This window comes from Pseudorasbora parva, chromosome 8, assembly GCF_024679245.1.
Source record: "Pseudorasbora parva isolate DD20220531a chromosome 8, ASM2467924v1, whole genome shotgun sequence".
NCBI lineage: Eukaryota > Metazoa > Chordata > Actinopteri > Cypriniformes > Gobionidae > Pseudorasbora > Pseudorasbora parva.
The window spans coordinates 11,113,883-11,182,845 of NC_090179.1; the positions used below are offsets into that span (position 1 = coordinate 11,113,883).

General features: G+C 38.3%; 1 protein-coding gene and 1 long non-coding RNA gene across 2 annotated transcripts; both read left to right on the forward strand.

Moving 5' to 3' along the window:
* The first annotated feature begins 21,451 nt into the window (after positions 1-21,451).
* LOC137084455 (voltage-dependent T-type calcium channel subunit alpha-1H-like) lies at positions 21,452-56,652 on the forward strand. The gene is made up of 27 exons (XM_067450726.1): positions 21,452-21,727; positions 21,893-22,052; positions 25,723-26,029; positions 28,752-28,844; positions 29,548-30,013; positions 31,317-31,627; positions 34,159-34,310; positions 35,193-35,378; positions 35,577-35,694; positions 36,426-36,581; positions 38,402-38,746; positions 41,148-41,248; positions 41,327-41,444; positions 41,537-41,605; positions 41,688-41,869; positions 42,931-43,057; positions 43,152-43,277; positions 44,540-44,629; positions 44,750-44,942; positions 48,632-48,783; positions 49,065-49,174; positions 52,410-52,543; positions 52,647-52,717; positions 53,141-53,219; positions 53,760-53,881; positions 53,962-54,702; positions 55,180-56,652. The coding sequence occupies exons 2-27, from the start codon at positions 21,895-21,897 to the stop codon at positions 55,279-55,281; spliced, it is 4,809 nt and encodes a 1,602-aa protein (XP_067306827.1). The 5' UTR covers positions 21,452-21,727; positions 21,893-21,894; the 3' UTR covers positions 55,282-56,652.
* Positions 56,653-56,739: 87 nt separating this feature from the next.
* Positions 56,740-60,557, forward strand: LOC137084130 (uncharacterized). The gene is made up of 5 exons (XR_010906704.1): positions 56,740-58,366; positions 58,692-58,733; positions 59,070-59,137; positions 59,311-59,434; positions 60,398-60,557. It is a non-coding gene; the product is annotated as an uncharacterized lncRNA (long non-coding RNA).
* The last annotated feature ends 8,406 nt before the right edge of the window (positions 60,558-68,963 follow it).

Consider the following 68,963-nt stretch of genomic DNA (forward strand, 5'->3'; position numbering starts at 1 on the left):
TTGGGAAAGTTGTGGATATATTACAGTTTTTTTTTTTTATTGTGAATACTAGTGAGGTCAATTCAAAACACTGTTACAAAAACCTCTTATTGGGATTCAGGAATTATTTAGTCTTTCCATATAAACCATATAAAAACATACATGGTTTATATGGAAAGACTATACAACCATATAAAAATGCACCAGGTTTTCTGTGAGTTATGTTTAGGGAGAGCCTGAGTGCGGATTGAAAATATGAGTAGCTCAGTATATAAACCATTACACCTAATCTAAGGATTTAAAAGCAAGTGTGTTTTTAACAACATGGGAGTTGGCCAAACACGGTTTGGTTGGTGGGTCCCCCTCGATTGAAATCCCGGGTGCACTGCAGTAGGCCTATGATCAAAAAGGACCCTTTCACTTTCACGATTAAAGTGGCAGAGGCTATTTTTTTGCCTTGTTTTAGTCTAGACTTTAGCTGGATAGCTTTTAGACATCTTTTTAAACACAAAATTGCTTGCTGTGTCAGTTTATCCATATTTTTCTCAATTGTAAACCTAACAAACTTTCCTTGTCTGCATGATATTTATGGGTTTGATGTGTGCATCATGGTATAGTTAATAAACTAATACTAAAACAATAAATAAAATGAAAGATATATATATATATATATATATATATATATATATATATATATATATATATATATATATATATATATATATATATATATATATATATATATATTATTTTATTTCAGCTAGTTGGTAAGGCAGCATTAACATGTATAAAAATGAAAATTATGAAACACTATATAAATGTTTTTAAAAAAATATTAAAATAACAAAATGACAAAACAAGATTACTAATACTGAAATAAAAAAAATATATGGATAAAAATGTTGACAAAATATTAATAACACTATAATAATATCTAATTGATATTAAACACTGGTGTTGATTATATGTCCAAAATACTTTTTGGGGCTGCTATACATCAACATTTCCATTTTAGTCTTAAACGATTTGGTAACCTTTATTTTATTATGTTTGTGCCCAATGTCTCTTTAAGGACTGTCCCACCATAGAGAGTTGGCGTTTAGCCCATGTTTTGTGGCACGCACAGATTTAGGGGTCACTGGAACCTTTGCCAGATATCAGAGACTGAAGCATTTTGCTTCTTTAGTTTTGTGATTCTCTGTAATCTAGCCCACGCTCCCACCAAAGTAAGCTGGGTTGTATGTATGGTACTGTGGGAAATTTTTATGTCCAGAAGAGCCTGACATTAGCATCAGCAGGATTTAGAAGATTGGGTCGGCTGAGGCCAGAGCTGAATATACTACACAACATGAATCATAGCTGATCTTCTTGCTCTCTCTCTCCCTGTAAAATGCTCAAATTGTGCATAAAAAATAAAAATGACAGCTTCATTGAGGAGGATTCACAAGCCCAATGGAGCTGTCATTTTTATTTTTCATGGCAGAAGAGACCTTGAGAAGTATGTGGAGGAGTTCATCGGCATTAGACACCTCGCCACAAGCGATGACATCACACTGATGGAGGGGTTCTGGGTTGGACTTGATGAGGAGATCTGGCTTGCGATGCCCAGAGAAACCTCCTGCCTGTGATGAAGAAGAGGATTCTGCTGACACGCACTCTACATCCGTCACCTCCCCAGAGCCAGACCCCAGACCACCAATGATACACAGCTGTTTCCCGTCACAAAGATCATGCCTGGACTGATGCTCACTCTGGAGCCAGAGCAAGCAACCTCATCCATCCCAGAGTAAATGTCTAAGGACTGGACTGACCAGGTGTGTGAGCCGCCCATAACATCTGTGCCAGTGAGATTATTAGTGAAGCTGGATAAAGAGGGATGGCTGATTGACTGAGATACTGAGGTAGTGCTTCCCACCCTACCCACCCACGAACCATCCTCACCACTTCCTGCAATAATGTGTGTTCATTGCCGCTGGTCCTGGCCAGCACTAAGCTTGTTTTATCACCCTGTGTCAGATCTGTGTTACTGTCACTGACACCGCCCAGCCTCTCTCTCAATTCCACTACAAAATTCAGTTAGTCCGTCAGCCTCGCTTCTGCTGGTTCTCTTCAGCCCCTCGTCTTCTCTAATTCAATACTGTCTGGAAAGCCTTGGGTCTTCTGTGCTCCAGCACCATCCATAAGGTAGTAGATCCTATGAAGTCCCCCCGTCCCACAACGGTCCTTCAGGCCTTCAGCTACACATAACCCCTTCAGCTTTTAGTGGGCTCCGCCGGAACTCGGACGCACCGGCTTCGCCCCAGTCCTCTGGTGCTGTGATTCTACCTCAGATGCTCAGTCTCCAGTGCCATTGGTGTCGCTCGGTCCTATCTGCTTTCAATCTGTGCCCTGGGCTCCACTTCTAAGGGCTGTCATCAGTCAAGACCCCACCATGGCTCCTTCCTCCATCAACTCCACCTTGGGTTGTCATCTAGGTCCTTCCACCATCCACTCCTCCATGGCTTCTTTCACTGTCTGGTTCATCCTATCTGCTCCCCTACCGGTTCACACCACCTCGCCGGTCCCTTGTCCACCTCCAGAACCTCCTCCATTCTACCCTCAATCAAGTCATCATGGCGCGACTTTCCCGAGAGTTGGTGTTCACTTTCTGTTTCATTTTCATGGACTTTCAGTTAATTTTTCTTCCGTTACCTAGTCCTTTATCACTTTGAAGTTCCTCCTTATGTTTAGGTCATTGTTAGGTATTGTGTGAAACATGCTGTTACATTACCTTGCAAATGGATTACCTGAGTTTTATTGATAATTCATTGGAACCTTGGACTTTTTGGTTTTCATCACTATACAGCATTGCCTGTATACAGCCCGTAAAGGGACATTTCCCTTTCACAAAGATTGCAATACTTTTGCAATATAATAACATTTTCTAAGCAAATGCAAAAGCATTGAAATATAATTAGTTCATGTAAATAGTTTCTCCCATTTTATGTTCTGCCTCCTACAGAATGTAAAATGTCTGTCCTTCTATATGTTTGATATTAATGTGTTTTTTGTCCACAGGCATTTGATGACTGCATCTACGCGTTCTTTGCGATAGAGATGGTCATCAAAATGATAGCCCTGGGCATTTTTGGAACCAATTCATACCTTGGTGACACATGGAACCGCCTCGATTTCTTGATTGTCATGGCAGGGTGAGGAATCCTGTCTCTCTTCTCACTTCTCACTCATGCATTCAGCCATTATCACTACGGGAATGCTAAGGGACCCGCCACTCGATTTACAGGCTGTCAGTTGGGAAATAGAATTACTGAGAGATTTCCCGGGGCACCGATTTATTAACCATTTAAAAAAGCCTTTTTCTTTGTTGTTAAAAATGACCTTTAAATTGACACAAGTGATGAATGCATCAAGACTTCTCTTTTTAAACAACTTTTCTTTCATTATCCTCACATAAGATCGACAAAAAGAAAGGTTATAGAGATTGACCTTTAGTATCTGACGCTTGCAGTAGTTTACTCTATTCTGCTTCCTCTAGGATGTTGGAGTATTCACTTGATGGTCATAACGCCAGCCTGTCAGCCATCCGCACTGTGCGAGTGCTCAGGCCCCTGCGAGCCATCAACAGAGTACCTAGTAAGTGTCTTTCATGCTGATAAATCCTGATAAAGTGATGTATTTATGGTCATTGATTGATTCAAGATGGTTTAAACATATTGATCAACCAGGTTAAGTCGACTAGGTAACTTTGGCCGAGCTGCTGGGAACCATGTATGGTGTTTAGTCACATGACATTTACGGCTCAGCAATTGGCTTAAAACATGGCATATTTCAGTTTGTCTATTTCTGGGAAAATATTTCTCTATTCATTTTTTTTCTATTAAATATAAAACAAAGGAGAAGCCTAAAAAAAGGCTTGAAGCCTGGCCCTAGGGTGTTTGTTCTCATTGATATTTTGTTGTCGAAGCTTGTATTATTTTTTCATGAAAGTTGCATTGGTATTTTGGCTTTAATATTTGTATTGTGTGGTAACAGTTTTATAAAAGCAGTAAGCCCTGTGAAGCCGTAGTTTACAGTGAATTTATAATAACTAGGGGGTTTAAGGCACTCCGTGGACAACGGAACACCCCTTAGCTGTTATAATTCACTGTAAACCACAGCTTCTTGGAGCTTATTGCTTTAATTTATTCCTGTGATGGTAAAACTGAATTGTCAGCATCATTTCAATAGTATAAAAGTCTGGCCAGGTAGACTTGCCATGTGCTCCTCCTAGATCATTTATTAGTTTTTGTCCACTGAAATATCTTTTAAAGATATTTTTGCAGTGTTTCATCATTAGAACAATCCAAAACCCTCACAGCCTCGCTTTCATTCCCGATAAAGATGGCACTGTTGTAAATAAGGACTATAAGCAGGATAAACCATGACTAGCTGTGCATTGAACGATTTGAATGCACCCCTTTTTGGTGGTTCTTTGTCTGCATTGTGCATTTAAATACGTTAATGCATAACTAGCTGTGGATTATCCCTTACTTACTTACTTACTTACTTACTTACTTACCCTTAATATTTTTGTGGAAACCCTGATACATTTACATTGAGTAGAATGTTCAAAAGAATAGCTTCTATTTAAACTAGATTTTTTTTTGTAACAATGTCACTTTTGTTCAGATTAATGCATCCTTGCTGAATAAAAGTACATTTATTTTTAAACAATGTATATAGTACACTTATAGTTATGTATATGCATATAGGTTTTAAAATCTTGACTTATATAAGTCTTGATTTATATCAAATGTTTTGAAACCCTTCAAAAAAAACTCCACATTTGTTTTTTTTGTAGGTAGCATACATTTTATGCACTTGAATTTGAATTGAAGATTCCCTGGGCAATGCACTCACTATTAAACTAGGGGGTGGATTGAGACACCCCTGGAGCTGTAGATTTTAAGCATGAGTAAGCCTGTTCTGCCACATCAGATTTAATGACTTTGCTGTTGCCCAGATGGAAGACGAGATTCCGTGATTTATTTTGTCTCGGTGGAGTGTTGCCGCCAGCAGAAGTTCTTTTAGTATGGAATGATATTACTATTTGCTGGTGTGAATTGTGGATGTTAGTTTGAGTGCATGTGTGCATCTATTTTATATTTTTTATTGCGGACATACCATCGCACACATCTGAAGCTGTAATTCAAATAATAAGAAATGCGTAACGGAGTGATTCTCTATCTTCCCTCTATCTGTTTACATGAAAGCGAGTTAGCATATTCATCCTCTTTCACTTTGTGACTGCGCATTTCTCTATGGAGCTCATTAGAGTGTCCGAGCAACACTGTGGCTCCACACTGTCTTTGGCGGGAGGGATGCAGGCCAGCGAGAAGATGTCCACAATAAAACAAGCCCATTTAAGGCCCTCTCCTCCCCATTTGATGGAGTATTTCTGTGTCAAAAATACTCCTTCCGGTTTCTCACAAGTTTCGGAGAGTTTTTTTTGAGTATGGCTCGGCTTGAGGTTACTAGAGCGGAAGGTCCTTGTATGGGCCGTACGGGCTCTTCTCCCGGTAGCCGGTTAGTAAAACTGCTTCAAATGTCTATGCTGTTGTCGCGTGAGTAAACATCAGTAAATGACACGATCGCGTGCTTCGTCATTCAAATGAGTTAACGGACTCCATTGTTTGTATAACGTTACGCTAGTCTGACGTGCAAAACCGTTTTGCTTGCTACTGCTAAGGTTTAGTCGCATACAATAGTCCATAAACCGAATCATGTCCTCATAAACTGCGAGTAAACACACACAAATGTTGACAGGCCACTAAATACAGTATACCACAGAGACGGACGTCCTCCTGCTGTTGTTTCTCCTGTTCAATTTATTTCAGCCTGGATCACATCAGCCTGGATATATCTATTAGCTGAGCTGGATAGCCATGAGTTTCTCCACGCTTGAGGACGTCACCGCTTTGTGCTCTCGTCATTCATTAGCTCCGCCCACTCTACGCCGCCAGGCGCTCGTTTTTTTCCGGAAAGACTCGGTACAGCCCATATTTCTTTCATAAATATAATAAAACTAAAGACTTTTTGGAGATATGAAGGATGCAATACTACTCTATAGGTTGCGGGAAGGTTGCGGGAGCCCCGTGCAGGTCGGCTGCTTGGAATCTGAACTTTGGGAACCTGCCAAAATCCCTTTGGGAAATCTAGATTGAAGATGTTAAGAAATTTGCAGGCAGTGTCAGCAATCAAGACAAGGACATTGTCCCCAGGTTGAAACTCACAGGGTTGTGCAGGCTGGTCACACAGGCGTTGTTGGGCCTGCTGGGCCTCAAGCAGATGTTCCTTTACCAGAGGCATTACTTTGTCAATTCTCTACCCTAATGTTGCAGACATGCTCAATGACAGAGCGATGTCCTTGGCGATGTCCACTAGTCCTTTAGGTTGGTGTCTAAAGAGCCATTCAAAGGGGGTGAAAAAAGTGGAAGCCTGGGGTACTTCCCTTATTCCAAAGAGCACATACAGCAGCATCCGGTCCCAGTCACACCAATCTTATTAAACCGCTCAGCTGCTCCGTATGTATTGCCAGGGTCAACTGATGTCGGGACGATGGTTGTCTGTCACAGAAAACATATATGTTCCTAATTCTGAGTATCAGATTTTTTGTCTAGGCCTACTTTACTCTTTCCCTGCCATTGACTGAACTTTCCAGCTATCCATGTTTTGACTGTTATAGTGTATTACACTATTACATATTTTCTGAAGGAGTACAGAATCTCCAGATAAAAAAAAGGATGCACAAGGCATATATCTTTAGGCATATAAAGGTATAAATCAAGTATATAAAAAATAAATAGGAGTATAGTAGTAAGTGCAAAAATAATATAAATAGTAAACAATAAGTATGATGATATTTTCACTTAAAGAAAACTTACAAGTATACTTAGTATAAAACTACTAAAGTCTTCATAGTGTACTTTCATAAACAAAAAAAGTACTAGTCATGGCATGAAATTTTAATTTTATGGGTTTTTTTAACATTAATATGAGACCCCCAAGCCTGAATATTGTCCCCAAGTGGCTAGAAATTTTGATTGGTGTAAACAGAGTTCTAGCTGTCTTTCTCTGCCTTTGAGAAAATGAGAGCCATCTTGAATTCTCCTGTTATGACGTCATACCAGGAAAGTATGACGTCTCTGGAAAGTCCTCCCCTTCCCCTGCTTTGACCGCCCAGAGAATTAGTAGAGAATGGATTCAGTTTATCAGTCGCAATGTCAGCAGCTCAGGCTTTACAATATGGATTCCACAGCACCACCACAAACTGTGAGTAACATAGTTCATTAAAAGAACACTCCACTTTTTTTGAAAATGGGCTCATTTTCCAAGTCTCTTAGAGTTAAACAGTCAAGTTTTACCGTTTTTTTAATCCATTCAGCCGATCTCTGTATCTGGCGGTAGCACTTTTAGCATAGCTTAGCAAATCATATTAGACCATCAGCATTGCTCTCAAAAATGACCAAAGACTTTCAATATTTTTCCTATTTGACTCTTCTATAGTTACATTGTGTACTAAGACCAATGAAAAATGAAAAGTAATTTTTTATAAGAAAAAAAAGCTATAAGACTGTGTAACAACAACGACTCATGAGTTTAATGTCTCGGGGAATAATTAACTCAAAAGGGATTTAATATTCAATATTCATGAATTTATGAATATGATTTGCCAGTTGTTCATTACGTATTAAAATTTTCCGATAGGGAAAATTGTTTAATTAAATACAAGTAACCCTTTATGAAATTGCTTGAGATTATCCTACTAAGTTTGTCCTGCAAATTAGTTATAGACTTTTCAAATCAATTCTCAATAATGGATTACTGCTTTTCGAGCGCATGAGAAACATTAACTTTACTGATCAGGATAAGTTCAATATTTCAAATGGTCATACAGTTTACTTTACTAACATAGTAGCATAAGCAGTTAGGTAACGTTTAGATCGCAAGTTTCATTGACTTCGTGTATGTGGCAGAATAACAGATTCAACTCATTAAATGTCTTTTGAAGGTTTAATAAACACAGACTAAAAAAATAACACTACAATTCACACAGAAAGTACATACTAAATATGCATCACGAGAGTAGAAGTATAGATATTAACGAAAGAATACATAAAAGAGAATAATGAATAGACTGAAGTTAGAGAGAGATAAAAGAGAGAGAGAGAGACAAAGAGAGGGAGAGAGAGAGAGACAAAGAGAGTGGGGGAGGGTAAGCAACAACTTTCCTTCAGTTCACCAGATACGACCTTCACGGAGTTAATTTATCCCAACGGGAAAATAACACACCCTCTTTACAGCAGTAAGAATAAGAATACTTGCATTCTTTTTGGTTTCGTTTTGGCTTCTCGCTTGTGTGCGTATGTGTCTCTGCGTGTCTCTGCGTGTCCGGCGGTCCTTTCCGAGGTTGGGAGGGAAGCGGCTGTTTGCTTTAGCGATGCTTCGTGTTCTTGGAGATCGGATTGTAGAAGAGAAGATTTTTGGAAGAGATGAGGCCTGCTTGGAGGGCCTGCATTGGTGGCATGGCTTAAGTGCCAGCCCCCCCCCCCCGTGGGTGTTGGCTCCCACAGGGAGAGAGAGGAGAAGTAAGAGCCAGAGAGTTTTTCCGAGAAGAGAAGAGTTGGGGCCTGCTTGGAGGGCCTGCATTGGTGGCCTGGCTCAAGGGCCAGCCACGATGACGTGTTGGTTCAGCCAGAGAGAGAAGAGAGAGAGAGAGAGGGCATCCGAGCACCTCTTTTAAGGTCTGGGAGTAGTCCCACCCTCTGGGGTTAGACTTAACCAATGAGAGTGTTGGGATTTCCCGGCGGGAAATTCCTCAGCAGATTTTATTGTCCTTTGTTTGAAAGTTCGACTCAGTGGGTCTCTGAGTCTTCATACTATAATTAATGCAACAAACACACACTGCCTTTTCTGAATAAGTGATATACATGGAAGTGTAAGTCGTGAAGTGAGCATTAATTTGATAGGAGACATGACATATATGAGGTTATCTGAACTAGTACTTTGTTAAGACACAGACAAAAAGATGCAAAATACCATACAGAATAAACATTTTACAAGACAGTTATGTGTTTACATATAATGTCCTGGGGTGCATGTTCATTTATAGATGGTTTGTCTATAATTTGAGGCAAAAGCTCTGTGTCTTAAACTCTTTGTGTATAAGACTTCATGTGGCCACATTCTTTCCGGCCATAAAACACCTTATCAGATGGTTTCCAGGGTAGCTGTTGTGTTGGGGGAAGGTCTGTCCATCAGCACAACTTTCAAAACCTATTTGTTAAATGTAACTGGCGATTGTGTGTTTGATTCGCCTGAGTCGCTACATAATCCCCCCTTTCGCTAGTTGTTGTCCCTCCTATGGACAACAACGAGCGATATCAAAAGTTCAGGAAGATCAGACACACCATAGCCATGTTAGGCTCCAGTTGTTTGTGTCTCCTGAAGTGATGGTCGTTCCACGGCAGATAAGGCAGACAGTAGCCCAGTTCAGGTCTCTGTGCTTGTGCAGCAGGTGTCGAGGCAGCAGGTGCCCTGACGATGCGTCACCTGTCATCCAGAAGTCCGTTTGTGTGGTGCAGGTGTGCTGTGGGCTTTCTGCAGCCCTGGGTGGAACCATGTTCCTCGCAATGGCCAGTCAGTCCTTTAGGTCTCCTGCCTAGGAAGATGGACTGCATCTTGACACTTTTATGTCCTATGCTGACTAGGAACTTTTCAGAGGGTGCCTCGCATTGTGGCCAGGCTGGGTGCCTTCTGGTGATCCACTTTGGTTTCTCTGTTTCAAAGTTCAAAGTCATTGGGGTTTTGAGAATCCCTTCAGAGGCGGCCTTGTGTTTGTTTAAGGCCTTCTTTCTCAAATCACATGCATGACATAGTGTGGGGCTTGGCAGTATTGCCTACAAGGTGACTAACTGGTGTTGGAGGAGAAGGTTCTTGAAGCTGGTGTAAGGTTAGGCAGAGGGCTTGGGCTCCTCCCCCCTTTTGCGTTTGTGTGCAGGGCTGGAGGAGTTTGCGCTGCTGATGTGAAGTTCAGGAGAGTACGTCTTTCTTTTGAGGATTCATTTGCAGTTGGTGATCAGCAGTCCAGGTTGCTCTCTCAGAACGATGCCCGAGGCTGGACCCGGTGTGATGATGTCTGGTGGTGGCTGGCCTCTGATTGTCTGGAGGCACAGGAGCATGATCACGGCCGCGTTTCTTAGGCATTTCCAGATCTGTTGCATGGCCTCAGTAGTGAAGTGGATGCCTCTGTCTGAGTTGATTCTCAGTGGCAATCTTGACAGGAAAAAGCTGTGATTCATCAGGGGGTATGCCGTGGTCTGGGCGGTGTCATTGGGTGCTGGTTGACACTCCACCCACTTGGTAAACTGGCACACCACTGTGAGAAAGTACTTTTTGCCTTTTGTGGACCTGGGCAGGGGTTCTACCCGGTCGATTTGTAGGTTTGACCATGGGAACGTGGTCCCTCTGTGTTGCAGTGGGGCTCTGTGGCTCGGGTTTGCTGGTTGGAACTGGCAGCGAACTAGCCCTTCTCTAACATACTCTGCTGCATCTTGATGCATCCCAGGCCCATATGCCACCTGTTTCAGTGTGTCATACGTGGCTCTGGTGCCGTGGTGTCCAGCACATGGTGTGTTGTGGGCGTACATTAGCATCACCCCCCTTTGCGACCGTGGCACTACAAGCTCTGGCGCTGTGTTGCCATCGGGTGCACACCAGAGAATGTTGTCCATAATACGCATCATGTGTCTGGAGTTATGTAGATGCTTGTGGCTAGAGTCATCAATGAGCTCAGAGTCAGTGATAGGGTGGTTGGAGGGGTCTGAGAGGTGGTCAAGAATTGTCTTTATTGCAGTGTCAGAGGTTTGCATATCCGCAATATCGTTGTTGGAAATTTGCGGAGTTAGCGGTAGCAGCTGCAAGGCCGGCATTGTAGCCGGTGTCGATCGCTTGCTGTTAGTTAGCACTGCAACAATGGGGCTGGATGTGGGGTGCGGGGGTGCCCACATGTCGCCGTGTGGTGTGTTTTTACTGATTGTATTGCACAGTGGTAGACTTTTGGTTGAGTTGTCTGCCCACAGTGCAGGGATACTGTTCGTTGTGACAATGTCATTCAGCTGTAGATCATTCATGACCTGGGGGCAGAAGGTATCAGAGTCTTTGGATAGCTGAAATGTGCAAAGTAGCGAACTTGAACTTGGCTTTGGGGCTGAGGCTGTGTTGTCACAGTGTGCTGCAGGGGGTCCCGTGGCCTTTGTGACCTGGCAGTCTGGCTCTGTGGGAGTTCCCGTGACCTCTGTGACTTGACAGTCTTGCTCAGACGATGTGTGTGTCTGAAGGGGCAGAGGGTCACGCACTTGAGCCCAGACTTTCAGCTGTTTGAAGTCCAGTACGGGTTCGAAGCGGTCCAGCAGGTCTTTTCCGATGAGAAACGGATAAGTGTTCATAGGGGAGATATAGACTGGGTGTATCAGCCTCATAGGTCCAATTGTCAGGTGGATGGAAGCTACGTGCTTGAGCTGGATGTCGTTTTGGCTATACGACTTCACATTTAGCTTACAAGTGTGAAGGTTAAGGGTGCGATTTTTCCTCTGTGCTTCAAATCTGAGTCTTTCAAACAGTTGGGCGGATATAAGCGTGAGGTCGGAGCCAGTGTCCACTAGGGCTTCGAGCTTAAATTCCCTTTCCATAGTGATAGTCAGATAGAGTTTTCGAGCCATCCCCTTCTCGATTAGGTTTCCCAGGAGTCTTGGTGTGGGGACCTGTGTGTTGCTTGATAAGCCGTCTGGATATGTGTCAAGTGTCTCATTATGCGTGCAAACAATCAAAACAGCGCTTTTTGGTACGCTGGGCTGCCCCATGTTGCTGTCTTGATTAGAGGCTGTTGCTGTCAGCTGTCGTGTGTGTGTGCTGCTGACGTGTGGGGGTGCAACAGTTAGTACACTAGTCCGTGGTTGGGGAACAGTGTTCAGGGTGGATGATTCAGTTGCAGGAAGGGCGGGAAGGTTGATTTCAGGTATCATGTCTAGTCGTGCTGTACCTGGTCCGTCCTTCTTGTCTTCCTTGTGAGGTTTCTGTCGGAGGAGCTCTTTTAGGATCTTTATGAGCTCTGTAACTTCAGAAGCAGCTACACTTTCTTTGCCAGACGTGGGTTCAGGTCTGGGCCTACCATTGTCCCGTCGAGAGTGGCCTCTTCGCTGGCTTTCTGGGCGAGGCGGGTCCCAGGATCCTTCAGAGCGATCGCTCTGGTACCGTGGACGGTCGCCATTATGACCACGCTGCCTTCTGCTGGCTTGGAGTGGTTTGGACTCTCTGTTGACGGGTCGGTAACTGTGGTTCTGTTTGGCGCCCTCTAGGGTTAGCTCTGGGTGGTGCTCAGAGACAGGGCAGATGGTGGGCTGTTTTACAGTCTTTTCAGAAATGGTTTTCTGTTTGACGTAAGCTTTGTGAGCCAAGTCTCTTAACTGTTGCGTGCCCATGCTGCGCGGGCACGCCAGCACCCCCAGGTGGTAACTGATGGTAGGGTGCAGGTTTCGGAGGAAAAGAGTTTTAAAGTTGATGTCCTCTTCCATGCCTGGGTCGTTACGTGTCCCGAAGTAGGCACGTCGCAGTCTGTTATAAAAGTTCTGTGAGGTCTCACGTCGAGCTTGCTTGAGGTCCATGGCAGTGATGAACCCCTGGTCTGACTCGGGGTCGGAGTACTCACGAATTAGAGCTTGTCGTAGATGCCAGTAGTCCGCTTTGATGGCCTCTGGTTGTCGATCCAGAAAGCTGCGTACGTCACGATTAGACGTGGCCCTGAGCAGGTACAGTCTGTCCCAGTTGTTCGCGTGAGCGACAGTTTGCAAGTAAAAGTCTATGTCTTTTAAGTATGCGTGGACGTCGTGTCCTCCTGCCGGGTCTGGGCTGAAGGTAGGAATATTTCTGGCCAGCTTGTCGAGGTTCTTTGAAGCTTCGTGGCTGTTGACCTTGACTTCCTGGAAGGGCGTCCTTTCCTCTGCTGCTGACGGGGATTCTTGGAGACTGGCGGGTGATCTTTTAAACAGGGGGCTGTCGTCCCCCCTCGTAGCTCTTGCTTCGTGGCTAAAATGTGCGGAGTAACTGGTCAGGGGAAACTGTGTGTTGTGTGTTTCCCCCTTCCGGTAACGTTGCACTATATATGATTGTCTCAGTTCTCTTTGCACCATGTCAAGTTCATCTTTGAGCTCGTGTCTTTGCTGGACGAGCTCGTCGATCTCGGCTTGTGCCGACTGCAAATGTTTTGCATAGACTTTAGCTTTAATGTCTCTGTCTTTAAGTTCATCAGTGGCTCTCTCCAGGAGGGATTCGCCACGCCGAAGCTTTTCGTCGAGGTGTTTCCTGGCGTCTTTCTCTGACTGTACTCGTCGGTCGGTGTCACGACGGAGCTCCTTCAGGGTCTTTTGAAGTCTTTCTATTTCTTTTCTTTGTTCTTTGTCTGTTTCGTCGTCTTTCTCTGTGTCTAGAAGCTGATCTAGACGAAGCTGGGTGAGGGCTTGGTCTCTCCGGGCCTCCTTGGCTTGAAGCTTTAGCGTTGCTGCCTCCTGTTCCAGGTTGTCGTAGCTCCCTTCGCTTAGACGTGCCTGTGCGATGAGGACGTGGGCGAGGCTTCCGAGGATCTTGGCCACTTCCTTGTTGGAGTAGCTCTGCGTGGGGTCGTGTGTCATCAGCTGGTCTAGCTCGGTGTCCAGTTGTTCCTGGTTCAGCTGTCCCAGACTTCCTTGACTGGTGGCCGTTAGCGCTTCCAGCCATGTCGTTAGGCGGTCCCACGGGACGGTGGAACTGGGTGCACGGAACATTACTGCGGACGAGAGAAACACAGCACACACACACACACAGAGAGAGAGCTATCGTACGGATAGCTGGGAATTTTGGCTAACTGATGTAGACAGTTAGATAATTAGACAATTCAGACAATTAGGTGGGCGGTAGCCCTGGGGGTCACTTGGTGAACTGCTGCTCGGTCGTCCCGGGACTATCTAATTCTCCTTGGGGTCTTTTGGTGAACTGAAAGAAACACAATCGTGATAGTCCAACAGTGAGGATAGGAAAGAGCACAGTGGAAACAAACACAAGATGAATTGGTCTGTAATGAAAGGAATGTCAGCGTGCGCGCCGGGAGTGTTAGGGAAATTAATTGGCTAAATGCTCAAGATATACTAAAATTCGGCTTGTACTATGGGTTATCCCATTTAGCTCATCCGGGGTGGATTGAGGTCGCTTAAGTGGAAGATTAAATATCAAGAGCAATTTAGAAAAAGGCAAAAGTTTCTGTCAAGTAATGATAAAACAAAAGCACTTTTGATACTGTTTGTAATTACCAGACTGAGCTTTATTCCCAATGGGAGGGGAAAAGAAAACTTTTGCAGAGAGAAAAATAAAAATAAAAATAAAAATAAAAAAATTTAATAAAAAAAAAAAATTAATTAAAATTAAAAATTAAAATTAAAAATTAAAATTAAAAATTAAAATAAAATGATAAAAAAAAAAAAAAAAAAAAAATTAGAAGCTCAACTTAATTCAAATTAAATTCAAAGCAAGTTTAAATGAAATTTAAATAAGTCTGTAAGGAAAATCAAATAAAAGAAAGCCAATCAAAAATCCTATCCTATAACGATTAATCTCTAAGTGGGAGTTATCCAAATAAAAGAATTAATCAGGAAGGGCGTAGGGATTTAGTGTTGCGCTGACTTAACAGGGTATAGCCACACGGTGGCGTCCTTCCTTCCAATTGGACTGTCTGTGACTTAAACCTAATTTCACTTTGGGTTAGAGGAAGTTATGTTTCTTTTTAAACTTCAAATTCGAATAAGGGTGTTTAATCAGCGAGAAAGGAGATTTGGTTGTTGCTAGAAAAATTGTATAAATGAAACTGTGTACAACAGTAAGCAATAAACAATTTATAGGCTCAAACTTATTTTGTTAAGGCAGAATCAAATAACGGAGAGTGAAACTATCCGAATTTATCCACACGATGGCGCTATTGCGCCCGCCCTAGACTACAGTTAGTTAGGCGGAAATGCTCACCAGATGGCTTTGTCTGGTTCTAGAGTAGCCCTCCGGCGTGCTGCAAGCGGCGTTGCAATTCTTGAGTCGCCCTCTGGCGGTTTGCAAGCGGCGTTGCAATTTCTGAGTCGCCTTCGCGTTTTGCAAGCGGCGTTGCAATTCTTGAGTCGCCCTCTGGCGGTTTGCAAGCGGCGTTGCAATTTCTGAGTCGCCCTGGCGTTCTGCACTTTACTGGCTTTTGCAGATCACTTACAAATGACTGGTGCTCTAGATGCACGACTAACAAAACGGGTGAACGCAGGAATTTTCCGTCTGCCTATTCACGCATTTTACATGGACTCCAATAGACATTTATCAATATGGCTGACGGTTTTCAGCATCTCTGATTCAAATGTTTTAGGTCTCAAGTCTTTGGTTAGCTAAGCCAGACTTAAACCAGGAGTTATCGTTTATCTTAACGATATAATAATTATTCTGAGGCCCCTTATATTGTACAGGAGAGTCTCGCCCTGTCCCAATCTTCCGCAATGATAGAAACTTTCCGTAGTTCAGATCAAGCGGGATAACGCAACGTACGTGTCTACAGACATCATCAAAATCTCATTATTTTGATGGAACACATAATATATTGCTCGAGTCAAATGTATGGGTTTCCTACAATACATTTGTTTGGAAATCACGCGGATAAAACCTATTGCGCCTACGGCTGCAGAGTTATTCGGAGATCACGCGGAGATTTTCGTACCGTTCATATTTCATTAATATAATCCGGCTACTTCAACATTTCTCAGCATCTGTTTATGCTTGGGTTCGCTTTGCGCGTACCGTTCATATTTCATTAATATAATCCGGCTACTTCAACATTTCTCAGCATCTGTTTATGCTTGGGTTCGCTTTGCGCGTACCGTTCATAATTCACCAACAACAACAAAACAAAAACGAAACAAAACGCGAGTGCAGGTTATTAATACCTCAAAAATACACAATGAATAGAATATGAATATCATTCACACATACACAAACGTTTGAAACTTGCTCGCATTTTTCTCCACCAAATAAATGTAACAACAACGACTCATGAGTTTAATGTCTCGGGGAATAATTAACTCAAAAGGGATTTAATATTCAATATTCATGAATTTATGAATATGATTTGCCAGTTGTTCATTACGTATTAAAATTTTCCGATAGGGAAAATTGTTTAATTAAATACAAGTAACCCTTTATGAAATTGCTTGAGATTATCCTACTAAGTTTGTCCTGCAAATTAGTTATAGACTTTTCAAATCAATTCTCAATAATGGATTACTGCTTTTCGAGCGCATGAGAAACATTAACTTTACTGATCAGGATAAGTTCAATATTTCAAATGGTCATACAGTTTACTTTACTAACATAGTAGCATAAGCAGTTAGGTAACGTTTAGATCGCAAGTTTCATTGACTTCGTATGTGGCAGAATAACAGATTCAACTCATTAAATGTCTTTTGAAGGTTTAATAAACACAGACTAAAAAAATAACACTACAATTCACACAGAAAGTACATACTAAATATGCATCACGAGAGTAGAAGTATAGATATTAACGAAAGAATACATAAAAGAGAATAATGAATAGACTGAAGTTAGAGAGAGATAAAAGAGAGAGAGAGAGACAAAGAGAGGGAGAGAGAGAGAGACAAAGAGAGTGGGGGAGGGTAAGCAACAACTTTCCTTCAGTTCACCAGATACGACCTTCACGGAGTTAATTTATCCCAACGGGAAAATAACACACCCTCTTTACAGCAGTAAGAATAAGAATACTTGCATTCTTTTTGGTTTCGTTTTGGCTTCTCGCTTGTGTGCGTATGTGTCTCTGCGTGTCTCTGCGTGTCCGGCGGTCCTTTCCGAGGTTGGGAGGGAAGCGGCTGTTTGCTTTAGCGATGCTTCGTGTTCTTGGAGATCGGATTGTAGAAGAGAAGATTTTTGGAAGAGATGAGGCCTGCTTGGAGGGCCTGCATTGGTGGCATGGCTTAAGTGCCAGCCCCCCCCCCACCCCCCCCCCCCCCCACCCCCGTGGGTGTTGGCTCCCACAGGGAGAGAGAGGAGAAGTAAGAGCCAGAGAGTTTTTCCGAGAAGAGAAGAGTTGGGGCCTGCTTGGAGGGCCTGCATTGGTGGCCTGGCTCAAGGGCCAGCCACGATGACGTGTTGGTTCAGCCAGAGAGAGAAGAGAGAGAGAGAGAGGGCATCCGAGCACCTCTTTTAAGGTCTGGGAGTAGTCCCACCCTCTGGGGTTAGACTTAACCAATGAGAGTGTTGGGATTTCCCGGCGGGAAATTCCTCAGCAGATTTTATTGTCCTTTGTTTGAAAGTTCGACTCAGTGGGTCTCTGAGTCTTCATACTATAATTAATGCAACAAACACACACTGCCTTTTCTGAATAAGTGATATACATGGAAGTGTAAGTCGTGAAGTGAGCATTAATTTGATAGGAGACATGACATATATGAGGTTATCTGAACTAGTACTTTGTTAAGACACAGACAAAAAGATGCAAAATACCATACAGAATAAACATTTTACAAGACAGTTATGTGTTTACATATAATGTCCTGGGGTGCATGTTCATTTATAGATGGTTTGTCTATAATTTGAGGCAAAAGCTCTGTGTCTTAAACTCTTTGTGTATAAGACTTCATGTGGCCACATTCTTTCCGGCCATAAAACACCTTATCAGATGGTTTCCAGGGTAGCTGTTGTGTTGGGGGAAGGTCTGTCCATCAGCACAACTTTCAAAACCTATTTGTTAAATGTAACTGGCGATTGTGTGTTTGATTCGCCTGAGTCGCTACACTGTTATAGCTAAGAACTATTTTCTCACGTTTTGCCCGTCAGACTAGTATTTACATAGAACAACAATGGAATAGTAGCAATTTGTGTAAACAAAAGGTTTGATATGAAATAATTCATTTAGTTCAACACCTACAGTGATCTGTAAACAAATGTATTTAAACACACACCATACATTGCATTCTCCATTGATAAATTTGTGAATAAATTCCGAAATTTGTGAGAAACCGGAAGTATTATTTTTGACACAGAAATACTCCATCAAACGTCCAACTTTTTTTTTGAAACGTTGTCCATGTTTAGCATGGAAATCCAATTCTTTAACAGTGTAAAAAGCTCAGTATGCATAAAACAGCATGTCATACCCCTTTAAAAATGTACATCCTCTACCTAAAGTTGTGCAAAACTCCAAAAAAGCATACCTATACATGTATTTCACTGCTGTTTCTAGCTGAAATGAGCACTAGTAGCAAATACCAACAACTTCATTTCCACTCTTTAAACATATCATTTCCGACCAACCAATGTAATAATATATTGCCAGATTCACATTCATCTGTTTCAGAGGAAATGAAGCACTTTAAGCACCACTTAATGGACGTTTCACTTTGAAAGTGTTGCAAAATGCCACAGGCATATTTTTCCAATGACTTTGTCCCAGACGGTCATCTAATTAATGTTTGTCCAAATTCTATTTCACTTCTAAAGAAGAGTATTTGAGAGTTCACCTTGGAGAGACCATTAATGATGATCAGTATAGTTTAGTCTTAATCAATTCTAACATGAAATCTTTTATTAAACATTTTTGCAGTTTTTAGTAATCACAGGTTAGAATAAAGTCATACAATGTCATATTTAATGTGTCAACTGTGTGTAATAAAAACAAAATTAGACGCATGCTACTTTGACAGCCATTGTTTGTATACTTTAGGACAGTGTAATATATTTAACTGCCTGAAAGTTCTGATGTGAGTTTATATTAGCATGTGAAATGCATTCCATAAGCTTTTCCTGTTATAATTCTCAGCACTAAACTACAATTCTGTATCCACGCTCAAGAGAATGTGAGTGTTCCTTGCCTGTGACAAGCAATAATGTTGCCAGGGCATTGCTACTTGGTAGCTAAGGTGTCGTGGGTGGGTTGCTAATGTGTTCTGACTGGTTATTAACACATTGCTATGAGGTTGCTAGCATAGATTTGTATATGTTAATTCCACATTTGACTGATCCAGATTTGTCTGTGGGCCCGCCATCTTAGAACAGGTAACGTGTCGCCACTCACAATAAGTATCGATGATGCCACAACATTGTTCAGCTTCTTGCTGTGAAATAAATGAAATTTAAATTCCCCAAGAAATTCAATAATCTTGCTCAGGTGAGACTGTGTGTTGGTTTGTGTTTTGATTGGTTAGTTTGTGTTGACCGTTCCATTATGGTGGCCCATAAATGATGGCTAATGAGGCATCTAGGTATCCATTTGTGTGTGTGTGTGTGTGTGTGTGTGTGTGTGTGTGTGTGTGTGTGTGTGTGTGTGTGGTGGCTAGGGTTTACCCTGTGTCGTTACTATGTTGTTCTGAGTGGTGGTTAGCTTTTATTAGTGGTTGTGAAAACCTTCATTGGAGGATAATGGATAATTTTGTATTAAATTTAGGGCAGCAACTATTTACCAAGTGTAAATAGCAACTAGATTTTATTTACAATAAGTGAAAATAACATTTTTCTGAGCTATAGATCATATTTTCACTAAGTGCAAATATATATAGATGCTATTTACTAAGGGAAATAGCATACTAAGTGAAAATAGTGATATATTCTATTTACACCATTTAAAAGTAGCAGTTATTTGCAATATTTGTAAACAGTAATTATATGCAGTTTATATTTAATTTTGACAGATACATACTATTTGCATCTCAGTATTGTTGTAAATTAATAGGATGCAATAATAACAGTGTAAAATATTATTTTTGTTAAAATTATTAAATGGATTCCGCCATTATTAATGGGACCTTCATAAAAGCCCCGCCTTAATAAAAGCCCCACCACCACCCATACACACACACACACCGACCCCTAACCCTACCCAATAAATGCTTTTATTATTATTAAATGTTTCGTTAGGCACTTTATTTCCACTTTTAGAACATTTTCTTATTTTTTTATTTTATTTTAAGTAAATGCCTTTCCAATTTGATATGTGATGGAAAAAGTGATAAGAGAGCGAGCTCTGCAAAAGGCGGATTCAAACTCGGTTGATCACGTCAAAACCAAGATCCTTGAGCTTTAGATTGCACCACTGAAGGCGTTGATAAATGTGTGTTAGGTGGCGCTAGATTTACTAAACAGGGCAAATTAGCATGAGTGTGCAATCCCATAAAAGCGTTAATGGGAGTGGAAAGTTCTGCATGCGATCTACTGACGACATGCAAATTAAAGAACACAGATTACAGCCAGATCATGACCAATGCAATCTAACAAGAACAGCGCAAATTAGCGTCAGGTTTAAGACATGCTTTTTTTGGGCTGTAAATATTGGCGCAAATACAAATTAATTGATGAGCTCAAACCTTGTTAAATCATGTTGTGTGATTTCTTTCCATGTTGTGTGATTCCTTGTGTGAAATACTCTCCTCCCATACATGTTGCGTCTGAAAGCAAAAATCCTACAAATGCATATGTAATAAGTTCAGCAGCAAAAATAACTTTGTCCATGTCTCTTTACTGCAAAATGTTCACTGTCTTTAGTAAATCCTGACATATTTTTAAACTAACAATAATGGGGAGAAAAAAACAACTACAAAAGTTAAAAAAAACAGCTACTGTAACAGCGAATCAACAGTCATATAACAGTAACTGCATACATTCTTCATTCTGCAATGCATGTGGGAAACTCACAAACCCTGAACATTTCACACAATTTTAAATTCTTTCTTCCAACAACTGTTTCCCTTGATAGGGCAACATATAGGAGGATTCTGTTGGTCTCAATGTATTTTGAAGATAATCACATTTCTTAGTATTGTAGGCAATGTGCATGCTTTTTTACTGTGTATATCTAGTGCTCCTCTAGTTAAAAGAACGCATAAAAACTCACCTCATAATAATGTGTCCATTTGCAATATGATATATTTTAATTACAACATAGCTGAAATCTAATTCCCATTTATTTCTCAAAGTATTTAATAAAACTTCCCTCAATTTGTTTAAAAAAAATGTCCATTTGGTAGATTTTGAAACAGTTAAAGGGATACTTCACAGCTTTTTCATATTAAACTATGTTATTCCCTTAACTAAGACGAGTTGATAAATACCTCTCTCATCTGAGTGCGTGCACTTAATCTCTGACACGTGGTAACCATCTGATAGCATTTAGCTTAGCCCACTAAGCCCAGTTCATTCACTATGGTACCAAACAGAGATCAAGTTAGAAGCCACCAAACACCTCCACGTTTTCCCTATTTAAATACAGTTATACGAATAATTGAATGATCAAGTATGATGGCATAAAATAAAACGTGGAGCTTTTCTAAGCAGATTAAAAAGGAGAACTATAATGTAAGGCGGAATAGCACTTCTGAGAGTACTATGACTCGGCACAGTAAAAAGTCTCGGCTGAAACATTCTCCCTCACATATCCCCAATCCCCCCTATTGACAGAAATGAGAGTGGGAGGGGGAGATGTGAGGGAGTTTGTGTTCAACTATTGGTGTAACTGTATTTAAATAGGGAAAACGTGGAGGTGCTTGGTCGCACTTGATCTCTGTTTGGTACCATAGTGAATGAACTGGGCTTAGTGGGCTAAGCAAATGCTATCAGAATGTCACCGAGATTAAGTGCACGCACTGAGACGAGAGAGGTATGTATCAACTCGTCTTAGTTAAGGGAATAACATAGTTTAATATGAAAAAGCGTTGAAGTATCCCTTTAATGGTTAATAGAATGTTATGCAAACTTTAAAAGCAGTATATTTGCACAGGATAATTAAAATGCGTCTGTGTTTTCTTATCCCTTTGTGTTTCAGGTATGAGGATACTGGTGACTCTGCTTCTTGAAACTCTCCCTGCATTAGGCAACATCCTCCTGCTGTGCTTATTTATTTTTTATATATTTGGAATTGTTGGGGTGCAGCTGTGGGCTGGAATTTTGAGGAACCGGTGTTTCATGCCAGATGACGTCAAAACGTAAGTACTGTCCTGCTCTTATTTAACGGGCAGCCTTCTTCCCCTCTTCTCCTCTTTTACCCTATCTCCGCTGGGAGCATATCAACGCTACCAGTATGATCCAAAGTGGCAGCAAACTGTTGCCAGCAGCAATGGCATTTCAGCCACTGACAGTCTTGTAAACTGAGCATTGCACCCTGGCGTCAAATCAGTGCTGGGCATTGGTCCCCGAGCACTGAAGGTACACACACCTCCAATAAAGGTACAAGAGTAAAATTACACAAAAGAGTCTCTGATGTAGGCATTGATGAGTACAGACTGCAGTTGTCAAAAAGGGTTTGAATTGTAAATCCTATATTTTGATGTAATGTGGGGAATTGGTGCTCTGTGAATGCATGCATTTGTGTAACGGCTCTGTAATTAAATTTTTCATCGGCCAGTTCTTATTTTGCAGGAAAGACAAGCTAGTTTTTATTTAATTGAGATTAAATTATACTAAGCACGGCATATGATGGCAGTAAAAGCAGAGTTTTGACCCGTTTCAGCCTTAACATGCATTCAGTTGATTACCTTTTTTCTTAGCAGTACCATTTGTGACATGATATGAATCAAAAAGTGTCCATGAGAAAGAAAAGGAAAACATAAAACAAAAAAAACAAAAATGTACTCTTTGTGTCCTGATGGTTTCAGATGGTTTTGAACAATATTTATACAATTTTCAAGTTTAAATGTAATGACTCTCAAGCTGCTTTTCCAGGGTTTAAGTGAAAACACAACTGGAAACATTCCTTACATTCTAAGAACCAATCGGACTAACGGTGGTAAAGTGGCTTATATGTTGTGGTGAAACCGAAATAAAATGTGTCAACATCTTAATCCATATTTAAAAAAGTTTTAACTCCCTCGCGCAGCATTATAAACAGAAACGCTGTGTCAAGAGCTGCTCGCGTGACCACTGCACTTTGCTTAATTAAATATTTTCTAATCGTTTCGTTTAAAAGTGGACATTTCAAGCTTTCTATACGCATATTTGTCATGTCTGTGAGGCGAGTAGCTGCTGAGTTTCGGTTTATTTATGAGACGCGCGCTCCAGTTCATGAGCAATGAAAGCGATCACTCCCACGACTTCACCTCACGATTATAGTCTGCTATTTGCTTTTTATTTATTAAATCCAGGCAATTGGCCTAAGAAACCTTTTTTTTTAATTAAGATACAGTTTAAACAAAACGAAATAAATGCTTTCTACAAAACAAAACTTAATATTAACCCTCTGGGGTTCTTCATTTATGGGTCACACTCAGGACCTTCGGGTCTAAAAGGACCCGGAGGTCGGGAATAAAAAAAAAAAACAATTGAGTAAAATCAATGAAATATATTTTTGTTCAATAATATTTTTTCTTTTCTTTTTTGGTGTTTTGAGATAATTTTATGATTTATAAATAATATTTATGCAATAATTATGACCCATTTTTTCCCATTGAATATAATAGAATTTTTTTTTATTTATTTTTTCCTTTTTTATTAAAGCTGTATTTCATTTTAGAGTCAAGCCTAGGACTCATGAAAGCATTTTTTTTTATTTGATTGGTGCCATCTGGTGGACACAGTGAGCATTTTTATCACGCAATAGCACATTTTTACCACTAGAGTGCATTACAGAACCTGTGTGTGTGTGTGTGTGTGTGAGTTTTTGTTTGTCTGTTTTGCACTCTTGATGTTTTAGAGATTCACCCCTTCACTGTTGAGTCCTTTTTTTCTGCATCCTGGCTGATTTGTAGATTATATGCACAAAAAACTCTGTATTTTCATATTTTTGCCAATTTCCCATTCATTTCCTATGGGGGTCTTTTTTGACCCGAAGGCCCCGAGTGTGACTATTTTTTTTACGACCACTTAGACTTTTCCAATCCTGTCCCCAATTTTTTTTTCTGTCCATATACCAAGTACCAATACCCTCACCAAGTTTCGTACCATTCAGATGAAGCTACGATTTTTAACATTTCTTTCAAAAAAAAATTCGGGTCAGAAATGACCGAAGAACCCCAGAGGGTTAAACTAAATAACCATCAAAATCATTTCTGACCCACTCGCATCTATTCACTTATCATAATCAGATGAAATGTAAAAATAATATAATATTTAAACATAAATATGAAGGAAAAAACACATTGTTTAATGGCTACAACAAAGTAAGCTACAGATAAATGAGCTGGATTTGAGCAAACATCAGTTTACCGGTGAGCGGATCATGAGCGCACGCGCGCCTGCGGATTATTGAGCGGAGTCAAGTCAACTTTATTTATAGCCTATAGCGCTTTTACAATGATGATTGTTTCAAAGCAGCTTCAAAGTGTTAAACATGAAAATATTGCAACAAAATTTTATTCAGCTGTACAGTCGCTGTGGAGAAAACAGCGATGTTATCAACTCATTTAAGTTTATCAATGTAGTTTTATCATGAGCCTCACCAGTCCGCTTCGCTGTTCTCATCAAAACGCCCACGTATTGAACAATGGTCGGGTTTAAATCAGGCTCGGGCTCATAATTACAGTTAATGTGTCGGGCCTGGCCGGGCTCGGACACAACGTGCTTGGGTAGGGTCGGGCTTGATTTTTTTTGAGCCCGATCTAACCTCTACTTTCAGCATTGATGGTGCCTTTCCAGATGTGTAAGCTGCCCATGCCACACGCACTCATGCAACCCCATAACATCAGAGATGCAGGCTTCTGAATTGAGCGCTGATAACAACTTGGGTTGTCTTTGTCCTCTTCAGTCTGGATGACATTGCGTCCTAGTTTTCCAAAAAGAACTTCATATTTTGATTCGTCTGACCACAGAGCAGTTTTCCACTTTGCCACAGTCCATTTTAAATGAGCCTTGGCCCAGAGAAAACACCTGCGCTTCTGGATCATGTTTAGATAAGGCTTCTTTTTTGACCTATAGAGTTTTACCGGCAACGGAGAATAGCACGGTGGATTGTGTTCACCGACAATGTTTTCTGGAAGTATTCCTGAGCCCATGTTTTGATTTCCATTACAGTAGCATTCCTGTATGTGATGCAGTGCTGTCTAAGGGCCTGAAGATCCTGGGCATCCAGTATGGTTTTCTGGCCTTGACCAGAGCACAGAGATTGTTCCAGATTCTCTGACTCTTTGGATGATATTATGCACTGTAGATCATGATAACTTCAAAATCTTTGCAATTTTTTAGAGAAACTCCTTTCTGATATTGCTCCACTATTTTTCGCCCCAGCATTGGGGGAATTGGTGATCCTCTGCCAATCTTGAATTCTGAGAGACACTGTTACTCTGAGAGACTCTTTTTATACCCAATCATGTTGCCAACTGAGCTAAAAATTTGCAAATTGATCCTCCTGTTCCTTTACATTTGTAAATGTACATTTAGCTTTTCCAGCCTCGTATTGCTGCTACCTGTCCCAACTTTTTGGGAATATGTAGCTCTCATGAAATCCAAAATGAGCCAATATTTGGCATGCCATTTCAAAATGTCTAACTTTCAACATTTCTTCTATATTCTATTGTGAATAAAATATAAATTTTAAAATTTATAAAAAAGATTTGTAAATGATTGCATTCCTTTTTTATTCACAATTTCTACAGTGTCACAACTTTTTTTAAATCGGTAAGCAAATGCCGTATATTTCACTTTGTTTTTTATCTGTCTCCACAGCCTTTATAATCTCACCATGAGTCCATATTATATGGGTGAAGAAGGTGAGGACAACCCCTTCATCTGCTCCACCATCAGGGCAAACGGCATGCTGCGGTGCAGTGACGTGCCCCACCTCAACGAGGGTGTGGAGTGCACATTAAATCCACCTCCACTTGGGCATGCCTATGCTGGGCTGAATGGGACCAACAACAGCTGCATTAACTGGAATTTATATTACAATGTGTGTGAGGCCGGGGAGCTCAACCCGCACAAAGGGGCAGTGAACTTTGATAACATCGGATATGCCTGGATTGCGATATTTCAGGTACATTCCTCTTGGAATCCTATGTTTTATCCCTTTTCCACATGTCACCAATGGTCTTATTGTTGGACACTCTGGGAGTGTGAATGCATTAGTAAGTGTTCTATTTCCTGAAGTCAAAGGCCCTAGTTATTCCAAAGATAGATGAGGCTTTTTACAACTTTTTATTGCTTGATTTTCTTCTTGAAAGAACAAAGTCTTGTTAAGCATGCTCCAACCACACCAAATAATTGAATCTCCTCTGAGCAAATGTCTGTTTTAGTCATTTCTGCCCCTTTCCTGGAAGGAGATGTGATGAGATTTTTAGATGGGTGTGGAAATTAAATAAGAAAAGAAAAACTGTCCCGCTGCATATTAACTCATTAGTACTTTCAATCCATCCTCATCAGAAGAGTTGAATCACCACACTAATGGCACAGACCCCTGTTTAAGACTATTTAATATGCACTGTCATGCCCTTGGTGGAGGGGTGCATTAGGCCCACTGTAAGGTCAATGAGACCTGGACAATGGAGCACAATGAGACCTGTAATAATTCTCGGTCTCATTTGTCCAAGTGGGTCAGTCACATGGTGTTCCTTTTTGCTGGGCTATCCGGTTGTTAAGGCTGACGTCATGCGGCAGCGCTTCCGGGTCCAAACGCTCTATCTTATACCACAATAAAAACTACAAACCGTGCTAATATACACACACAATGTGGTGTGATACTACAAAAAAGCTATAATCATAACCTTTTTCTCCATACCAAAAATCCAGATGGCCAGACAGTGATTCATCTTTTTTAAATCGTTAAAATATTAATGTATGTGACGCTGTGAGCACAGAGACTGTTGTGTAGACTGTAAGTATTTAAAATGTTCAACTTTTTTAAACGTTTGATGTTTAATATGAATAAATCGCGCTCAGAAACGGGCGTCAATGGCATTCTCAAGTGAAACGAGTTGAGGCTTGGACCCAGAAACGGCTTTCCTTACGTCACGATTTAACAAGTAGATAAAGATTGTACGGGGTATGCAATTATAAAAGAAGGCCTGAAGGGTTTTCATCTGTGTTGACATAAGATATTAATAGGACCTGGATTGTACTCATAAGATGACACCTCGGGGAGAAGGTTTTTGTTTTTTAGACCTTCCTATATAATAGTTACTGTAAAAATTTTTTATTTTTTTTTATTGTCCATCATTTCAGATATTTGTAATTTGTCAGATATTTTCCTACATTATTTTAAATGTTGAAAGTATTAGTTAACTGTTAAGTTTTGCTGTCTATTAAATTTAAGCCACAAATACATTTATTTATTAACAACAACAAAAACTTTCCATAACCTATTTCCATCAGAGAATGCTATTAAACAATGTGTCGTTTGAGGTCTGTTGGAATTTTTGTTTTCAGAAAACAGAAACATGTAAGGGATAATCCACGGCTAGCCATGCATTAAAGGATTTTAATGCACGGCGTAGAGGCGAAGAACCCCCCGACGCGAAGCGGAGGGTGGTTGCTTCTAGGTCGTGCATTAAAATCATTTAATGCATGGCTAGCCGTGGATTATCCCGCTTATACCATGGTTATGTGCCAAGTTAAAAACAAGTTAAAGCTGTACTGATGTTTTTTGAGAGACGGGTTAAAATGACGGTTGTTTTCTTACGTCTCGTTAGTTCTAGCACACTGTCGCTTTAAATAAAGCAGAGCCATCGAAATGTTTTTATATGAACAAATTACCACATTTATTTAAAATCATTATAGAGAGAGAGAGAGAGAGAGAGAGAGAGAGAGAGAGAGAGAGAGAGATGCGTTTGCGATCTCTTCATGTCAGTCTGAAGATCCCGTCGTTGCTTGAGCATATCGAACATAAATTAATGATTATTTAATGGATTTATTAAAATTATTTATGAATGACAGGCAACACTGCAGTGACAAGGCAATCTTTATTTGAACGAATCATCATTATGTAGCCTAGTGTGAACCCCGCATCAACCTATAAAGACACATTACATTTAATGCATTAAATTAAATAATATAGGTGCTCGAGTCTGTCAATGTAGGTGTCACGACCATCATAGAATGTAAAAAAACGCACGACACACGCCGACATGTTCCGCAACTCGGTGTATGCAGGTGTCATGTCAGTGTCAGTGTTGGTCGCGATAATGTCAGTGACATGACAATGAAGACCGCATGTGCCACGGATGTGCCAACACGCGCAAAGTTATAGATATGTATACGTATACATATCTGCGCTTTATTGGCTTCTGTGTGTCACGTCATGTCTCATGTCACTTAATGTTGCCATTGATATGTATACATATCTGTGGCTGATACTGCCAGTGTTTATAGTGGCGGATTAATTTCGAACTGTAATCAAACTGACTGGAACTACCTGTGCATTAAACGGTTTTACTGCACACCTTCCAGCCAATCAGAATCGAGTATTAAAACAGACCATGGTATAATTCACAAATATTCTCCAGTGATGTGTGTTTATTGTTGAACATAGTTAGCAGGTAAGTCAAAACCAGTTAGATTGTGAAAAAATACAGTTTTGCAGGCTTTCCATTCCACAAGCAAACTCTCAAAACTCAGTGTTTGAGCCACCAGCAATCTGCACAGTTGGAAATGTGAGCCAGGCCCCTGAGACTGCTATTCTTTAGGGCCAAACTCAAGATAATGATCACTTAAATCTTCCATCTCACAGCATTTCTTCTTAATTTCTCTTCTGTTTTTTGCAGGTTATTACTTTGGAAGGATGGGCGGACATAATGTATTATGTCATGGATGCGCACTCCTTTTACAATTTTATATATTTTATATTTCTTATTATAGTAAGTATACTGTAACACGTTTCATATTTTCAGCCTGTTTCACGCCATATATATGAGTAGAGCACAATGACAGGAAGTGGAATTTATTAAATTACAATTCAGACAAATTTAACTGGTCTATACATTTGTGAAGTATTAAGTAGTATTTACAAATGTACAGGTGACATTACAAATAGATCTGATACTCAGCTTAAATGAACCTTATTTAGAATCTGTCCTAAATTTGAATTCAAATGCAGGAATTTTACTTGAGAATGACTTTAAAATTACAGCTCAGTTCCTGAGTTTGAACTGAGCAGAACCCTGGTTAATATGAATGGTAAAATATACACACAACATTGATAATAATAAGAAATCAAATCAGCATTTTAGAATAACTTATGAAGAATCATGTGACACTGAAGACTAATGTAATGATGCTGAAAATTCAACTTTGTCATCACAGGAATAATTACATTTTAAAATATATTAAAAATATTATTAATAATTAATTCTTTAATGCAAAATAATAATATTTTACAATACTGCGGTTTTACTGGATATTATATTTTTTTTAAATGCAGCCTCTGTGAGCATTAGACAAACATTTGAATTATAGTGTGTGCACTACTTACATGTGAGGTGTAAAACAAGCATTAAATAGGCATTAAAGAGACTCCACATGTTCATAATGGTAAACTAAAGTGACCTTTGTGTCCCTCAGGTCGGTTCCTTCTTCATGATAAACCTGTGCCTGGTGGTAATAGCAACCCAGTTTGCTAAAACCAAGCAGTGTAAGAGCCAGCAGATGCAAAATCTTGCCAGATACTCTGAGCTGGGGAGCTGCTACAAGGAGATGCTCGAGTACATCAGCCGCCTGTACCGGAAAGTCTGGAAGAACAGAAATAAAGTACACCCCATCAGCGTGCTGAGTGGAGGAGGAGGAGCAGGAGGAGGAGGCAGTGGCGACGGGGTCACCGGTCACAGCATGTCCATTCACAACCTATTCGAACAGCACCAACAACAGCACCTCAGCAATGGCAACCCCAGTCCTGTGGCCTCTACTGGACCCGGCGAGGCTCTGGAAATGGTGTCGAATGGGAACTATTATGGGGGAACTATTAACTACCCAACCATCTTCCCAACCATGGATCCTTTTGAGAAGCTACACCAGCTCATAGGAGAACATAGTAAGTTTTTCATAGACTTCATTTCCACTTCCAGTCAGGTCTATTTGTATTCGCCCTATACAGCCTGTTTCAGGTTAAAGAAAGGCATTCTGAGAAATAATTGTCAGGCAGCCCTTTACGAATGCGACAGAAAATCGATACTTCAAATGTTAAAGTCATTAACACCATCTTTTAAGGAGTGAGGCAATAGCCAGCACTCCAGCGATTGCGGCCATCAAGCCCTTTGAAATCCTATGTTAACCGTTGATTCCTTTTGTTAGACAGAGGCAGCTGGCTTTTTTTGTCATTGGAGGGAAAAGATCAGTTGGTTTTCAAGGGTTCAGGCTGCTGGGGGTTCTAGCTGAGTAGCATTAAAGATTTAGTTTACCCAAATAAATAAAAAATTCTCATCATCTCATGTCTTTCCAAACTCAACTTAATATTTACCACAGCTCTCATTTAATCCAAATTCACATATTCATGTATGTCTGTAAGACATCAGTGATCAGAAATGCCACTAGCTTGATAAAACTGGGAGTAAATGCATAAAGTCAAAATGCACTAAAGGCTGAGTTGAATTTTCTGTTTAATGTAAGTCAAAATTGACATTAAATGTTGAGTTTTGTCTGTCTGACACAGAATAAGAGGCAAAACACTTAGCATGAACGAAAGACGAGTAGACCGTTTTCTTACTACAGTATTAACCAAAAAATAATATCAGAAGTTCTTTGTACAAGCTGTTACACTCCTTTAGGCAAATTTTCAGAAATATGAAAGATTTGGAAATTCATTTCTACATCAGTCTGTTGCAGAATGACTATTTGTGGATTTCTGTATCCGAATATATTGAGCACTGTCCTGACTGTGACTAGAATATAAACCAATAGACTTACTAGTTAAAGTAACTGGTAAAGCGGAACAAATTAGGTCTAGATACTATGTGTAATCATTGAAGTACATGACCTTACAATACACATTAGGTTAATTGTAAGATCTATTAAAGTTTGAGTTAAATTCCAGGTTGAATAAATCATGTGAATGATAAATCATGAGTCAGACAAATCAGCTATTGGTGTCTGGGAATGTTACTTTTAAAAGTAACATGATTACAGTATTGCATTACAAACTGCAGTATTAAACATAACTAATTATGATATGGTCTTTTTATGTGAAGTAATGTAAAACACTTCATTAACATTTTAATTGTACCCTTATATATAAAATGCATGTTTGCTTCCTAAAGCAAATGTAATGGTTCATTCATGTTTCCTTAATGTATTGAAAGGTAGCAACTGTTGACTGACTGTGCTTTTCCCCCCTGTAGGCCACAGTCATGTGCTGTTGCAAATAGCAGGTGTGGTGCCCACTCAGATGCTCCTTGAGCTCCTGAGTTGCCCATTTTGTGCAAGGGCCCTAGAGACCATCGATCTGGAGCTGACTGATTCAGAAGGGGAGATGGTCTCCAATGGAGCAGAGCCCAGCCGAGCAAACACCCTTGGGATCCGCCTGCCTCAGTACTGGGAGAACTTCCGGGACAAATTGACCCAAATAGTGGATAGCAAATATTTTAATCAAGGGATCATGTTTGCTATCCTTCTCAACACACTCAGTATGGGGATTGAACACCATGATCAGGTGAGTGCAAGTGTGGGTTCCTTCATGAATATTCTGAATGCTTCCATTGCTTTAATAGAGTGTGCGGGGATGATGTATTTTTGTTGGCCGAGACCCAAAAACATAAAAATTTTAAGCACTTTCGTTTTTATTGGCATGAAGACGATTGGTTTTTAATAGGTTTTTGGTTAAATGCTTGTAATACAGTCTTTGGCTAACACAAGCTCAAGACATTTTCACATTCTATTCTGTGATGTAAAATACATAAGTATTAATGTACCGCCCTTGTAATTTTATTAAAGCTTTTACTTTAAAAAAGTCTTTAAAAAGGCAGCTGCTAACAGATGGCTAAATGAGGGCTAGGAACAGGCAAACTCCTTTTCTCACTAGTCAGCTTTTACAGCTTTGCTGTGTTTTTATTGCACTTTTGCTCAAAGTTTCAGGGGAAATGTTTTTTTTAAATCAAGAGTTTTTAAAAAGCTTACTGGTGGTGACGAAGTCGTGTATGTGGTGTAGTATAATATAATACATTGTTATTTTCTACAATAATTCAGAATCCAGTGTGAAAAAATCATTTTAGCTTTTCTAGGTTGGTCTATAAAATGTCATAACTTTAGTGCTTCATATCAATTGTTGTAAAGGAAAAATATAATGGTTTATATAATGATTGTTAAAGACGATCAAAGGAAAAAAAAGTAGTCATTTGCAATTAAACTAAATGTCTTTGTGACATGCACAGAGGTTAGCTATCTATTTATTTTTCATCTATAAACAATGATGAGGATTTGTAGTCTTATTGGACAAACAGATCTCCTGGTTACATAACTGTGTTGTGCTGCAATGCCTCTGACAGCACCTCTATCTCTCCTCACCATGTTATTGGGATGTTACTACTCATGGTTTCGCACCCAATTCTGTGGCTTGACATTTAGCCTATCTGATAGAGGTCTCACAGAAAGGAATGTGTGTGGAAGCAATACTGACATTTTCTGCAGCTGGTTTTAAGGACAATACTGAAGAATTGAGTCTTCTTGTGTATAAAACAGAATAATGTTATGCAGTGGAATTAAACATTTACTGACATTGTTGTAATAGTAATAATGTTGGATTAACAATATAGATAGTACAATGGCCTACTGCCAAGGTTTTGGTTAGTTGACTCAAGTGCTAAGATACAATTTTTTATGCCTTGCAAAGTGTGCTGTACTAAATGTTGCTGTCATTTTGGTTTATTTAAATATGATTTAGTTTACTAGCTTATTACTAGCTTTCTAACACAAAAAAAATGTCAAAATGAGGGTGGTGTGCAACAAACTTCCACATTCTATAAAACAGATTGCATTACTTCCGGGTTAGGTGTTTTGTATGTGCTTCATTTAATTTAGATATTTTACTCTAGACACCTTCAAAGAAGCAAGCAAAGGTGAGCATAACCAATGACCATTGTTTTCTTCTTCTCACTAACATTAAGGTATTTAATTTGAATAAAATGACAACAATAAAAGCTAGGTCAGCTGATTACCTTAAAAGTCTATAGAGATCGCCGTCAGTTTGTACAGCCGATGAGTCCCGGTTTCCTGTTTGTTTATGTGATGTTCAGCATTGAGCCTAATGCGTAAAGAGATTGTGATTAATATTGTTAATCTGCTATAAGTTAGTTTGTAAAGCGATTGATGTTCTGTGTCTGGGAGAGAGTGGAGCCTGGCGTGCTTATAACAATTCAGTAGTAGGAATTATTAACTAAAAATAAACTTATTTAAATAAACATAAAATTATCCTCTAAATGAGGAGAGAGAGAGAGAGAGAGAGAGAGAGAGAGAGAGAGAGAGAGAGAGAGAGAGAGAGAGAGAGAGAGAGAGAGAGAGATTGCCCGTAGCAAGGGTGATTGTCTAACAGTTTGACATATTGATTTGATAACAGTGTGTTAATGTGAACAGTATCCAGGTGAATGCTACTCTTATAATGGGCAGCAGAACTAAAAGCTTCATACCATTTATGCCTTCTTTAGAATGCGTTCATTGATTTGCACTGTGCTAAAGAACTGAAGAGTGCAGTGGTAATTCTAAAGAGTTGGTACAGTCTGCATCAGCAAATGTAATGAAACTAATTCTCTGGCCATGAAACTGCTTATGATGGACAGATTTTAGAAGTAGTGTGGCTTTGCTCTCAATAAAAAAGCTTATAATGCTTAGGGTTTAATTTTGCTTATCCAAGCTCAGCGCTGGAGCTGTTTGTGTAAAAGTGAACAATTGTAATTTCTTCATAAGTGAGCTGAAATATCTTTCTCATTTGGCCCAGAGGTACTGTGTTAAATAAACACTCCATTTATCATTTGACTGTGCTCAATAGTTTTGCAGTTCTCTGTATTTATATACAGTACTCTGACTCCCACCCTCAGGCATTTCATGTGATGATGTGAGAGTAAAGGTGTGTGAAGGTTCCATTATGAGGGTCAGTGATTAAGGTCACTCACATGTTGTACTCCCTGCAGTATCTTGGCATGACTTTGGTTTGCAGAAGGTAATGAGGTGTGGCTCTGTTTCCTCTCACAGCCCGAGGTGTTGACAACTATTCTGGAGATCAGCAACATCATCTTCACTTGCATGTTTGTCCTTGAGGTTTTTTCCAAACTGCTGGCCTTTGGTGTCTTCAAATACATCATGAACCCCTACAACGTATTTGATGGAATTATTGTAGTCATAAGGTAAGATCTATATCTATATCTATACCCCTGTTGAATAATCCAGCATGAATTCCATGCTGGTCCAGGCTGGCCAGAGCTGGTATAGTGTTGGTCTATAGTGTAGGTCTGTTCTCAAGCAAAACCGATCTAGTGTAGCTAGTCCTTCCACTTTCTATGTTGGTGACCAACAACCAGTCCCAGCATGCAAAATATACCTTATGCTGGTCACCGACAATGCTGGATTTTTCAGCAGGGAATTATATTATATATTATATATTTATTTTATATTGTAACATTCAATAACTCACTACTTTTTTTCAATGTTTTTGAAAGAAATATTTTATGCTCATCAAAACTGCATATATTGATCAATAATTTTCTAAATTCTTATCAATATCAAAAACAGTTGTTCTGCTTTATATATATATATATTTTTAGTATTCTTTGATGAATAGAAAGTTCAAAAAAATTTGATTTATTTGAAATAGAAATTTTGTAACATTATAAAAGTCTTTACTGTAATTTTTTATCAGTTGGCTGCATCCTTCCTGAATAAAAGTATTAATATTAGTATATTTCTTACAACAACAGCAGCAAAAATTTGTATTGACCCCAAACTTTTGAACGATAATAGATAATTAAATATTTTAATAAAATTATACAATAAATATTAAAGATTTTGTGATGATGAAATGAAACATAATGATCATTTTACTCATTTAAAAAAGCTACCCAGATGCTATTGTGAAAGATAGTAGGCATTTTAGCAGGGCTTCTTGTTAAAATGCATATTGTGCTTGTAAGCATACATGCATACGCAATGTGGAGGTTGTGGTTTTTTCATCTGAACTATTAAATGTATAAACTCTAATTACTAAATATAACCATGTGTTTCGATGGCAGTGTGTGGGAGATCCTAGGGCAGATGGATGGTGGCCTTTCAGTGCTGAGGACATTTCGTCTCCTCCGTGTTCTCAAACTGGTGCGCTTCCTCCCTTCACTGCACAGACAGCTGATGGTGCTGATGAAGTCCATGGAAAATGTGGCAACATTCTGCATGCTGCTCATGCTTTTCATCTTCACGTTCAGGTGCAGACCACACCCACACCCTCATTCAACCAGTTAGAACCAGGCTTGTTGCACAATGTCCCCAACACTATAGCTAATCCTGACAGAATTATTTAGAAAACACTGTGCTACATTAATGCATTTTTTTTATGGAATGTAATTCTGCAGCAATTCACTTAAACATTTATATTTTTCATTTTTATTTGACTGTCAATGCAGCATTCTTGGAATGAATCTGTTTGGATGCAAATTCAACCTGAAGATGGAGAATGGAGACACCATTCCTCACAGGAAAAACTTTGATTCCCTGCTGTGGGCCATTGTCACTGTGTTTCAGGTCAGAACAGAAACGGCGCTAGCTGTACATAGATCTGTCTTCCTTACAATGAATAGAGTAGACATTTTTTCATACTGTGAAATATTGACTTATCAAAATGTAAAGTGTGTTGTAAATAATTACTTATTCTTGTCAGGTTAGGGTTATTTATGATTTTAGAAATATTTGCATATCCCATAAACCAATTTCTTAACTCCATATCTATATATTGAGCTAAAATAGTTGCTACTATGCAGTTCACTACAATGGAAAGTGTTTACATCAGCACAATTTTCTGAATTGCTGAACCTGCATTGTATCTTCCTACCACACACATTTACAGCTATTCTCAATAGATAATCGCAACACCATTTTGTGGTTAAAAAATACTTAATTTCTAGACTGGGAAAGCCAATTTCTTTCACTTCAGTAAGGAGCTGAACTCTGAGTCTGAATAGTTTGTACTGTATCATCACAAAACATTATTCAAATTGGAGCTATAGCATCAAATTTTGTATTATTTTCCCCACTGTAATTCAGATACAAGAAAACACATACAGAAAAAACATTGCTCTATTGCACATTTAATTAAAACATCAATGTTTTTTTCCCCTCCTTTCTATATGCAAAGTGCTCCGAATACCCAGAAAAGCACTATATAAATATAACAAATTATTATTATTACTTTCTTTCATCCGCCATTCTCTGTTCTTTGGTGTTTATTAGACGAACTGTTTGTGTATGTATTTCAGATTCTGACCCAGGAAGACTGGAATGTGGTCCTGTATAATGGAATGGCTTCCACCTCACCATGGGCAGCTCTTTACTTTGTGGCTCTGATAACGTTTGGGAATTACGTTCTCTTTAACATCCTTGTGGCCATCTTAGTGGAGGGGTTTCAAGCTGAGGTATATATATATAATTACAGCTTGCTCAGTTACAGTGTTTTGTTTATATTTCTTAATGCAGATAGTCTGGGGAGTTAAACTTCAATACTGCAGTCAACATAAGCCTTTTTATGCTCTACATTACAAAAAAAATCTAAATGTACATCTTATAAACCAATATATCAACTCCACGTCTAAATCTACTGCTAAATACGTCGCTTATATGAAGCTTTGATTTATAGTCGAAAGTCTTTATATGCATTACTTCAGATTTACCTTAACAAGCATTAAAAGGTTTAGTAGCAAAATGGCTGCCTATGCAGTAGAAAGATGAATCCAAAAGAAATTAGACTCTCTAATCAGACCTGATTAGAGAAAACCTAAAGAAGGCTGACATCCTTGATCCTTCCTTTTGCCAAATAAGTAGGAAAACTTCACCACCCATAATGCACTGGGCATGTTGCTGTCCAAGGCCACTCGGGGATACAAAAGTGCCACAGGCACAGAGACTTGCGGCATTGGCTCTGGCTTCAGCCAATTGTCTACGTAAAACTTGCGTTTCAGAATAGAAACATTTACATTAAACATTATTTTGAATGCATGGGAATTCATTTCATGATCTTATTAGAGGGCACATTTGTCAGTCGAATATGTCACTGGGGCTGCTTTATTTCAGTAAAATGACTACTACATCAATACAAAGTCATCTAAAAATTAAAGGGTTAGTTCACCCAAAAATGAAATGTCATTAATGACTCACCCTAATGTACGCTCCACACCCGTAAGACCTCCGTTCATCTTCGGAACACAGTTAAAGATATTTTATATTTAATCCAAGAGCGTATCCAAGTGTATGCACACTATACTGTCCATGTCCAGAAAGGGAATAAAAACATCATCACAGTAGTCCATATGTGACATCAGTTAGTTCATTAGAATCTCTTGAAGCATCGAAAATACATTTTGGTCCAAAAATTAAAAAAACTATGACTTTATTCAGCATTGTCTTCTCTTCCCTGTTTGTTTTCAAACATAAAATAAAGATTCAAATGGTTATGAATCAGCAGATTGATTCATGATTCTGATCGCATATCAAACTGCCAAACTACTCAAAATACGTGACACTGGCGATCCGAATCATGAATCAGTATAGTGTGCATACACTTGGATACGCTTGGGACTAAAAATAACATATCTTAAACTGTGTCTGAAGATGAACGGAGGTCTTACAGGTGTGGAACGACATTAGGGTGAGTCATTAATAACATCAATTTAATTTTTAGGTGAACTAAAACTTTAAGGACACTCGAAAGGAAACACAGCAATTTTGTCGTTTAGGAAATCAGCACTGTGATTGACATGACTAGTGTTAAAGGAACAGAACAGACAATAAAGTCAAACAAACAATTCAATCTTTAGAATCTGCTGTGAAGCGGAGTTTGCACTGAACTGGGAGGAAGCCACACCTTATTTTGGAGCTCCTACCCTGATTTGGATATCTTCAGGCTGCGGCTATACCCTTCTCCAGAATTTGAATTCTTAAGGATGCAGATTTTTCCACAAAATAAGTAGATGCTTTCTCCAGATAGTCTGGGGAGTTAAACTGCATTGCTTGATACAGTGCTGCAGTGGCCCATCTGTCATGCTGGGGACTGTGTGAATTGTTTGAACTTGTTATTAGTAGGTGTAAACCTCGAAAGGCTAAAACAAACAACCCTAACCAAAATATTTCGAACAGAGTATCAGGGCCCTGATAATACGGGCTGTAACAAGCAGTATGTGTAACATGGGCACTATAATGTAACATCTTACAAGGATAACATATTCTTTTACTATCTCAGACTAGCCCAAGAAGTTCTCCGTGCCACTCCAGTGACTCAGGCAGTAACTCGGGCAGCCGTAGATCCAGCTGGACAGGACAGGCGCCGAGTTTGAGAAGGAAGGACACGGCTGGAGACAGGGAATCTCTGCTCTCCGGGAAGGGCAGGGGGAGTTTTGAGGATGAGGACTTGGACAATATCAGTGGGGGCTTACTGCAGGATCCCAGCTCTCTAGATCCCCAGTTCCCCGGCTGCAGCTTTTGGGAAAAACACCTCGACTGGAATAGAAGAAGCCCGTACTTGCATACTGACCTGTCCAGCAACCTGAGCGAAGACGACTCCATGGCAGAAGAGCACATGGATGATGTAAGTCACGGCTTTACGCTGGATAATCACACCTGTCCTGTGCTGTTTATTACAGTCAGGCAGTGCTTATGACTTGTTTTTCAAAGATGTCTTCCCAGGAGTTTGTGTCTTGTGAGGAGATTAATTGGCATGCTGTAATTGATTCAGCGTGGTAGTTTGAAGACAGTAATTATTTTTCTTTGTTTGTGGAAAGTGACCTTTATTAGTGTCCGTGTGATGATATCTGTTCTCTCAAGAGTCTTGTCTTAAAATTGAGTTTTTCATGTGCTGTGAAATTAGCTGAACCAATAGAGCTACAATAAAGGCCCAAGTACATACAAACAACATACACAACTGGTCGAACGTCTGGACACACCTAAACATTCTGAACACTTTACAATAAGGTTTCATTTTTTAACATTAGTTAACTACTGTAGTTAACATGAACTAAGAATGAACAATACTTTTACACAGTATTTATTAATCTTAGTTAATGTTAATTTCAACATTTACTAATACATTATGGAAATCAAATGTTATATTTGTTAACATTAGTTAATGCCCATTTTTAAGACAAAAAATGAAATAGATATTCTTATGAACTTTTTATTCATCAAAGAATCCTGAACAAAAATGTATAATGTTAGCACAAAAATATTAAGCTGCACCATTGTTTTCAACATTGATAATAATAAGGAATGTTTCTTGAGCATCATTTTGGAATGATTTCTGACGAACCATGTGACACTAAAGACTGTAGTAATGATGCTGAAAAAATCTAATTTGCCATCACAGAAATAAATTACAATAAAATATAATCAAATAGAAAGCTGTTATTTTAAAGGGATAGTCCGCCCTAAAATAAAAATTAAGTAATTATTTACTCACCCTGGTGTTTATCTAATGCCGTAGGCGTACTTGCTTTTGCAGACCACAAAAGGAGAAGGATTTTTTTTTTTAAGTACCACTAATGCTCTTCCATATAATTTCAGAGAATAGTGACCAGCAACAAGCCTTTTTATAAAAATGCACAAGAATTACAGAATGATTCCATGCAACACATGCCATATTTTCCAAGTGTTCTGGTGGTATACAATAGCGCTTGGTGAAAACAATTAGAAATGTTATGTTTTTAATGATTCTCACTCATTTGTGAGACTCTCAAGGTATGTGAAATCAACATTAAGAAGAATGTGACATGAAATATAACCCATGTACTTCTAATCCGCTGTGTTTGTCAGGAAGTATCATGTCAAAGTGAATTGGAGCTTTAATAGTCTAATGAATGTGCGGTCGATCACAGAAGATAAAAAAAAAGTGGTTTGTTTTTTCACCAACTCCTATTGTATACCCCCAGAAGGCTTGGAATATATGGCACGTGTTGCATGGAACCATTATGTGACACTTTTGCGTCTTTTATAAAAAGCTTGATTCTGGTCGCTATTCACTGCCATTATACTGTATGGACAACCACGAGTGGGACATTTAAAAAAATAAATTCTCAATTTTTGGTTTCGAAAAAGAAAGAAGAATTTAATTAGAACAACACCAGGGTGAGTAAGTGATAAATTAATTATAATTTTAGGGTGATCGATCCTTTTATTGTAATAATAATTAAAATATTATAACAATACAAATATTATCCCTATTATCACACCCCTATTTTACTTTTAAAAGTAAAATATTGCATTACTATACATTTAGAAAATGTTCTCCAACATTGGGCACTTTTTTTATTCACTATCTGGTCTAGCTTAACCATTTATTTTTATACACTTGACTTTAGATAAAAAAGTTTAAGATGATAAGAAACAATTGTGCCCAAACTTTGACCAGTTCTGTATTTCTGTGTTAGATGTGCAGGTTTATGTGTATGGCTATCACCAGACCAAGCTCAATTTAAGATTGAACATTGGTCTGGGGAGTCTGCTTAGTATTTTCTACTGCACAAAAGAAGTGATCAATGAGCATTATTCAAATGACTCTGTACACAATTGGTTAGTCCTTCAACCAATTAGACCAAAAAAGGCGTGATAAACTAGCATTATTCAAATGACTTTGTATGCGATATGATAGTTCTTTAAACAATCAGTCCACAAGAGGCGTGATCAATGGGCAACGACCCATCGATTCTCTATCCGTCATCGTGTTAAACCCGCCAGTAGCCAGGTGGATAAGCCAGTCTGTAATTGGTTCCTGCAAAAGTGTAACAGAAGCAGTAGAAATTAATGTACAGGTTTCCAGACTGAGTTGCTGGGCGAAATCAAATCGCCGGTAGATCAGGCTGGGTTTACCCAATCTACTAATGCTTTTAAGGAGGTTCTTATCTACTTTAAACACTTAAAACTCCTGGCAGTTTAGAGCTGTAGTAATTAGCCGTAGTTCTTGTTCAATTTGCTGACACCTCTCTCTCGTGTTACAGAGTTTCTGCCTCCGTCTCAAGAGGAGATTGGAAGCATATAAACCAAAGTGGTGTAAAAATCATGAGGACTGGTCCCTTTATCTGTTCTCTCCTCAGAGCAAGTAAGTATTTGCCATCTCCTAGCATCTGCTGAACAAAGGTTCACGTTCATGCCTGTAACTTGTATAATTCTTTCCTAGGTCTCGGATGATGTGTCAAAGGTTAATTTCTTACAAGATGTTTGATCACATAGTCTTGGTTTTTGTCGCCTTAAACTGCATAACCATTGCTATGGAAAGACCCACTATCCAGCCATCTGTAAGTTTGCTTATCTTTAATAGTCCATTTGTATCTATGCCTACTGGATGTATGAGACAGTATATAATGATGTTTTTTTTTTTTCATTTCAGGAGCGACTGTTTCTCAGTGTCTCCAATTATATTTTCACTGGGATCTTTCTTGCTGAAATGACTGTAAAGGTATGATTTTTGATTTTCTTATATATAAAGAGTGCTCATTCCACAAAACAATTGTACAGATGTGATATGGCTTGTGTTAAAGGTGGTGGCCCTTGGCTTCTTCTCCGGGAAGGAGAGTTATCTAAAGAGCAACTGGAATGTTCTGGATGGGATCCTGGTCTTAGTCTCGCTCGTTGATATTCTGGTCTCTCTGGCTCAAGGTGGACACCAAATCTTTGGTATCCTGAGGGTTCTTCGCCTGCTAAGATCTCTTCGGCCGCTGAGGTGAGTCAGTGAAAGGTCACAACGTGCCTGTCTAAGGCGCAATCAATCAATGAAATCCGATACACAGTCATTGCTCCAGTTAGGAAATAAACTGAAGGTTAGTCATGTGGTTGCATTATGTGTATACTCTAAAAGCCCCTTCTCACTGATTCAACTAAAGCTTGACAAAATTAAAGGTCTTTGCACCGAATATCGAGTCCGATGTTTTTGCATGCGTTTTTTTGTATTCGTGATACGAAAAATTTGTCACGCACAGAGACCTTGCACACTGAGTCCGATGGGGATTAATAAATGCGTTATGGAAAAAAAATTCAAAACAAGACAGTGATGTCTAGTGAGGATGATTTGTTTGTCCTGAGGAGATTGGGTTTATCCACTCCTGCGATCACGTAGAGAAGTTTATATCCAGCGGGATTATCCAGACCGACCGATTCAAAGTTTCAGTGTCAGTGGCTCAGTTTGATGCTTTGCTAGCGATACTGGAGTCACATTAAAAAGAAGACCACTAATTTCCGTGAATCAATTGATCCCGAACACCTGGCAGTATGTCTATGGATCCACACACACACACACACACACACACACACACACACACACACACACACACACACACACACACACACACACACACACACACACACACACAGCTTTATAGAGACTGTGCTATAATTATAGCTGTGATATAATCAAATTTGTGGTATTTTTGCTAGAATAATATGTGTGGTGGCTCTGAGTTGTCAAAACGTCTCTCAAAATGCGTTTTTACGGATGTAAAATCGAACCTGTTCTGAATTTTTTTTGACGAAACTTTCGGAGGCAGTGTGCAAGCGTGATTGACATAACGTGAGGTCAAATTTATTTTTTGACGTGCGTAAATTTTGCATGCGAATTTCGGATTCAGTGTGCAAAGGCCTTAAGTCTATTTCAATTTATTTTAGAGGTAAGACCAAGCGGTGGTTTATTGATCTTAAAGGTCACCCAGTCTATTGTACCATTACAAAAATGTTACTGCAATCCAAACAGGTTGAAATAGGTTGTATCTTTACTTTTCACTTAAATAGAGTGATTAATCGTGCTCCTGGACTGAAGCTGGTGGTGGAAACACTAATAAGATCCCTGAAGCCCATTGGGAACATTATTCTGATCTGCTGCGCCTTCTTCATTATCTTTGGCATTCTTGGAGTTCAGGTAATTGCTTCAGTTGCAACACACTACGTGCTTTTCAACAGAAATATGAGTTTGTTTGTTTTTTTGATAACAGTATTGATATTATCTATCACAGCTCTTCAAAGGAAAATTTTTCCATTGCGAAGGTTCCGACACCAACAACATCAACAATAAGGTTGATTGTGATGATGCAGGATACAAATGGACTCGAAGAAAGTACAACTTCGATGACTTGGGACAGGTAATTGTTATTCACTACACATTATTCATTGGTTTGACATACTGAAGCATAATAACCCTATTGGGGGAAAAAAATGGATATGCTGGTTAGGGAAGAGACCATTTGCAAAAACAGAACTATTTTATTAAATAATTCCCATTGGGTTGTTTTGATTAAGTAATAACAACTAACCTATATATATATATATATATATATATATATATATATATATATATATATATATAACAAGCTGCTTTAGCAAGGTTCCATGAAAAAAGTTTCAGCTTTTATGTTCCTTTTACGCCCCAAAGAAGATATCTTCGTTGAGTTCGTCAAAATTATCCATCCTCGATCACTTTTAGTCATCTTTGAAGAAACTCAGACGAAACTTCTTTCAGCAAGCACAGCCTGTAACTGAGTGGAATACTGCACGCTGATTCACTGATTGACAGACTTAACAAGTTGTGTTCACAAAAAACAAGGGTGCTTGTCGGTTTCTGCTGTAGAACGTGAACTTGTCATGCCTTGATTGTGGACAATACTGGATTTTGTTACAAAACGCGTTTAGGGGTCAGAACGTGCTATATATGTAAGGGATAATGTACACCCAGCCGGTTGTTTTCGCAGAATAAACCCAGACAGAGTGATCAGGATCTTGCATCACTCTGAAGGGGTTTATTCTGCGATAACAACCGGCTGGGTGTACATTATCCCGCTTATTACATGGCTACTAGTCTCAAATAAAAAATATTTTCTTGAGATTAAATATTTTATTAGCTCTTACGCAAGCTTCCGCGAAGAAAAACAGTTCCAACCTGCTTTAAGCCTTTATCTATTGCTGCTAAATGTTGAAAGGGTTAGTTCATGCAAAAATGTAACCAAGCCTATGATTTACTCACCCTCAAGTTATCGTAGGTGTATATGACATTCTTCTTTCAGACAAATACAATCGGAGTTATATTTAAAAAAGTCCAGGCTAACGTTAATCCAAGCAGTAGTTGTAGCTGAAAAATGCACAAAAAAAAAATGCAGCTGTCCGTCAAATAACGTGCTCAACACGGCTCTGATGGGTTAATAGAGCCTTCTGATTCAAATTGATGCATTTGTGTAAGAAAAAGATCCATATTTAAAACTTTATAAAAGTTTTACCTTTTTGTTTTTATAGGACCTCCAGTCAGAAAACGTTTATTTAATATTATATAAACGTAATTTGTTTGAAATTATCCTGAGACTGTCACTATGAACAAATAAAGATTTTTCTGATTACTGTCTCTCTTCCACAGGCTCTCATGTCACTGTTCATCCTCTCCTGTAAGGATGGATGGGTCGATATAATGTATGATGGGTTGGATGCTGTCGGGGTGGACCAGCAGGTTTGGATCTGCTTTGCTCATTTTAGCTGGTGCTGTTTCAGTATTTTTAAATTCACATGACTTTTCTAATTTGTCATATGATGGATGTGTCCTCCATCTTCCCGCCCTTCACTCCTGCAGCCTCAACGAAATCACAACCCCTGGATGCTCCTCTACTTCCTCTCTTTCATGCTGCTCGTCAGCTTTTTTGTGCTGAACATGTTTGTGGGAGTTTTGGTGGAGAACTTCCACAAGTGTCGTCAGGACCAGAAGGAAGAGGAGGCACGTCTGCGTGAGGAGAAGAGGCAGAAACTGCTGGAGAAAAAGCGCAGGAGTAAGGAGAATTGCGGGTCTGGTCGGTAGTCTATTTTTCTGAGCACTGCCTGCTTCCAGAGCCTGAGAGATAAAGCTAGAGAATTTTTTTAAAGGCAGAAGCAGTCATAAGGCTGAGTAAATAAATTAAATTAAATTAAAAAAACGTGCACATTTTGGCACCAATCTAAAGTCAGCCTTGGATTGTGATGGACTGCAGCATGCTCCTGCATGACAAGCCAACAGAGGAAGTTTGCGCAGTGCATATGGGGTCAGCGTCAAGATCGTATCCTGCTATGATAATATAGTGTGGTCAGATAATAGAAGACCATTTTAGTTTAAATAGAAGACCAAACCAGAACTAATTAGGACTGTTTATTTAACGTGTTCATTTTCCTACACTGTAAACAAATTATTTAGAAAAAGTTACCTGGTTGCCTTAAAATTTTGAGTTCATTGAAATTAAAATTTTGAGTTAATACAGTGAACATTTTTTGAGATTCGACAACCTTTATTAAAATATTATTAAGAGGTGTTGTAAGCATATTGGGTAATTGTGTGTTTCATTTCTGATGACGCAGTGAAACATGCCAAATAGTGCTATTTTCATGATTTATCACATTTTTTATGTGGTTCAGATACATTAATGTTTTGAGTTTCTATTTATTAAACACATTTCCTTCATTTTATCAACTCAATTTTTTTATTTGAATAAACTCAACATTTAAAGGCAACCAGGTTACTTACTTTTTTAAAGCTACACTGTGTAACTTTTTTAGTTTATTCTTAGCTAAAAACACTTAGTTCTTTCAAAAATATGTGCTCATTAAAGTATATTTACTTCTTTCAAATAATAAAGTATTTTCTTAAGTTTATAATATGCCATTGAAAATACATACGGGTGAGGGGTTCGAATGCTGGTCACCATGTTGCCCCTCCATCTTGAAAGTACATTAGCCAAAGAGGGACATACCCGTAAATTCAAGCTTCGCTTTTTCCACATTTTAACACTCGATGGCAGTCATGAACGAGGTCAAACTGGAAGCCATGTTAATCTTGGACTAAATTGGCCACCGTAGGAGTTAAAACGAAATCGGAATTGAGAGGAACAGAAACTAATATTCACTGGATGGTCATATACCTTTTCACCGCTAGATGGGGGGAAATATCACACAGTGTAGCTTTAAGTTAAACCAACAAAAACCAACACAAAATTTTACAGTGTACCATCAGAGCAATTCAAGATTGTAATACCAATCTTGAGTGTGTAGAGTCATCACACCTCAATAAACCAAACTTACTGAGAACAGGCAGAACAAAGTGAGCAAGAAGCCATTTGCACATTTGTGCATGCAAAAGCAGTTTTCAAAGATTGCACATTTGAAACTTGAAAAATTGCTTTTAATACAATGGAATCATAGCACAATATGTAACACAATGGCCAAAGATGTCAGTCTCTATGTGAACTTAGACCAAGAGTGCATCCTGTTTGAATGGCCCCCTGTGTCACTGTTTAAAACTGTTTGGGGTTGGTAAGATGTTTTTGAAAAGAAGTCTTTTATGCTCACCAAGGCTACATTTATTTGATTAGAAATGGTAATACTGGGAAATACTATTACACTTTCTGTTGGAAAATATAATGTATTCCTTCTTCATTGTCACATGTTCCTTCAGAAATCATTATAAAGAAACATTACTGATTGTTATCAATGTTGAAAAATATTTTTGTGGAAACCATGAAAGAAAATTTGAGGATTATTTGATGAATAGAAAGTAAAACTTTTATAATGTTACAAATTCCTTTGAACTGTCACTTTTATTCAGTTTAGTGCATCCTTGATGAATAAAAGTATTTCTTCTACTACTGACCCCAAACCTTTAAACAGTAGTGTATATCAGACAGATTGACAAATCGACATGGGGTGGGGGTGTGTGTGCACTGAACTCAGACATATGTAAACAGTCGAGAGATCAGAAATGGTTAGTTGGCTATGGTCTGGCTGTCTGTCTTAATCAGTTTGGCACACTGAAGGCACTATTAGGGCTGTCTGGTTCACTTCTGCAAGCATTAAGGACTCTGAGAATGCAGGCCATGATTTTACGTGACTAAACAGATAAATGTGAAGAAGTGCTTTCTTTGTTTAAGCACCATACCCGCCAGGATAAAGCTTCCTGATAAATGATCTTTAGCATAAAAGCTGACATTTTTATCTATTTTTGTCACACTTGGCTTCTCTAGCCTTTTCTGCAGTCAGGGGATTAATCGTGTATGTGAGTTTGACTTATAGTACTCATAGCTGAGTTCATAGCAGTTGAGTTTTATTTCCCTGGATCTATTCAAAGAGCCCCTCAATGCATTCATCTGGGATAGATTAAAGGACATCTCATAAAACAGTCCTCACAACACAGAGTGGGCAGGGTAGGAAAGAAAAGGTGGCAAATATTTGAATACATGGTGTTTCTTCAACTTTGGCCATGTGGAACAAAAGAACACATCTTGGAGAACACATTTGTCATATTATGCTTTTTTTAATCAAGTATTGAAAATCCTTACCATATCTCAAGTTATGTATTCAGTTTTAAACTGTAATGTAAATAACATTTTAATTAAAATGGCATATTCATTTAACTTTGTTTAGGCTAATTAAATGGCTAGCATTGAATGCATCCTAAATACAATTAAATGAATAATTTAATTGGAATATATTATGCTCATATACCTAAATGTGAGATATACCTAAATGTTAATTATATACTCAGTATTATTTGTTAAGATGCTCACATTTGGGACACAAATAAGTTGAAGAAACATCCCTATATACAACATATCCAAATAACATCTGTAGATCTGTCCATTATCCAGCCTCACATGGAATCTGCTCCCACAAAAAGCTCAGTGGATTGCCTCAAAATGAAAATATACCACTTTTGCGCTCATTTACGAAATATTTTGGATAATTTGCTAATAAAGCATTTAACTATCATTAAAAGAACAGTATGTTCAGCTTAACTCATTTTATATTCTGCAGAATTCATCAGATTTTCCTCAAATTCAGAGCTGAAAATGTGGAAGACATTCACAGATTCCATCTTGGCTTGCCATTATCCCATCATATTCAAAGACAAGCTGTTTCTGTGTGCAACTATAAAAGACTTTTAAGGTGGCCATGAGTGTGGTATCTGCTAGGGAGAGATGTTTCATGTTAATGTTATGCTCTACCTGCATGTTTAACTCAGATATTCAGTAGCTCAAAAGGCTTCTCTCTTGGCATATGGTATTTACCTTTAAACATGCTTTTATGGCAGACTCAGAAAGATGGATTCAAACTCAAATCAATTTTACGGTTGCTGTCATGTCCAATATATCACACACAGTACTACTAATCGATAAACAGTCACCTCTGAGCTCTCCTTGGTAAACACTCAATATGACCCAGTCACCGGTGCTAGTCCTTTCATATGTTCTCCCACACACTGCCATATTTACAACCGCATGTTCACCAAAGCAGCATGCTTGAAATCCATGAAGGCACAAGTGCTGCATGAGAGGACTGTAAACGGAGAGCACAGTGATGGCAAGATAAAGTTCTGGTCCTCTCTGCAGCAGTCGTCCCCTCACACCCAGTGCCTTTTGCATCATTGATTTGGTTTATCTGTATTTACCCTGCAATAACTGTTCTGTGCTGTCTGTCTGTGTGACTGTATCAACAGAGGCTCAGGAGAGACCGTACTATACAGATTACTCTCCAGCCCGGCTCTACATCCACAAACTATGTACCAACCACTACCTGGATGTCTTCATCACCTGCATCATCGGCATCAACATGATCACTATGTCTGTTGAGCATTTCAATCAGCCCCTGGTGAGTCTGGGATCACATCTCGATTATTTTTTTTAATCTAATGTTGCATATCTTAACCTTTGCATAAAGTTGCATTTAATCATTTGGGACCTAAAGTGGCAAACTTATTTTTGTCAAATATTTTGCTTGGAAAGTGTTTGTGCTCATCTTTAAAATAAATAACACCTGCAATTTATAAAAAAAATTATATTTGTGCATTATTAAATGTGTTTTAAGTGTCAATATGCTACTTTATTATACTACATTAAAACTGATGAAATCTTTGCTCCTATCTCTCACAGTACCTTGAAGAGGCATTGAAATACTGCAACTATGCCTTTACCGTTGTCTTTGTTATTGAGGCTTTGCTCAAACTTGTGGCATTCGGTTTTCAGAGATTCTTCAAGGACAGGTATTGTTGCCTTTATGGCTCTAATGTAAATACCCTGTAAATAATTTTAAAAATGGAGGCATGTATGGATAGAAGAATAAGTTTCTAGATGTAAAATCAGTATTCACGAGTGCTTATAGGGTGCACTTTATGGTATTACAGTATTATACTGGCTATACTGCACATTATATTCTCATTACCATTTTATTTTTTTACTAAGCCATCTTATTCTAATCCTGATACTAAAGTACATTTAAGGAGGTCTATGAGGAATCGTGTCCCCTCACCATAGACTCTCTTTGTGCAGTGGATAAACTTGTTTACTTAGATAACTAGTCATGCAGTAATTTGCAAGTGCTTAACCCAAAAAAGTTAAAGGGATATTTCACCTAAAAAAGGAAATAAAAAAAAAAAAAAAAGGTGTTCCAAACATGTATGAATTTCTGTCTTCTGCTGAACACAAAATATATTTTGAAGAATATAGGGAACTATACGAAGAATATAGGGAACTATACCCCCATATAGTTGGGGGTATAGTTGAACCTGGCCAAATTTGCCCATTGGCCTCTGTCCTTCATGGCCTCCTAATCATCCCCCTCTCCTGATTGGCTTCATCACTCTGTCTCCTCTCACCAATCAGCTGGTGTGTGGTGAGCGTTCTGGCGCAATATGGCTGCCGTCGCATCATCCAGGTGGATGCTGCACATTGGTGGTGGTTGAGGAGATTCCCCCCTTCAATGTAAAGCGCTTTGAGTGCCTTGAAAAGCGCTATATAAATCGAACACATTATTATTATTATTAAACAGTTGATGAACCCCACTGACTTCCATAGTAAGGGAAAAAATACGATGGAAGTAAATGGGGTCCATCAACTGTTTGGTTACCGACATTCTTTAAAATATAATATTTTGTAGAAGAAACAAATTCATACTCAAGTTCAAGTTCAAAGTCATCAAATTCAAGTTTGGACCAACTTGAAGGTGAGCAATGATGGCAGAACTTTTATTTTTGGGTGAATTATTTCTTTAATTAAAGACTCCATCAGCTTTATGTAGCGCAAAACATATGTTTATTTTTATTCAGAGATGGAGTGCACTGATTATTGAATCAAGCCAACAAAGACATGAGGTCAATGCATGACTGACTGTTACTCAGATCAGACAGAAAATATGTCCATCAAAATATGTGTACTTTAAGAGTTAAGTTCAACCAAAATTGACGAATGTCATCATTTACTCACCCTAATGTCATTCCAAACTCCTAAGACTTTCATTCATGTTCGAATGTATTTTAATGAAACCAGAGAGATTTCTGCCCCTCCGTTGACAGTCCATGCAACTACGACTTTGTCACATCAAGAAGTTTATAAAAAGATTGTAAAATAAATCTATATATATATATATATACTATTAAAAAACTAGTAGGCTAAATCGTGCGCACAATTTACTATTTCATTCCCTCAATTTTGTAAATAGTGCACAAGTTTTACTAATTTGTTCCCTCCATTTGCTAAATCATACACAAGAATGATAATTATAAAGATAACAATGAAGATATAGTTTAAAAAAAATATTTTCGTAGTAAAATAAAAGACCTGCCAGTGTTTGGTTCCAGAAAGCAGCCGAGGACGTCTTTTGTTGCTCTCACAACAGCTGCAACAAGAGTTCTGTGTGGTGCAGATATACAAAATGTTGAGAAAGAGAAATTGGCTCTTGCGTTGGCTTTGGAAGTTAACAGGGAGGAGAATGTCGGTTCACAACGATATGTGTAGGTACATGACATTATACTGAAAACTGACAAGCTCCAGTTGGATGATGTGCGGTTTGTGGCATATTTTAGGCTAAACAAAATATGTTTCTACCGGCACCTTCTCCATTTTTCTTGTTGTTATGGAAACGAGTCAGGTCTTGCTACTCGTATGCCATTTGTCAGCTGTCAAAAAGGTGCTTGACGTAGGGCGTTTGTATCAGAAAAGTTGAACTTTTGTCAACTTGAAATGACGCTCTAAGCTGCAGAAAAAGACATTGGCATTGGCAACTTTTTTGAAAACACGGTTTACTGCATAGGATTATAATTTAAAACTTCTAAAAAAGGCTTCAAGTGTGAACGCCCTAAGGGTGCTTTCAGACTTGGTTCGATTACCTGTTCTGAACTTGAATTCGATTGCTCACCCTGCCCCCGCTACAGTGTTCTCATGTTATTTGGGCCTGAACCGCGTTACAATTGCATCAGCAAATCTGTAGCTGTTTACCCCTCCTGTTGCATAGTAGCGACGACGCAAGAGAAGGCAGCAAACTGCATAACAGTACTCACCCCTCTTTTATATTTTGCCTTTTGAACTTTTGGCTTTGTTTTCAAAGCATCAGCACATAACAGCTCTTGCATCTATCTGCCGTGAATGTATGTGCCAAAGAGAATGCCAAAGAGCACAGGAGTCTAGCAGAAATTAGATATACATTCTCTGCTTTCAGTGAGTCAGTCACGCTTGTCAGGAAAGTGAGTGAGAAGAACACAGACGAACACAGTGTTATCAAATGAATCGCACATCATCAATAGCGGTTCACTTCTATGATTTTAGTACAGTTGCGTTCATATGAGCAGTGAATTGTACCGGAGTTTACATGAACCGTATCCCCAATGACCCTTTTTATGCGGACTTGGACGGTTTGTGGGCGTACATCCCAGTTTTGAGAACAGTGTTCACATCATTGCAAATGAATTGAACTCTGATGTCAATCGCACCAAAAGTGCTAGTGTGAAAGCACCCTAAAATTACCGTATCCATATCTGCAGTTTTTTTTTTGAGCCAATATTCTGAATATAACTGCAATAACAACACCTAATCAAGTATTTCAACCCTAAATGTAATTATGTATACAGTATTATTACAAGACAACTTCACTAACCTCTCTAAACACATTGTAAAACACCTTTGTAATTAAGCGTGACAGTGTGATTAAGTCATGTTTTAATATGTGGTGTCTGATGTCATGTGTAGGTATTGTGATGAATCATTTGTTTCAGTTAAAAGAAACATGCTAAATTAAAAGGGGTTATGATCCCTGTTGTTTGTCATTAATCCCACATTAGCACTTGTACAGGTGCAATCATCCGTATGTTGTTGTATTTACAATATGCTTATGAATCTGTACGGTTTGTTTGCTCAGCTTGCTTAATGTTCAGACGCCGATTAGATAAATGACACTCGTTGCTGGATGTCGTATTTTAACTGTATGATGTTTTAATGTGTTGGCAGATGGAACCAGCTGGATCTAGCCATAGTCCTGCTCTCCATCATGGGCATCACACTGGAGGAGATCAAGATGAATTCAGCGCTGCCAATCAACCCCACCATCATCCGCATCATGAGGGTGCTAAGGATAGCTAGAGGTACTGCAGTCTTTTAGCTTCGTATTTTTTTCACAAACCATACAAAATCTATTTGTATGGTCTGTTATAAATGGATGTGTTTTTCTGCGCTTTTGCCCAACAGTATTGAAGCTTCTGAAGATGGCTACAGGCATGAGAGCCCTGTTGGACACAATAAAGCAAGCTTTACCACAGGTACCTAATTTTGTGGGGGGGTTTATATTCCTTCATTGTTAATTCATCATTTATTAATCTATTAATTAATCAAAATATTTTTTGATTTTAAAATATGTATTTTATTATACATTTATATTCTATTGATTTATTTATGTAAATATGTTTATCATTATATTGTCTTATCATTATATATATATAGTTTATATCAGAGACAGAATATTTTTACTATATAAAGTATGCTGTTGTCGTGTTGTGTGTATGTGATTTTGTTTTAGAAAGATGTATAGGTACTGCACAATTGCATTTGTTTGGCTTCTTGTGTAGATGTAAAACATAAGGGAGGACAGAGATAAGTTGGAGATAAAGTATCTCTAACACAATTCTACTCCCCATGATTGATTGTTTAATAACATACTGTGATAATGCACTTCCTCTCTTTAGGTGGGAGATCTGGGCTTGCTGTTTATTCTCTTCTACTTTATTTATGCGGCACTTGGCGTGGAGCTTTTTGGAAAACTAGGTCAGTGATGCAACCCTGCCCACTGTTCAAACTAAGCTCTGACACTCTTATTTTTAGGTCAGAAATACTTCAATTTGGCCCCCATGGGAATGTTTCTCTCAGTTTTAGGGCTCTAAATTAGCTCTCCTTAAACTACAGTACTGTCATAATGGAAGAAGCTAAATTAGCGCTGATCTTTAGAGTTTGCTTCTGCAATGGTAGCATTTTTGTGAGATAGCCTCTAGGCTCAAAGAGAAATTTCTATGCTACTTATATCCCTGCGAGAGGCCTCTGGAACACAAATGACAGGATTATTCTTTCTCTTAAAGGGCAAGCACTCTAATTACTTTCATTAGCCTTCAACATTAAAATCAATGCTAATTATTGTGTCAGACATCTCTGGGGGCGTGTCTGCAGCTCATTTGCTTCTTTAATGATAATACAGAGGACCCTGTCAGGTTACCTTCATTTTTAGCAACACATTCAGTGATGATGCTTTTTGTGAGATGTTTAAAAATGTTTGACTCTTGTTATACTATGTCTAACAATATTTTTATCTAGAATGCTCTGACCGCTATCCATGTGAAGGACTTAGTCGACACGCCACATTTGAGAACTTTGGGATGGCCTTTTTAACATTATTCAGAGTGTCGACGGGGGATAACTGGAGTGGCATAATGAAGGTACTACAGTGCAGTAGAGGTTTTTCAATGGGTTTCACCTTCAGGTGCAGGTTTGTCATTAACATGTTGCATATGTACAGGACACTCTGCGAGATTGCCCTTCATCTGAGGAATGCTTCACTTATCTGCCTGTGATCTCCCCCATCTACTTTGTCACCTTTGTGCTGATGGCTCAGTTAGTGTTGGTTAATGTGGTGGTGGCCGTATTGATGAAACACCTGGAGGACAGCAATAAGGAGGCTAAAGATGCGGAAATGGACGCTGTGATTGAGATGGAGATGATAAGGGATCGGCGTCTCAGCAACGTCTCAGCAGGGAGTTCTTCAGGGCCTAAAGAAGATGCGGAAATGGACGCTGTGATTGAGATGGAGATGATAAGGGATCGGCGTCTCAGCAACGTCTCAGCAGGGAGTTCTTCAGGGCCTGAAGAAGATGCGGAAATGGACGCTGTGATTGAGATGGAGATGATAAGGGATTGGCATCTCAGCAGCGTCTCAGCAGGGAGTTCTTCAGGGCCTGAAGAAGATGCGGAAATGGACGCTGTGATTGAGATGGAGATGATAAGGGATTGGCATCTCAGCAGCGTCTCAGCAGAGAGTTCTTCAGGGCCTGAAGATGATGCGGAAATGGACGCTGTGATTGAGATGGAGATGATAAGGGATTGGCATCTCAGCAGCGTCTCAGCAGGGAGTTCTTCAGGGCCTGAAGAAGATGCGGAAATGGACGCTGTGATTGAGATGGAGATGATAAGGGATCGGCGTCTCAGCAACATCTCAGCAGCGAGTTCTTCAGGGCCTGAAGTCAGAGAAACTTATGTAGAGGTGGGTAGTAATGAATTACGTTTACTTCGTTAAAGTATATTTTCAGTCTCTTACTAGGGGATCATCATATTTTGGCATCAAAAAGTTTGAAAACCCCTTGTATAATGAATTGGTCATAGTATACAAAACTTGTCCAATTTGTTTTAGTTTGTTTAGTTTAGTTTTGCACTTACTGTGCACCATTAACTCTATAAGGAGCCGCCTGAGCTGCAGGCAACAGAATTGCATTCGTGTTTTATTGGGTGCTGAGTTGTCACAATACAAAGAAAATATGCTGAGGCGATGTGGACAGTGAGAAGTGGGGCTCTACGGGGAAGCCAGGAACCATTTGTTACCTCTAATGGGCTGCTCTGGCAAGGAGTATATTTGCTTTGTCAACTGCGGTGAGCTGGTGAATAAACCTGGCAAGCTTGGCTCTAGATGTTTGTGAGTTTATGTGTGAGGGCAAAAGCCGAGTAATACATTTCTCTTACACAGGATGAGGGGTGCAAAGGAGGGGATGCCAGTGACAGCTACATGTTTCACCCTGTGAGGTCAGCCACCGGAGGAAGTGGAGACCTGCCAAGGGTATCGATATAAAGAATTAATAAATATTGAATTAAACGCATGGATTTGGTCTATTTTAAAAGGTGACACTCTGAGGTTTGTTCCTAAACTGTCAAAATCACTGTAAGTCTTACTGGTATTGAGTAATATAATTTTGAACTCACTGAAAAATGTAAAAAAAATATTCTGCCTACTTTTTTTTTGTAAGATGCCTGCAGATAACTATAGCTGGTAGCTATTAGCTGGAAAACACAATGGGATCACAGTCTGAAGCCTTACCAAACCCAATTTCAAATTTGATATTAATACCTCATAAAATGAGTGTTTTACACTTGTTTATCTAAATGCAGTGCCGTTTCTAGGCATAGGCAAACTAGGCAGTCGCCTAGGGCGCCAACAAGATGTTTTAGTTATTTCATATATATTTTATTATTAATATTTCGTAATTTTGCTATTTCGAGGCATTATGTTTAGTTGCGATTATTAGAGTGAAATCGCCATGGTGATAGTGGCTCTGCTGTAATGAAATGAGATCATGTAGAGGGCGGCAGGGAACGTCGTCATTCGTGCTTTAGTTTCATCATCATGAAGAGGTCAAAGCCATCAGGGGCTCAGTATAGTAAAAAGCAAAAAGAGGAAATATAAAAGAGAAAGAGAAATATACAGGTATGTTAGCCTACTTATTGGTTACTTGTTCTCTACTAAGCTGGTCGCTCTATCATAACGCTGAGCAAAACATTACACTTAATATTAGTACTGGACGGACCACACGCCATGCTCATTTTAGGTGCAGAACATTATAGCAGTTCATTTGAATAAAAAAAAACATTACATCAGAGATAGCTGTTTAGTGTAAATTAATCAAGTAATACTGTCATAACCATAGGCGTCACTAGGCCCTTTTTTAATGAACTTATGCCTCCCCTCAGCCCCCCCTAAAAAAATATGTGATTAACCTTTAAAACATTGCAAAAAGCGAACAAAAAGCGAAGCTTCGGCTACGGCTTCGTACCGTCTTTTAGTCTTTGTGTCACTGTGTTCTTCAATCTGCAGCGGCGCCGAGTGACATGGTTTTCAAGCTATTGTTATCTAATTTTTTGGCCTTCAGAACATCTTAAAATACACATAATAGATCATAGAAATCAACATTTTCTCAGGGGAGCATGACCCCAAACCCCCCTAACATTTGTGATCTCATTGATAATAAACCTGGCTACATATGGCCATGAAATAATGAAGTCATATTTACTAAAAAAAAAATCTTGGGGGGGGGGTGCAAGATATGAATCTTGCCTAGGGTGCCAGAAAGGCTAGAAACGGCCCTATATATATATATATATATATGGGCACTGAATATGCCCATATATATATAATATATGAGCATATTCAGTGAGTATATATATATATATATATATATATATATATATATATATATATATATATATATATATATATATATATATATATATATATATATATATATACCAAAATTATTTTTTATTTTGTGGTGTTCACTTCCATAGATTTGCAAACATTTTTATTTTTTTATATAATTAGGATGCAACATTAACCATATTATTATGTTAGATGCACAATAGTCACATATGGCAATAAAACTGACAAAATGCATGAATCTTGTTTGGTAGGCCTATAACAAAAACAAAAAAGGCTGGTTCAGTTGTGTGCTATCTATCTTTAACACGATCGCTTGGGGTGGGAAATATGACCAACATCTTAAAAGTAAACCACAGCAATAAGCAATTGCTTAATATAAGTAAAAGGTTTTCAAGTAATTACTAGGGGTGTAACGATACGCGTATTCGTGTTGAACCGTTCGGTACGAGGCTTTCGGTTCGGTACGCGGTACGCATTATGTACCGAACGGTTCTTGGTCTAATTAATTAGATTTGGAAAATAAAAAAGTATGTAAAATATAATATGCGTTCAACAAGGAAGCCGAAAACGACGTAACAGGCAATGCCCCTGACTAAGAGAAAAAAACAAAAAACTAATATTTTTTAGACTGCTCAGTCAGGTGCTCGCTTACTCAGTACACGCTGAACGCTCATTGCAAAATGGCTATTGCGTTTAACAGACCAGAAATAGAAGATCCTCCAATAACCAACGGGTCTGGTGTGTTGGTGAACTTTGGATTCTTTGTAAGCTATGATGGTGTTGGCAAGAGTGATGGCAGTGGCGCCTCCAGACATTTTTCATAGGGGTGGCCAGATGGGGCCACTTAAAATCTTGGGGTGGCACACCAAAACTAGAAACCATAATTTCAGAATTGTATTCTACTGGTGTAGTAAACCGGCCTGTAGCACGTCACGACACATGATCCGCGTCGTCTTTTACTAAAAAATATTTTTTTACTTATTTACTTACCAGTAGTCTTCGTCTTCTAACGTTAACTTCTTTTGAAATTGTTGACTGACGGGCATGCGCTGACCTGTTGCTGTCTGAGCGTGCAAAGTTTATTAATAACACTGTAACCAATTTCTGTAGTTTTCACAGCATTATTACTGTAAAATGAGCAAATACTTACTGTAGAACCTGTATACAGCATGTTGCTGTAGATCTGCAAAGCATCATGGTCTTTTTTCAATGGCGGGTAAATTCTACAGTATTTTTTTTTCTCCTGTGATTCACAATACAGCATTTTCTAGAAGATTTTTTTTTCAGCCAAGGAAAGCTACGAGAAAGCTTCCCCACTTTCATCCGAATTTTTACTTCAGAAAGGTAACATAATGCATAATGACTCTTGTAAAGTCAACTATTTGTTCAACTTTAAGAGTGCACTGAGAGAGAAAAGAGTAATGAGCGGCACACTTTCTAGTAAACTCGTCTCATGCTGTGTGTGCATTTTATAATTTTATTTCCACAAATATTTCTGCATGATTTCGATATATTTTCTAGTCTGGCAACATTTGATAACGTCATTAATTTATAGAAGGATAGTATTGTTAAATAAAAATTAAATTGTGTATGTGATCTCTTTTGGTGCAGATACGTCACATAATGTGTGATCGCTTTTTTTCCTGTCACCACATGCGCGTGAGGCAGTGAGCCAAGCCTGCCGACTCTCGACGGTCTCGAGCTGAAAGCAAACGCAGCTGAGGTATGTACGTTAGGCCTAACTTAACATATTTTTCATAGTGATTAATCATGATTTTTCTGAATGGAAACCCCCAGAAACGAGATTGGTAAAATGCTATTCAAACTTGTGGGAGCATGCATGGGCTGTAGGCTACTGTATTAAGATTTGTCTTATCCGGCAACATTACATTTTTAACGTCTTTAATTTGATTAAAGACTAACGTTAGCATTGGGAAATGACATTCATTTAAAATGGTGAATTTTTTTGTATTTATTGGCGCGGTAGCCGTTTAATAATTTCTCGTTTCTTTTCTCTTGCTTGCCGTTGCCGCCTGAGGAATCATCAGACATTGAAGTTAAGCGGGCCGAGAAAACGCAGCCAGCTAGAGGTAACGTTATCTGTTAAGCTACGTTACTTAACATATTCTTAATAATTTCATGATTTTTCTGAACTTAATTGCTTTCAAGCTGCAGAAACTATAACGTTAGATTGTTAATAGAGTGCCATTCCCGACTTTTGGGAGCATATATTGTATTAATATTTGTCTTATCTGGCGAAATTACATTTATAACGTCTTTTATTTTATTAAATAGTAGCTATGTTAGCTTTGAATAAAAAAATATTTGAAATTGTGATTTTTTACAGTATTGCCACACACTTTCTCTTATGAATATTGAACTTGTGATTTCTAAAAGTGTTTTTTCGTTTTATTTTGTGTTACAAGAAACTTCCACCCAAGCAAACGCTGAGGCTCAGAATTCCTGCCAAACACTCCCAGACTCATCATGCTCGGTAAGATCCAAGCACTCGACATACACAATAGATGCCAATATTAAGGGTTACTTCACATATAAAGCATCTTGCACTTACATTCCAAAAATCTCTAGTAGTTACTGATCCAATAGAAAAAAAGAGGTATTTTTTCTTGGATAGGGTACTGAATAGCCTAATGTTTTTATTTTCAGATTCTTTGTCAGAATTAACCCAGAGCACAGCGAGTGCAATTCAAAGGTCCAGATTAGCAGACAAACTGGGAAGGTGTTCAACAGGGACTTCATTGAGTATGACTGGCAGAACAACTAATTCCAGGTGAGACTTTTAATTGTTACCTTGAATACCTTGAAATGGTGATTGAAAGTCAGGGGTGGCTAGCAACTTGTCTATTAAAGGGATAGTTCACTTTAAAATTTATTCTCAAGTTGTTTCAACCCTGTATGAATTTCTTTCTTCTGCTGACCACAAAAGAGGATATTTTGAAGAACATCGGTAACCAAACAGTTAACTGGAGCCAGTGACTTCCATAGTAGGAAAAAAAAATACTATGGAAGTCACTGGCTCCAGTTAACTGTTTGGTTACCGACATTCTTCAAAATATCCTCTTTTGTGTTCAGCAGAAGAAAGAAATTCATACAGATTTGAAACAACTTGAGGTTGAGTATATGATAATAGCATTTTCATTTTAAAGTGAACTATCCCTTTAGGCCTGCCAAGCATCATTTTCAAATCAGGCAGTTTTACAGCGTCAACACAAGGTGATTCAACAACACTGACATGAAAAACAGGAGGAACATTGTGTGACAACACCAGCCAGTTAGAATACTTTTCCATTCAGAACTCACAAACATAAATTTCACTGTTGTATCAGTAACTGCAAACATGGTATTGTGGCAGAAATGTGGGATATTCATGTACAATTTTATAATATTCATGTAGACAGTCATTAAATATTAAAGTAATGGCAAATGACAGAAACCAATTCTGTCTAATAAGAGTCGAGTTGCAACTCCATAATAATATTTACATTTTATCTTTTAAAAATAGGTTGTTATTTTTACAGATGTTACAGTTTGTGTTAACGAAAATAAATTTACATTTTACATCTTTTTTAAAGCTATAAAAAAAAAATATCAGCCCCGGGGGATGCTACTCCACAAACCACCAACAAAGCATATAAAAAATACTAATATTGATTTAAAACTTTATGTGTATGTCATCAACCCATCTGTCTTACTTTTAAACTTTTACATTAATAATGAATTTCTTCTTCTACAGGGTAGAAGACTCAAGCCCAGGAAGTCCAGGTCAAGTTTTAAAAGAATAATAGTTATGGAAAAAAAACATTATTGGAGAAAAACAATATTCAGGTTTGAAATCCTTCTGTTTTTAAAGGGATAGTTCACCCAAAAATTTAAATTGTGTCATCATTTACTCACCCTCAACCTGTATAAATTTCTTTCTTTTGCTAAACACAAAGAAAGATATTTTGTAGAATGCTGTTAACCAGACAGTTGATGGGTCCCATTGACTTCCTTAGTATTTTTTTTTCTACTACGGAAGTCAATGGGACCCATCAACTGTCTGGTTAACAGCATTCTACAAAATATCTTTCTTTGTGTTTAGCAAAAGAAAGAAATTTATACAGGTTGAGGGTGAGTAAATGATGACACAATTAAACATTTTGGGTGAACTATCCCTTTAAATCATTTAATTTTTATAGATTTGTAATTTTATCAAAACATTTTAATAAATATTGATTTTGTTTGTTCAGAAAAGTGTTTTTTGTATGTTCAGAAAAGTGATGAAATTAAAAATGTACAGAAAAATTGTAACATTGAAAAAATTATGCTATACTATTTTTGTAATACATTTTTTTAATTAAAGAAGAAAAGAAAAAGTGCGGCGCGGGACGTGCTTGCGCTGCCTGACTCTGACCTGAAGCGCGCGAACACGCACATGCACACACACACACACACACACACACACACACACACACACACACACACACACACACTAACACACATTTCAGACAGCTTGCTTTCACAATTATTGTTTGGGTTTGAATGGTCAAAAATATGTAAATGCACGATCTGGCGAGTATTCAGGTAAACACAGTCAGATATGTCTTTAGTAAACGTATACGGTTGAGGTAATGAAAGTAGTGCAGGTCTCAATCCAGACCTAATATTCTGTGTCATTAATGTTAATCAAACAATGAAACTGTAAGGCTGAAAGAACTAGTAAATGCTGAAATGTCTAAATGAGGACTCTCTGAGAAAATAAAGGAAATTAACATCTGAACTGTCCCTCGCACACCACTGGAGACACAAGTCCCTCTCCCCCAATTCCTTCCCTCTCTCATGCTGAGATTACTGAAAATACACACGAAATCTCTCTCTTACAATGTCAATCCACACGATACAGTATTATATGTGTTTGATATCATTTGAAATGTATCAGTGCGACTGTTACAAAAAACTCATCCCCACAGAAGTTAATCAAAAGATAATCAATGTTTTAAGAGTTTAGAGATATCTCAAAAGATAGCCAGCATTATGTAATTTTCAGAAGTCGGGTATATATTTCATTCTTTACTTCAGAGTATTTGATGTTATATATGGATTACCTTTGAATTGACTATGTAATTGGCTTTATACATTTACCTGACTGTTAATAAATTGTTACACTTTGATTGATTCTGACTTGCTCTGGAATTTAATAAGGTTACGAATGAGCATAATTTCAACAAAGGGTTAAACGGAATAAATAAATGTGCAGTTAAACTATTAAATATAATGACCAAATAACCAATTGGCATTCTAACCTAAATTCTAAATTATGATTAAATGGAGTCAGATTAAGAGAAATTGGAAAAAAATCCCTTTGCCCTGCTGAAAAGACCGAACGCGCAGCGACCTTCACCCGCCATCGTTAGTCTCCATTGGGACAATTTGGGCGGCCTTACAAAACAAAACAAAAAACAAAAAAAACACATGCTTGGCTTAATAACTCAAATATATTTATTAAGAATCAATGTATAGTTGAATTATAGTAAGCAGTTTTATATTTGATCATTTAATTTCTTGCTTGACTTGCTACTGTTTAATAGACCTATTGTAGCTAAACAATAAAGCACAGTTTTTGTCATATTGTTTGTAATTTGCATTTTTTGCTTTATTTAAGAACAAAGATAAAATTACATTTAAAAAATATTAAATTACTTGTATCATGAATTAAGATTTTGGTCATCCCAACCTGTTGAGAAGTGAAAGGTTAGTGAATGATAAGATGACTGATGATGTGACCTCTGTAAGGATGTTTACACTGGCATGCAGTTATTATAGCAATAAGAGGAGGGAATGGTCAAAAACATGCTGGCCAAGGGAATTTGTAGTAAAAAAAAAATTCTGTTGTCATATTCATATTATCTTTTGTTTTTTTTACTGTGGTATCGCTGTGGTATCGGTATCGAGGTATTTTAGTCTGGTATCGTAAGTCATAATTTTGGTATGGTGACAACACTAGTGCAAATGAGACGACCTTTTTCTGCCAATGATGGGTAACCGCACGCAGCTTTGTTTTATCATATTATATACATTATGTCTTAAAAGTTATGTTAATGCTACTCTGTGTGTTCGTTGTGCAGCTATGAGACACTTGTTGCTCACTGCAGTGAGTTGGTAAAACATGTGGTAAATCATGAAAACAAGATTTAAACAATAACTGTGTTGAGCTATACAACAATGATTCGTTTTCTGTCAATGAATGTATCCAAACAGTTGCTCTTTTGTCTAATAAAATACATACTATATTAAAGCGTCTTTTGTGTTTCTGTGGTTTCTACAAAATAAAATCAAGGGTAACACGGGTATGATGTCATCGATAGGCAACGCATGGACAAGTTCCCTAATTCCCGTTCCCATTAAGTTATAAAAACATTTTCTAACTGTTCTAGGAACGTTAAAATGTCCAGTTTGCGAAACGTTGTATTAACATTCTCATAAGGTTATAAGAAAGTTAAATAACGTTCTTATAAGGTTGTGTAGTATGATCAAATAAAATATTCCTGTTTTCTCCTTTAAAGCTTTTGTTTATTGACATCTTATTCTTTCTTAAAAAAGGTAAAACCACTTTTATAATTTACTTTTATATTTATAATACAATTATATTTAATATGTAATTAGTTTACTAGATTTTTCTTCTGACTGTAAAAAATATACTTATATATTTATATTTATACTTATATAAATATACTTATATATATTTTGTTATATTTTTAACAAAAATAGCATTTAAGTGTCATTAAGTTGTCACTGGATATACAAATTATGTATCTGAAGTTTAAAGCTACACTCTGTAACTTTTTTTAGTTTATTCTTAGCTAAAATCACTTAGTTCTTTCAAAAATATATGTGCTCATAAATGTATATTTACTTCTTTCAAGTAATAATGTATTCTCGTAATTTTATAATATACCATTGTAAATACATACGGGTGAGGGTTCGGATGGCGGTCGCCATGTTGCTCCTCCATCTTAAAAGTACATTTGCCAAAGAGGGACATACCCGTAAATTCAAGCTTCGCTTTTCGCGTTTTAACACTTGATGGCACTGTGTCGAATGTGAAGAGGAGGATTGCTTGAGGCTGCTATATGATGATGGAGGATCACTCTATAGCCCCTTTCACACTGCACGTCGGACCCGCAATATTCCCGGAACATTGCCGGGTCGCCTTCTGTGTGAAAGCAACCACGTCCCGGGATTGATTACCGAATTCGACCCGGGTCGGGGACCTAGTAACATTGCGGGATATGTATCAGAGTCGCCAAGGAAGCGGAAAAGAGAATTAAGACGCCAACGCAACAGGCAAATCAACAAGACAAAAGTAAATATTGGAGTGGCCTTTCCAAGATGGAAAGAGCTCATGAGGAGCAACGATTTTAAAAAGGAGGCCGACGTTGCCTGAGTTCTTCTCGACAGGTAATATTAATTCAGCCTATTCGTGTATATTGGAAGTTTTATTGTTGCTTGGCTAATTGTATCATGGTGTGCTGTGCATAACACTAGAACGACGTCTAGGATAGTTTTCCTCGCGTCAATGATGAAAAAGTATTGTTTACCTTATAACATAAATCCGTGTTCTATGACGGATAACATGAGATTAATATTTTAATTGCATTATAATTTGTTTGCCTTACGCTAGTGATGTTGTACTATATAAAGAATAATGATAGCACTGATAAAAGTTACTTTACTAAGAGCTTGCATTCGTCTGGGAACCTGATAGCTGATGTTAGCAATGAAATGGTAAAAAAAAAAACTAAAATGTAAAACTATTATTCATTTTACATAGATTAATTTGATCATAGATCATTTGGCAAATTAAATAACTGCAAATTATAATAGTTTTCAAAAGTAACCTCATCACTTGAAGCAACACTCACCGAAGAGGTCGAACTGGAAGCCATGACTAAATCGGCCACCGTAGGAGTTGAAACGAAATCGAAATTGAGAGGAACAGAAACTATTATTCACTGGATGGTCATATACCTTTACACCGCTAGATGGGGGAAAATATCACAGTGTAGCTTTAAGAAAAAAGCTGTATGACTAATTTGTAATGACTAATACTTTTTTAATGTAGTAACATTTTTTAAACATTCCACTAACAATGAAAGAATAACATTTTAAAGCTAACGTTTTTAGAATGTTAATCAAGAACAAATAACGTTTGTACAACGTTCTAATGACGTTACTGCAAGAACGTTTTTGATAACTTCGAGAGAACTCGAAGAGCACTCGAGAACGTTCCCTGTTAGCTGGGATGTGGTTAATGTTTAAATCCAGACATTTTCTCGGAAATATTAGGAATAAGTACACAAGTCAACAAAATACATTGTTCAAGAGGTTTTTGGATATTTTACGGCAAAAATCTTACATATTGGGCCTTTAATCTATGAATAATGCTGATTGCATACTGCATCTGTTCAGATGATGGCGCTATTAGAAAGGGAGAGGAAGTCACAGCTGACCAGACTGACATTTTCATTTCAAACTTCAAAGCCCAGTTTCAAACCATCATTACAAAGAATGCAACATTTTGCTGATGCAGAGTTAGGCTATAAGATAGTTCAAAATTTAAATTCCCTTATGATTTACTCACCCTCAACTAAGTCATGCCATTCTTCTTCTTTCTGACGAATACCATCGGAGTAATTTTAACAAATGTCCTTGGTCTTCGAAGCTTTATAACGGCAGTAAATGACTTTCTGTTTTTGGTCTGCGAAAGTCGGTTTACGGCAAAAGAGTCCCCTGATGCAATATGAAGTATCGCAAGCTTTGACACCTCTCGCGGTTCAAACAAACATGGGCTTAGATTACGCGGGGACAAAAAATCTTTTTTTTTACATTTTGTTATTTTAACTGAATTCAGAAATGCTTTTGAAATTAAAAACTTTGCTTTTAATAAACAAAATACATATTTGAAATAAAGACTGTTTGGAGTTGGGTGCTCCGTTCCCTGAATCCACAGCCTTTGTTGTTATTTTGAGTGTACACAAATAAAAGTAGACAGTTTATAAATATGTCTTGTACTTAGCCTATCTGTATGGCTAAAAAGTGATGCTGTATTGGTGTGGGAGTTGTTTCCGCTGTCATAAAGAGAGGAAAAAATACAACCATACTGATATAGCAAACAATAATCATAGGCAGCTTGTCTAAGATTATTTGAGAGTAAAATAATCTCTGTTGTAAACCACAGCTCACTTCAGCGCGACCGTGCTCATGTTAAGGTGCCACCATCCTCTGGGCTGAAGGCCTCAAAAACCTGCTACCAACACCAATAAACAACACTAACCTCTCTCTCTCTCTCTCTTTCTCTCTCTCTCTCTCTCTCTCTCTCTCTCTCTCTCTCACTAATTAAATACATGTTTATTTTATTTGTACGAATTTGTCATTTTTCATATCAGACCCCCGTACCCAGCCAAACCCACGGCCGAAATCTCACTCTGAACTCAGTTCAAAACTTGAGAGCCCTGTATTGATGAATCAAAGTCTATATCCGTTATTATTAATAGTGTCTTCAGATTTATTGGACTTCAATGATAACTAATTTCTAGGCCTGCTTCAAAAGACATTATTTTCCTTGTCTATTCTATAATCATTGCCTGTATACTGACAATAATTTGTAGGCCTATTTATTTATATAACTGTCTGTAATGTTACTTTACAGGGATGAACAAATACTCCCCTAATAATGGACATATTCCCTGGACTTTTTTCATTTAGTCATGAAATTACCTGGCTAACAGTGAAAGTTCTCAGAACTTCGGTTAATGTTCTGGCTAGGTTCACTCAAAGTTATGAACACATTACTTCCAGTAATGTTAATAGAATGTTAATTTAAAGTTTACTGGTCTTTAATAAAAAAGGATAGTATAAAAAGTCTAATTTATATCATCATTGTAAAATTTTAACTAAATATGATTTTTTTAAGCTGGGGAAATATGATTAAATTTGCTGATATTTTACTTGTGTAAAATGTCTTTGCATGGTATGGCCCCACCTCTACTTAATGAGTTTATTAGACAAAATCAGAGGCCCAACTCATTTAGAGGAATGTGTCATACCAAACAGAAGATGTTCTTTTGGCTAGTCAGCGTAACAGAGCCGCTTGAATTGAATACCATACCTGAAAAATGAAAAAAATAATAATAATCTTTTACATCCTTTTCTGCATCGGTAAAACAGTGGTTGTTAGATGTCTTCTGTCTTCATAATGGAGTAGTAGCTTGTTTCTGTCTGTTTGTTATTTTGTATTTGTGAAATACAAATAAAGTTATTTTATAATGTTTGCTAGAATGTGTTTTTTTCTTGTGGACTTTACCATCAACCAGGTACTACAGATTAAAAAAAAAGCCTATATGGTTAAATCGGGCACATTTACATTACTCATGTATGCGAATTAATGTGCATTGTCCCCTTTTAAAAACAAAAATACACATAATGTTCTCAAAGCATTAGCCAAAAAAACATTATATGCATTGTTCATGAAATGTTTTAGTTGGATGTTTTTAAATGCTATAGGCTGCTTGCAGTGGACCAGGCCCTCCACTTGATGGCTGTCCAGCAAGTCTTCCAGGCCAAGATGCTCAAGCACCTATATGAGCAGGGCCCTGATCCAGAAATCTTCTAAGAGCATTGCAGCGCCACCGACCCCACCTTGTAAGGCATGAAGATGACAGCATATAGTCCATCGGCCAACCATGGTCAGCCTAGTTGTGCAATGTCAGATATTATTATTTCCATATAGCCAAAACACATTTAGAGTAAGGGTCAAATTTACATTTAAAGCTTGGTCTGAAAGAGAAAGTGCACTCACACACTCTTCCGGCAAAATCCTATCAAACAATGTTGTCACGATCACCAGCTGGAGTGCCCTTGATAGCCACCAGAGTGCACTTTATCCCAGACTAGTGTCACTCTGTCATGGACTTCATTCCCCACAATCCTTTGCCCGGACTCATCACTTTCAGGTGTGTCTCATCAACCTTGTTAGCGCACCCTTTATACGCCTGATCATAGATATCCATAATAAGGACTAGATATCTTACGGCGGAGTCACCATCGGCATCACCGGCGGCCATCTTGTCACAGGCAGGCTTTCTGTCGGGCGCTGTGGGACCTGATGTAAGATGAGTGATCTGTACGAACATAAATACTCTTATCTCGCTGAAATCTTGACGGATTTACAAATGGTTTGGTTTCTTACAAACGTTATTAACATGGCTACAAATCAGGATGCTTTAACACGTTAAAATTGCAGCTTTTCGTTTCGATAAACGACTTAATCGTGCAGCTTGTGTATTACGGCTAACTTATGTGCACGTTATCAAGGGGGCTGAGACCACAATCGAGCTGTTCAAAGCTGTTCAGTTTTATTGACACCAATAACGATTTTATGACAACCAATCTTTTGTCTAGTTAAAATAAATGAAAATAAATGAAACATTTAAATAAATGTTTTTTTGTTTATTTAATTTTTTTAAATACAAATTATTTTATTATATTCTTATTAAAAAAGCATATATATATATATATATATATATATATATATATATATATATATATATATATATATATGAGCTAGCTCTGGGAAAAATTCAGAGCTGTATATGTGTATAAATATATATAATTTCTCATGTTGCCGTTCGGTACACAGTTTTAGTAGCCTATATATTGATTTAACATAAATACCGTGTGTGTGTGTGTGTGTGTGTGTGTGTGTGTGTGTGTTCATTGCACCCATCTGTTCTGTTCAATGTTACTTTCATATTAAAGTCCATGGTTATAATTATTCATAAGTATGTAGTGTCATAACTACATCTCTGTCATTTATAACAAACGAAACAGTTTGAAAATCGGTTGAAATTGAGCAAGTTATGGTTATTTAAAAGTACATGCACCATTAAAACACACTCCCTGCGTCCCAATTCGCATACTATCCATCCTAAATAGTATACGAAAATAGAATTAGTATGTCCCAAATCGTAGTATGTTGAAAAGAGTATTCCAAAGATTCCCGGATGGTTTACTATTTCCGGTCCGAATTCACAGTATGGATCGATGGGCACTCTAACGGCTGATATTGCCCACAACCCATTGCGAGTTGGACGAGGATTCGATTAGAACTACAAACGCGGATAAAAAGCGTTAAAAAACTACAAACATGACGGATGTGCGAGTTCGATGGTTAAGTAGAGAAGTTTAGATAAAGGGGTTTGAGTGACCCTATCAATATTTAACCTGACAAAAATATATTTATTCAGTGTTGTCCACATTAT

Bases quoted from the DNA above. Each gene is read 5' to 3' on its own strand.
- LOC137084455 (XM_067450726.1), top strand. From the start codon at position 21,895: ATGAGGATACTGGTGACTCTGCTTCTTGAAACTCTCCCTGCATTAGGC. The intron at 34,311-35,192 runs GTAAGATCTATA...TTTCGATGGCAG, and splicing joins GGAATTATTGTAGTCATAAG to TGTGTGGGAGATCCTAGGGC. The intron at 53,882-53,961 runs GTACTACAGTGC...GCATATGTACAG, and splicing joins ACTGGAGTGGCATAATGAAG to GACACTCTGCGAGATTGCCC.